The 67,252-nt window shown below is 44.6% G+C and overlaps 1 protein-coding gene and 1 pseudogene across 3 annotated transcripts; both read right to left on the reverse strand.

Moving 5' to 3' along the window:
* Positions 1 to 9,557: 9,557 nt before the first annotated feature.
* LOC116364351 (uncharacterized) lies at positions 9,558 to 22,832 on the reverse strand. 3 transcript variants are annotated; one of them, XM_031817518.1, is made up of 5 exons: positions 18,017 to 18,149; positions 17,524 to 17,604; positions 16,678 to 16,951; positions 15,590 to 16,542; positions 9,558 to 11,916 (listed from the first exon to the last, which is right to left on the reverse strand). In XM_031817518.1, the coding sequence occupies exons 2-5, from the start codon at positions 17,524 to 17,526 to the stop codon at positions 9,664 to 9,666; spliced, it is 3,483 nt and encodes a 1,160-aa protein (XP_031673378.1). In that variant the 5' UTR covers positions 17,527 to 17,604; positions 18,017 to 18,149; the 3' UTR covers positions 9,558 to 9,663. The 3 variants fall into 3 exon arrangements, with proteins under 3 accessions (XP_031673378.1, XP_031673380.1, XP_031673379.1); XM_031817520.1 differs by lacking the exons at positions 17,524 to 17,604; positions 18,017 to 18,149 and adding an exon at positions 22,734 to 22,832; XM_031817519.1 differs by lacking the exon at positions 17,524 to 17,604 and having other exon boundaries at positions 18,017 to 18,269.
* A 567-nt stretch (positions 22,833 to 23,399) lies between these two features.
* On the reverse strand, positions 23,400 to 40,432 carry LOC116364350 (retinol dehydrogenase 8-like; annotated as a pseudogene).
* Between the last annotated feature and the right edge of the window lie 26,820 nt (positions 40,433 to 67,252).

Below are 67,252 nucleotides of genomic sequence, written 5' to 3' on the forward strand. Positions count from 1 at the left end.
AAACAGTCAGAAATCACTAAGCACAACATAGCTTCTGCGTGCATATCAGCTAGAAAGATGTGTCGGCATCGAGTAATTGTCTCTGGCCCCCTCCCAGTTAGGGGGAGTGATGAGCTCTACAGCAGAGTCTCACAACTCAATCGCTGGTTGAAAACTGTTTTCTGCCCCTCCCAAAAGTTAGAATTTGTAGATAATTGGCCCTCTTTCTGGGACTCACCCACAAACAGGACCAAGCCTGACCTGCTGAGGAGTGACGGACTCCATCCTAGCTGGAGGGGTGCTCTCATCTTATCTACCAACATAGACAGGGCTCTAACTCCTCTAGCTCCACAATGAAATAGGGTGCAGGCCAGGCAGCAGGCTGTTAGCCAGCCTGCCAGCATAGTGGAGTCTGCCATTAGCACAGTCAGTGTAGTCAGCTCAGCTATCACCATTGAGACCGTGTCTGTGCCTCGACCTAGGTTGGGCAAAACTAAACATGGCGGTGTTCGCCTTAGCAATCTCACTAGGATAAAGACCACCTCCATTCCTGTCATTACTGAAAGAGATCATGATACCTCACATCTCAAAATAGGGCTACTTAATGTTAGATCCCTTACTTCCAAGGCAATTATAGTCAATGAACTAATCACTGATCATAATCTTGATGTGATTGGCCTGACTGAAACATGGCTTAAGCCTGATGAATTTACTGTTTTAAATGAGGCCTCACCTCCTGGCTACACTAGTGACCATATCCCCCGTGCATCCCGCAAAGGCGGAGGTGTTGCTAACATTTACGATAGCAAATTTCAATTTACAAAAAAAAAAATGACATTTTCGTCTTTTGAGCTTCTAGTCATGAAATCTATGCAGCCTACTCAATCACTTTTTATAGCTACTGTTTACAGGCCTCCTGGGCCATATACAGCGTTTCTCACTGAGTTTCCTGAATTCCTATCGGACCTTGTAGTCATAGCAGATAATATTCTAATCTTTGGTGACTTTAATATTCACATGGAAAAGTCCACAGACCCACTCCAAAAGGCTTTCGGAGCCATCATCGACTCAGTGGGTTTTGTCCAACATGTCTCTGGACCCACTCACTGTCACAGTCATACGCTGGACCTAGTTTTGTCCCATGGAATAAATGTGGTGGATCTTAATGTTTTTCCTCATAATCCTGGACTATCGGACCACCATTTTATTACGTTTGCAATTGCAACAAATAATCTGCTTAGACCCCAACCAAGGAACAACAAAAGTCGTGCTATAAATTCACAGACAACACAAAGATTCCTTGATGCCCTTCCAGACTCCCTCTGCCTACCCAAGGACGCCAGAGGACAAAAATCAGTTAACCACCTAACTGAGGATCTCAATCTAACCTTGCGCAATACCCTAGATGCAGTTGCACCCCTAAAAACAAAAAAAATTTCTCATAAGAAACTAGCTCCCTGGTACACAGAAAATACCCGAGCTCTGAAGCAAGCTTCCAGAAAATTGGAACGGAAATGGCGCCACACCAAACTGGAAGTCTTCCGACTAGCTTGGAAGGACGGTACCGTGCAGTACCGTAGAGCCCTTACTGCTGCTCGATCATCCTATTTTTCTAACTTAATTGAGGAAAATAAGAACAATCCGAAATTCCTTTTTAATACTGTCGCAAAGCTAACTAAAAAGCAGCATTCCCCAAGAGAGGATGACTTTCACTTTAGCAGTGATAAATTCATGAACTTCTTTGAGGAAAAGATTATGATTATTAGAAAGCAAATTACGGACTCCTCTTTAAACCTGCGTATTCCTCCAAACCTCAGTTGTCCTGAGTCTGCACAACTCTGCCAGGACCTAGGATCAAGAGAGACGCTCAAGTGTTTTAGTACTATATCTCTTGACACAATGATGAAAATAATCATGGCCTCTAAACCTTCAAGCTGCATACTGGACCCTATTCCAACTAAACTACTGAAAGAGCTGCTTCCTGTGCTTGGCCCTCCTATGTTGAACATAATAAACGGCTCTCTGTCCACTGGATGTGTACCAAACTCACTAAAAGTGGCAGTAATAAAGCCTCTCTTGAAAAAGCCAAACCTTGACCCAGAAAATATAAAAAACTATCGGCCTATATCGAATCTTCCATTCCTCTCAAAAATTTTAGAGAAGGCTGTTGCGCAGCAACTCACTGCCTTCCTGAAGACAAACAATGTATACGAAATGCTTCAGTCTGGTTTTAGACCCCATCATAGCACTGAGACGGCACTTGTGAAGGTGGTAAATGACATTTTAATGGCATCGGACCGAGGCTCTGCATCTGTCCTCGTGCTCCTAGACCTTAGTGCTGCTTTTGATACCATCGATCACCACATTCTTTTGGAGAGATTGGAAACCCAAATTGGTCTACACGGACATGTTCTGGCCTGGTTTAGATCTTATCTGTCGGAAAGATATCAGTTTGTCTCTGTGAATGGTTTGTCCTCTGACAAATCAACTGTAAATTTCGGTGTTCCTCAAGGTTCCGTTTTAGGACCACTATTGTTTTCACTATATATTTTACCTCTTGGGGATGTTATTCGAAAACATAATGTAAACTTTCACTGCTATGCGGATGACACACAGCTGTACATTTCAATGAAACATGGTGAAGCCCCAAAATTGCCCTCGCTAGAAGCATGTGTTTCAGACATAAGGAAGTGGATGGCTGCAAACTTTCTACTATTAAACTCGGACAAAACAGAGATGCTTGTTCTAGGTCCCAAGAAACAAAGAGATCTTCTGTTGAATCTGACAATTAATCTTAATGGTTGTACAGTCGTCTCAAATAAAACTGTGAAGGACCTCGGCGTTACTCTGGACCCTGATCTCTCTTTTGAAGAACATATCAAGACCATTTCGAGGACAGCTTTTTTCCATCTACGTAACATTGCAAAAATCAGAAACTTTCTGTCCAAAAATGATGCAGAAAAATTAATCCATGCTTTTGTCACTTCTAGGTTAGACTACTGCAATGCTCTATTTTCCGGCTACCCGGATAAAGCACTAAATAAACTTCAGTTAGTGCTAAATACGGCTGCTAGAATCCTGACTAGAACCAAAAAATTTGATCATATTACTCCAGTGCTAGCCTCTCTACACTGGCTTCCTGTCAAAGCAAGGGCTGATTTCAAGGTTTTACTGCTAACCTACAAAGCATTACATGGGCTTGCTCCTACCTATCTCTCTGATTTGGTCCTGCCGTACATACCTACACGTACGCTACGGTCACAAGACGCAGGCCTCCTAATTGTCCCTAGAATTTCTAAGCAAACAGCTGGAGGCAGGGCTTTCTCCTCTAGAGCTCCATTTTTATGGAACGGTCTGCCTACCCATGTCAGAGACGCAAACTCGGTCTCAACCTTTAAGTCTTTACTGAAGACTCATCTCTTCAGTGGGTCATATGATTGAGTGTAGTCTGGCCCAGGAGTGGGAAGGTGAACGGAAAGGCTCTGGAGCAACGAACCGCCCTTGCTGTCTCTGCCTGGCCGGTTCCCCTCTTTCCACTGGGATTCTCTGCCTCTAACCCTATTACAGGGGCTGAGTCACTGGCTTGCTGGGGCTCTCTCATGCCGTCCCTGGAGGGGGTGCGTCACCTGAGTGGGTTGATTCACTGTTGTGGTCATCCTGTCTGGGTTGGCGCCCCCCCCCCCTTGGGTTGTGCTGTGGCGGAGATCTTTGTGGGCTATACTCAGCCTTGTCTCAGGATGGTAAGTTGGTGGTTGAAGATATCCCTCTAGTGGTGTGGGGGCTGTGCTTTGGCAAAGTGGGTGGGGTTATATCCTTCCTGTTTGGCCCTGTCCGGGGGTGTCCTCGGATGGGGCCACAGTGTCTCCTGACCCCTCCTGTCTCAGCCTCCAGTATTTATGCTGCAGTAGTTTATGTGTCGGGGGGCTGGGGTCAGTTTGTTATATCTGGAGTACTTCTCCTGTCCTATTCGGTGTCCTGTGTGAATCTAAGTGTGCGTTCTCTAATTCTCTCCTTCTCTCTTTCTTTCTCTCTCTCGGAGGACCTGAGCCCTAGGACCATGCCCCAGGACTACCTGACATGATGACTCCTTGCTGTCCCCAGTCCACCTGGCCATGCTGCTGCTCCAGTTTCAACTTCCACCTGACTGTGCTGCTGCTCTAGTTTCAACTGTTCTGCCTTATTATTATTCGACCATGCTGGTCATTTATGAACATTTGAACATCTTGGCCATGTTCTGTTATAATCTCCACCCGGCACAGCCAGAAGAGGACTGGCCACCCCACATAGCCTGGTTCCTCTCTAGGTTTCTTCCTAGGTATTGGCCTTTCTAGGGAGTTTTTCCTAGCCACCGTGCTTCTACACCTGCATTGCTTGCTGTTTGGGGTTTTAGGCTGGGTTTCTGTACAGCACTTTGAGATATCAGCTGATGTACGAAGGGCTATATAAATAAATTTGATTTGATTTGATTTGACGGGCTCGTGGTAATGGGTGGAATGTAATGGGTGGGATGGCTGGAATGGAATGGCTGGAATGGAATGGGTGGAATGGAATGAGTGGAATGGAATGGCTGGAATGGCTGGAATGGAATGGCTGGAATGGAATGGGTGGAATGGAATGGCTGGAATGGTATTAAATACATGGTTTCCAGGTGTTTGATACCATTGGCTCCGTTCCAGCCATTATTATGAGCCGTCCTCCTCTCAGCAGCCTCCACTGGTCAAATTATCAAGTGCCACAAAGAGGGACGTAGGCAAATTACAGTTGGCCCAAAACAGAGCAGCACGGCTGCTGGCCCTTAAATGTACACTGAGCGCTAACATCAATCTCTCCTGGCTCAAAGTAGACGAGACATTGACTGCATCACTACTCGTCTTTGCACTGAGCGGTCTGTTCAAACGACTGGCACACCCATGTATACCCCACAAGACATGCCACCGGAGGTCTCTTCACAGTCCCCAAGTTCAGAACAGACTATAGGAGGCGCACAGTACTACACACTGCCATGACAACATGGAACTCTATTCCACAGTACTACACACTGCCATGACAACATGGAACTCTATTCCACAGTACTACACACTGCCATGACAACATGGAACTCTATTCCACAGTACTACACACTGCCACAACAACATGGAACTCTATTCCACAGTACTACATAGAGCCATGAGTACATGGAACTCTATTCCACAGTACTACACACTGCCATGACAACATGGAACTCTATTCCACAGTACTACACACTGCCATGACTACATAGAACTCTATTCTCTATCAAGTAACTCATGCAATCAGTAAAATCAGATTTAAAAAAAAACATTCAACTACACCTTGTGGAACAACGTGGATTTGTGAAGAGACACTCACAGGCTCACACGCTACTGTAGCACAAGTACTACACAAGTACACTACATGACCAAAAGTAAGTGGACACCTGCTCACCGAACATCTTATTCCAAAATCATGGGCATTAATATGCTTTGCTGCCATAACAGCCTCCACTCTTCTGAGAAGGCTTTCCACTAGATGTTGGAACATTGCTGCCAAAACAGCATCCACTCCTCTGGGAAGGCTTTCCACTAGATGTTGGAACATTGCTGCTATAACAGCCTCCACTCTTCTGGGAAGGCTTTCCACTAGATGTTGGAACATTGCTGCAGGGACTTGTTTCCATTCAGCCACAAGAGCATTAGTGAGGTCGGGCATTGATGTTTGGCGATTAGGGCTCGCAGTCGGCGTTCCAATTCATCCCAAAGTGTGGTCGATGGGGTTGAGGTCAGGGCTCTGTGCAGGCCAGTCAAGTTCTTCCACACCGATCTCGACAAACCATTTCTGCATGGACCTTGCTTTGTGCACGGGGCCATTATCATACCCGTTGCCACAAAGTTGGAAGCACAGAATTCTCTAGAATGTAATTGTCTGCTGTAGTGTTAAGATGTCCCTTTACTGGAACTAAGTGGCCCGAACCATGAAAACTGCCCAGACCATTATTCCTCTATCAAACGTTATAGTTGGGACTATGCATTGGGGCAGGTAGCGTTCTCCTGGCATCCACTAAGCACAGATTAGTCCATTGGACTGCCATATGGTCTTGCATAATTCATCACTTCATATAACGCTGAGCTTTACACAACTCCAGCCAAAGCTTTGTACTGCACACGGTGATCTTAGGCTTGTGTGCGGCTGCTCGGCCGTGGAAACCCATTTCATGAAGCTCACGACAAACAGTTATTGTGCTGACGTTGCTTTCAGAGGCAGTTTGGAACTCGGTAGTGAATGTTGCATTCCGAGGACAGACTATTTTTACGTGCTACGCGCTTCAGCACTCTCCGGTCCCGTTCTGTGAGCTTGTGTGGCCTACCACTTCACAATAACGATCACTTACAGTTGACCGGTTTAGCTCTAGCAGGGTAGGAAATTAAACTGACTGACTTGTTTGAAAAGGTGACATCCAATGACGGTGCTACTTTGAAAGTCACTGAGCTCTCAGTAGGGATATTCTACTGCCAATGTTTGTCTATGGAGATTGCATGGCTGTGTGCTCGGTGTTATACACCTGTCAGCAACGGCGTGGCTGAAATAGCCAAATCCACTCATTTTAAGAGGTGTCCACATACTTTTGTATATATAGTGTATATATAGTGTGTGTATGGTGGTACTAAATGTATTGCAGATATGTAGTGGTGTAATTTAATTTAAAATATATATATATTTTACCTAGGCAAGTCAGTTAAGAACAAATTCTTATTTTCAATGATGGCCTAGGAACAGTGGGTTAACTGTTGAGGGACAGAGCGACAGATTTGTACCTTGTCAGCTTGGGGATTTGAACATGAAACCTTTCGGTTACTAGTCCAACGCTCTAACCACTAGGCTACCCTGCCACCCCAATGTTAAACGTACTGTTGTATTTTATACTTGCCTCATATACATCTTTGGACCCCAGGAAGAGTACCTGCTGCCTTGGCTAATGGGGATCCTTAATAAATACCAAAAGCATGGCTAAAGGGGATCCTTAATAAATACCAAAAGCATGGCTAATGGGGATCGTTAATAAATACCAAAAGCACGGCTAAATGGGATCCTTAATAAATACCAAAAGCAGCATGTCTCCTATTCATTAGATTTGTATTATATAGGACTACCATAATCATATTGCAGGCCATGTCTCTCTCTCCTTTTCTGACATGACTGGTTTATTCCCGCTACACTAACTAATGTTAGGCTACCATTTATCCAGCGCTCAATCAATAGCTGTGACGGAGAAGTCCGTCACTGGCAGCGTTTGACACACACACACACTCTCTCTCTCTCTCTCACACACACACACACCTCCCTGCTCCATTATCACACAAGTTAACTTCGCGATCTTAGAACATACATTACACACTATTATTACCTCCCGTCAGTAACAGTTTATGGTATAAATAATATACAGACAAGCGTTCATGTTTAATTTAAGCAACGTTTATTGTACTTATTCATGTTATGGATGAGCACGTTGTTTGTTTGGTTCTGTTCCTCGCTCTCCGTCTCTGTAGCTTCCGGGTATGCTGGGATAAGGACCAGAGTTTAGGGAATCGGGCTGGCTTTGTAGTGCCTATCCAGAATGGCTTTTTCACGTGAATGGGCATATTGGAAGACTCCATGTCAGTAGTGATGTGATTTTGTAAATGTGTTATATTGGTATATTGTATCATGAGAAATGTGTTGCAATGTATATAATTTATTATGTTTAGCTGAATGGAAAATGTAGGCTTTGATGGTAATTGCTTAATTAATTAGTGTTTGGTATGTTCTGATGGGAGGGGCTTCCCCTACAAAAAGAGCCTTTTTCAGTTCAAAGGAGGGACCATTTTGGGTTGAACTGTTGTTGGGGGCAGCATTGTTTTTTAAGCTGTCCCCATAATGTATACTTTGGATGGAAGTACTGTTGTTTTTCTTCTGGATTCACTATGTAAATAAACACCCTGAAGTACTGTTGTTTTTCTTCTGGATTCACTATGTAAATAAACACCCAGAAGTACTGGATTTACTATGTAAATAAACACCCAGAAGTACTGTTGTTTTTCTTCCGGGTTCACCATGTAAATAAACACCCAGAAGTACTGGATTTACTATGTAAATAAACACCCAGAAGTACTGTTGTTTTTCTTCTGGGTTCACCATGTAAATAAACACCCAGAAGTACTGGATTCACCATGTAAATAAACACCCAGAAGTACTGTTGTTTTTCTTCTGGGTTCACCATGTAAATAAACACCCTGAAGCAAAGAAGTACTTTTGCGGCTCTGCCATCTTTTTATTTGATAGGATGTTAGGTTTTCCAGTTTAGCCTTCTGGCCTTCTCTACGTGACAATAGCCATTTATCTATCGCTCATTCAATAGCCAACCATGCTACCATTTATCCACTGATCAGTCATTAGCCAACCATGCTACCATTTATCCACTGATCAGTCATTAGCCAACCATGCTACCATTTATCATTAATTAGCCTACCATTTATCCACTGATCAGTCATTAGCCAACCATGCTACCATTTATCATTCATCAGCCTACCATTTATCCACTGATCAGTCATTAGCCAACCATGCTACCATTTATCATTAATTAGCCTACCACTTATCCACTGATCAGTCATTAGCCAACCATGCTCCAAAGTAAATGGGTCGGTAGACTAATACTTGACAGTGGACTTATATGGGTAGGCTACAGTATCGCTGAGCGATAGGAACGTGACATCCTAGTCTAGTTAATCCCAGAGCCAATACCAAGGCAGGAGATGGAAACACAATCATGTATCGATAAACTAAATATTACAGCAATTTGTCTTTTGCATATAAACGTTGGCTGTAGGAAGCATTTAGGCTACTTTTCAATTGTTCAATAAACAACCAATCTTGCAGAATGGCTCCTTATTGCAGTTTCCGTTTGAAAAAGTCACTGCAAAAGATTGAAACATTCTGCCCACAACTCTACAGAAATGTGCTCAAATTTTATTTTAGGAACTGTCAGAGGGCGAGGGAGAAGATCAAGTTTTAATTAATATGTTTAAAATTGTTCTGTCGCTGACAAATATACTAAACAAAAATATGACTAGGCAGAGCAGTCATGGGTGGGCTTAGGCCCACCCACTGGGGAGCTAGGCCCAGCCACTGGGGAGCTAGGCCCACCCACTGGGGAGCTAGGCCCAGCCAATAAGAAGTATTTTCCCCACAAAAGTGTATATTATAGACAGAAATGATGATGCTGGGCTAATTGTGCGCCGCCCTATGGACTCCTGGTCACGGCCGGTTGTGACACAGCCTGGGATCGAACCCGGGTCTGTAGTGACGCAGGGTAGTGGGCAGGGATATAGTGGGCAGGGATACAGTGGACAGGGATATAGTGGGCAGGGATACAGTGGGCAGGGATACAGTGGGTAGGGATACAGTGGGCAGGGATATAGTGGGTTTTTATTTGACCAATTGATTATATATATATAGTTTTTTTTTAATTGGCCGATTAATCGGTATCGGCTTTTGTATCCTCCAATATATATATATATTTATTTGTAATAATGACAATTACAACAATACTGAATGAACAATGAACACTTTAATTTTAACTGAATACATCAAATCAATCTAGTCTCAAATAACATGAAAACGTGTTAAAAAGGTACCACAAGCTTTCATGGGTCTTCAATAATCCCAGTTAAGAAGTTTTAGGTTGTGGTGTAGAAAGCAGAGCTTGTCTGCCTGGTCCCCTGTCAGTCTGCTCCTCCACTTATCATAAATGTTCCCCACCTCACTGAACACTTTCTCGCTTGGAACCGAAGAAGATGGAGGACAGAGAAACTTCTTCGCCAGTGGAGCGAGTGATTGAAATCGGTCCTCGTTCTGCTTCCACCACTCCAAAGGCAAGCCGCTCTTTCTGTCAATGACAGGCTCTGTGAGGTAACGCTCCAGCTCAATGTCAAAACTGCACTGGACTCCAGCCCTGCCCTGTTGGCTTCCAAGGATTCTAGCGTAGAGGCTGTCCACCAGACTGGGTGGCTGATCTATCTGGACTCTTTGCCTTTTTGCACCTTGATCTGTGTCCTCCTCTTCACTCGTCCTTTCTGCTGTGGCTCTGGGATTTGGTTTCCTTAGTAGGTCAGACTCCTCCTTCAGCCACTCTTTTGCTTTCTCTAGTGCTGTCCCTGAGGCGAAGGCATAGCTCTTGTAACGTGGATCCAGGACAGTCGCCAGGACCAGGCACTTTGTCTCCTCGGCCTTGGAGAACCGCCGTGTCAGACTGTCCAACATGGTCTTCCGTAAAGTGTTGATGCCTTGAGTAGAAGAACCCTCCTGCTGCAGCATCAGTTTCAGCACCGACACACTGGGGATGATGCATGCTGCTGTAGAGTTGGAGTGGCTCATCTCCACGGTCACCTCCTCCATAGGTGCCAGAGTCTCAATTAGGTTAGAGACAATATCCCACTGTGTAGCAAACAAACTGCTGATGTGTCCGTATTCACCTGCATACGCATTCAGTGCACGCCTCTGTTCAAACATCCTCTGCAACATATGTAGTGTTGAGTTCCAGCGAGTTTGAACTGTTTGGATGAGGCTGTGTTTGGGAAGGCCAAGCTCTTCCTGAATGGCCCTCAGCCTCTGTTTGGCCAGTACAGAGTGGTCAAAGTGAGTTGAACAGCTCTCCAGCATGGCAATAATGTTTAGCACAGCTCTCTGACTGGATAGGCCGTCGTTGATTACAAGCTGTAGGGTGTGTGCACTGCAGCTGAAGTCTGGAAGCTCTGCCAGTCTCACACCTTTCATCATGTTTGCCCCACTGTCTCTGAGGACCAGCACTACACGTTCTGTGTGGATGTCCCAGTGTTCCAACGTGGTCAAAAACATCTCTCTGATGTAGTTTCCTGCGTGTGATCCAGTCATAGTCTTGACATTCAGCACAACCAGCTTTCTTGTCCAGACATCGTCAATGAAATGTCCAGTAAGGCTCATCAGGGACTCTGTAGTGCCTGACCAGCAGTCAGTTGTGAATGCCATGTGTGGAGCGTTCCCTGGTGCCACCAGATTCTTCACTTTCATCACAACTCTTTCATGTGTTTTATCTAGCATTTCTGTGCGAAAGAATGTTTCATCTTTGATCCTGTACAGGGGTTCAGCAAGAGTAATCAGCCGCTGAAAACCAACGTCAGACACCACTGTGAATGGCTGGTTGTCAGTGGCAATCATCTCAATAATTGCTTCATCCATCTTCTTGGCCCTTGGGTCTTTGTCCTGCCATTTTGGGTCTTTGTCCTGCCATTTTGGGTCTTTGTCCTGCCATTCTGGGTCTTTGTCCTGCCATTTTGGGTCTTTGTCCTGCCATTTTGGGTCTTTGTCCTGCCATTTTGGGTCTTTGTCCTGCCATTTTGGGTCTTTGTCCTGCCATTTTGGGTCTTTGTCCTGCCATTTTGGGTCTTTGTCCTGCCATTTTGGGTCTTTGTCCTGCCATTTTGGGTCTTTGTCCTGCCATTTTGGGTCTTTGTCCTGCCATTTTGGGTCTTTGTCCTGCCATTTTGGGTCTTTGTCCTGCCATTTTGGGTCTTTGTCCTGCCATTCTGGGTCTTTGTCCTGCCATTCTGGGTCTTTGTCCTGCCATTTTGGGTCTTTGTCCTGCCATTTTGGGTGTTTATTAAACAGTTGCAAGAGTGTAGCCTGCGATGTCTGTGACGTGTCTGTATCACTTTTTCCTTGTGAAGAATTTGCGTTTGCTTTTTTCATCATTGCTTCCTTATGGGCGTTTGGGTGGATGTTCTTAAGGTGATTCCACAGGTTAGTGGTATTTTTGAATTTAGCCATTGCTGACCCCATGCTTATATCTTTATCACAAATAAGACACCTTGCTTTCCCTGGTGCCAATTCAATGTAATGGTCCCACACTGGTGCTCTGCTTTTCTCTGCCATCTGTAAAATTAATATCACACACACACACACACACACACACACACACACACACACACACACACACACACACACACACACACCTCTCTGAAGTGACAAGGATACAGAAGTCTGCTTAGGAGACACAAATACTCTCAACTGTTTGAATAAAAATAGAGTTTAAGTTACCTGTGATGAATGTTGAAAACAAAAACTAATTTCTATATGCAGGAAATCCTATTTTAATAATGGGCATGGTAAGAACCGTCTGTGTTTCCTGTAGGCTTACACCACCTTCACAATTTGATCACTGTGCAGATATCCATAGGACAAGGTAACTCTGATCAATATCGACTAAATATAAGCAGAGGATAAATATTTTTTTAGTAGAGTGGATTTATTGAAAATATGTTGACAAACATTACCGTATCCTAGTGAGATTTACACGGGTATCAAAAACAGAGGCGTTGGAGTAGATCAAAACGTTCTCTATGAGGTCATAATGATACTATCATTATGACCTCATAGAGAATGTTACTAACATTCTCTATGGGGTCAGACCAACATGATGAGGTCATAATGATAGTAACATTCTCTATGGAAGACATGAATGGTAAAATAACGAAGGAACCCCTTTCAAGTTCAGCCGTAACTTATTATAGGAATTATGACACGTCAACTATTTCCCTCCATTTGTATGTCATATACCTTTGACTATTGGATGTTCTAATAGGCACTTTAGTATTGCCAGCCTAATCTCGGGAGTTGATAGGCTTGAAATCATAAACAGCGCTGTGGTTCAAGCATTGCGAAATGCTGCTGGCAAACGCAGGAAAGTGCTGTTTGAATGAATGCTTACGAAGCCTTCTGCTGCCTGCCACCACTCAGTCAGACTGCGCTATCAAATATCAAATTGTAGACTTAATTATAATATAATATTAACACAGAAATACGAGCCTTTGGTCATTAATATGGTCAAATCCGGAAACTATAATTCGAAAACAAAATGTTTATTCTTTCAATGAAATACGGGACCGTTTTGTATTTTATCTAACGGGTGGCATCCCTAAGTCTAAATATTGCTGATACATTGTAACAACCTTCAATGTTATGTCATAATTATGTTCGCAACGAGCCAGGCGGCCCACTCTGTTGTATATACCCTGACTCTGCGTGCAATGAACGCAAGAGAAGTGACACAAGTTTAATATTGATATTTCCCTAGTTTAATACTAATATTTCCCTAGTTTAAAATGGATATTTCCCTAGTTTAATATTGATATTTCCCTAGTTTAATATTAAAATTCCCCTAGTTTAATATTAATATTTCCCATAGTTTAATATTGATAATTCCCATAGTTTAATATTGATATTTCCCTAGTTTAACATTTCCCTAGTTTAATATGGATATTTCCCTAGTTTAATATGGATATTTCCCTAGTTTAATATGGATATTTCCCTAGTTTCGTATGGATATTTCCCTAGTTTAATATTGATATTTCCCTAGTTTAAAATGAATATTTCCCTAGTTTAATATTCATATTTCCCATAGTTTAACATTTCCCTAGTTTAATATAGATATTTCTAGTTTAATATGGATATTTCCCTAGTTTAATATTGATATTTCCCTAGTTTAATATTTCCCTAGTTTAATTTTAATAGTTCCCTAGTTTAATATGGATATTTCCCTAGTTTAATATTAATATTTCCCTAGTTTAATATTTCCCTAGTTTAATATTAATATTTCCCTAGTTTAATATGGATATTTCCCTAGTTTTAATATGGATATTTCCCTAGTTTAATATTAATAATTTCCCTAGTTTAATAAGAATATTTCCCTAGTTTAATAAGAATATTTCCCTAGTTTAATAAGAATATTTCCCTAGTTTAATATTTCCCTAGTTTAATATTAATAGTTCCCTAGTTTAATATTAATATTTCCATAGTTTAATATGGATATTTCTCTAGTTTAATATTAATATTTCCCTAGTTTAATAATAATATTTTAATATGGATATTTCCCTAGTTTAATATTAATATTTCCCTAGTTTAATATTAATATTTCCCTAGTTTAATATGGATATTTCCCTAGTTTTAATATGGATATTTCCCTAGTTTAATATGGATATTTCCCTAGTCTAATATTAATATTTCCCTAGTTTAATAAGAATATTTCCCTAGTTTAATATTTCCCTAGTTTAATATTAATATTTCCCTAGTTTAATATTAATATTTCACTAGTTTAATATTAATATTTCACTAGTTTAATATTGATATTTCCCTAGTTTAATATTGATATTTCCCTAGTTTAATATTGATATTTCCCTAGTTTAATATTTCCCTAGTTTAATATTAATAGTTCCCTAGTTTAATATTAATATTTCCCTAGTTTAATATGGATATTTCTCTAGTTTAATATTAATATTTCCCTAGTTTAATATTAATATTTTAATATGGATATTTCCCTAGTTTAATATTAATATTTCCCTAGTTTAATATTTCCCTAGTTTAATATGGATATTTCCCTAGTTTAACATGGATATTTCCCTAGTTTAATATTTCCCTAGTTTAATATTAATATTTCCCTAGTTTAATATTAACATTTCCCTAGTTTAATATTAACATTTCCCTAGTTTAATATTTCCCTAGTTTAATATTGATATTTCCCTAGTTTAATATTAATATTTCCCTAGTTTAATATTAATATTTCCCCTAGTTTAATATGGATATTTCCCTAGTTTAATATGGATATTTCCCTAGTTTAATATGGATATTTCCCTAGTTTAATATGGATATTTCCCTAGTTTAATATGGATATTTCCCTAGTTTAATATTGCCTGCTAACATTAATTTATTTTAACTAAATGTGCAGGTTTAAGAAACATATATAATTCTTTGTATTGATTTTAAGAAAGGCATTGATGTTTTTGGTGAGGTACATTGATGTTTATGGTGAGGTACATTGAGGTTTATGGTTAGGTACATTGAGGTTTATGGTTAGGTACATTCGTGCAACAATTGTGCTTTTGTTAAATCATCACCCGCTTGGTGAGGCAGGCTGTGATTCGATGATAAATTAAAAGGCACCGCATCGACTATATGCAACGCAGGACAAGCTAGTTAACCTAGTAATATCATCAACCATGTGTAGTTAATTAGTGATTATGTGAAGATTGATTGTTTTTTTTATAAGATAAGTTTAATGCTAGCTAGCAACTTACCTTGGCTCCTACTGCACTCGCGTACCAGGTGGTCAAGCATGCCATGCAGTTTCCTCATGGAATGCAATGTAATCGGCCATAATCGGTGTCCAAAAAATGCCGATGACCAATTGTTATGAAAACCTGAAAAATCGCCCCGAATTAAAAATCGGCCATGCCTTTAGTATTTATAGTAAAAACCGGATTTATTGATTTCACAATGGCCTATATTAAAGGGCATCTCACTGAACATGTATTTTTATATTGGATAATAATAGTAATAATGGAACGACCCTGACATTTTAACTGGTGATATTTTAGGGACAATAACCAAGTGAAACTCATCCCACACGGAGCGCAGTGGTAAGGTTTCTCGCCTGTTTTGTATTCTCTGATGATTATTTAGGTATCCTTCCCAATGGAATCTCTTTCCACACTGTTCACAGCTGTACGGTTTCTCCCGTGTGTATCCTTTGTTGGTTATTTAGATGTCCTACCTGATGGAAACTCTTCCCATACTGATCACAGTGGTATGGCTTCTCTCCGGTGTGATATTTCAGGTGTTCATTTAGCCGTCCTGCCCGACTAAAGGTCTTTCCACATTGGGAGCAGTGGTAGGGCTTCTCTCCACTGTGTATTCTCTGATGTGTCTTTAGGTTTCCTGCTTGATTGAAGCTCTTCCCACATTGGGAGCAGTGGTGGGGCTTCTCTCCACTGTGTATTCTCTGATGACTCTGAAGGCATCCTTCCAACCTAAAACTCTTCCTACAATGAGAGCAGTGGTAAGGCTTATCTTTGTCCATTAGCTGGTGCCTCTTCAGATTAGATGACAGACTGAAACCCTTCCCACACGGAGAGCAGTGAAAAAGATTGTCTCCTGTGTGAGTTTGTTGGTGTGCCTTTAAATGTGATAACTGATTGAAACTCTTCCCGCATTCAGAACATTGATAAGTCTTCTCTCCTGTGTGTATTCTCTGATGTTTATTATGATTTCCTTCATCACTGAAACTCTTCCCACATTGGGCGCAATGGAAAGGCTTCTCCCCTGTGTGTATTTTATGGTGTCTCTTCAAATGCAATGATGAATCAAAAGTCTTCCCACAGTGGGAGCAGTGGAAAGGCTTCTTTCCTGTGTGAGTAAGTTGGTGCGTCTTCAAGGTACTTGGGGTCTGAAATCTCTTGCCACATTGACCACACATGTAAGGCTTCTTTGTTTTGAGAGTCTGTTTGTGTTGTACGAGGTGAGTTGGACAAATAAAACTGTCTCTGCAGTCTGAGCAGGGGTGGGGCCTACAAGTGTGCCTTCTCAACTCCTCTGGATCACAGAAACTAGTGAAGCAGTCCATGCAGTGGTGATGTTTCTGTCTTGAGTTCCTCAGTCTGTGTTGTTTATGGTTTCCTGATGCTGTGGAACTGGGCTCACTGTCTGAACCTGGGTTGTAGCTCTCTCCTTTGGGAATATGAACAGATATATGAGGTTAGAATCAGAAAGGAAACATTGAAAGGGGCTTTAAAATACTTTTGATGCCAGCAGAAGCAATACAATAGGCACCAACCTCTCTCCGTACTCCACACCTGAACTTACCTGGGTCAGTGATACTATCTACTGCTGCCTCCTCCTCCTCCTCTTGGTCTGGAGCAGACACTTCCCTGTTCTCCACCTCCTCTTTGACTTCTCTCTCCTCCTTGATTCCTCTCTCCTCCCATTCCTCTTTGACAATCACATTGAGTTCCAGTGTTTGACTGCAGTCCTCCAGCTTCACTGAGACCATCTCTGGACCCTGCTGTGAACTTCTCTGGGCTGGAACACCACAGTCAGAACCTGGGGACTCTGTGGACTTGGATACAGACATGGAAGACTAGAGATGGATCCAAAAGAGGAAGCACAACAAGTGAAAGGTGAGTTTCAATAAATTATAAAGGAATAGACCATGCTAAATATTCCATGCACTAGGAATCCCTGCTAATAAAATGGAACTAGCTAGCTCACGTTGCTATGGCAACTTGTTATGGCAAAGACAGCAATGTGGAGGAATTATTTGGGTTATCTTTAGCTTACTGACCAGCCCTTAAATCACGAATCTCAGATCCAGTACATTACACAGAACAGTCATTGACCCCATGATGTTTTTTTTTTTTTTGAAGATAATCTTCTCCTCGGGGTCAAACAGTGACAAGGGTCTGTAGAGTTCAGCTCCGACTACATCGATTTCTTAAAAATGTAACATGGTAAATTCCATGTACCTCTGTCTGTCCTGTGTAGTTGCCTGCTACATAAGACAAACAGAGGTACAACATAAGGTGAAATGTAACCTCTCTGTCTGTCTAACATATGACTATGTATGTATAGATACTATCTTGTCCTGTGTAGTTGTGGTAAATGCTTACCATGTACCTCTGTCTGTCCTGTGTAGTTGTGGTAAATGCTTACCATGTACCTCTGTCTGTCCTGTGTAGTTGTGGTAAATGCTTGTACCTCTGTCTGTCCTGTGTAGTTGCCTGCCTTTGTCTGCTACATAAGACAAACAGAGGTACAACATAAGGTGAAATGTAACCTCTCTGTCTGTCTAACATAGACTATGTATGTATAGATACTATCTTGTGTGTAATACATGTCATTTTGAATAGAATGGATCGGCTCTATTTTGACATTAAAAGCTCTTTCTACCTTCTTGAGAAGTCCCTGATTTATATTGGTACAATAATATGACATTCCATTAATCTTCTAACTCACTCCAAAATCTTCTGACATAAGAACAGTCCCAAAACAAAATGGTCAAGAGTCTCTGGGTCACAACCACAAAATAGACATTTGTTATCAATAGCTATTTTAAATCTGTGTATAATAAAGGTATTTTCAGGGTAGATTCTATGAATGAGTTTGTATGATACTCCTTTCACCTTATTAGATATACAATATTTACCAGACAACAACGAAACTTTGCTCCAGTTCACTTGTCTTAGGGCTGCATTCCAGTTCACTTGTCTTAGGGCTGCATTCCAGTTCACTTGTCTTAGGGCTGCATTCCAGTTCACTTGTCTTAGGGCTGCATTCCAGTTCACTTGTCTTAGGGCTGCATTCCAGTTCACTTGTCTTAGGGCTGCATTCCAGTTCACTTGTCTTAGGGCTGCATTCCAGTTCACTTGTCTTAGGGCTGCATTCCAGTTCACTTGTCTTAGGGCTGCATTCCAGTACATTTTGGCAGAGGGAATAGTAACATATTGACATAGTTACATGACATAGTTTCCTTATATGGGGCGGCAGGGTAGCCTAGTGGTTAGAGCGTTGGACTAGTAACCGGAAGGTTGCAAGTTCAAACCCCTGAGCTGACAAGGTACAAATCTGTCATTCTCCCCCTGAACAAGGCAGTTAACCCACAGTACCCACAGTTCATTGAAAATAAGAATTTGTTCTTAACTGACTTGCCTATAAAGGTAAAATAAATAAATATATACATATTATTAAATTTATAGGTCTTCTAGTTGTATTGAGGCTACAAAACCCTCAACAGTTGCACTTGGAGTGTTGTTATACTCTCCTAAAAGAAGAATAGCACCTTTAGGGACAGCTCTAACAACACCTTTAGGGACCGCTCTAACAGCACCTTTAGGGACCGCTCTAACAACACCTTTAGGGACAGCTCTAACAACACCTTTAGGGACCGCTCTAACAGCACCTTTAGGGACCGCTCTAACAGCACCTTTAGGGACCGCTCTAACAGCACCTTTAGGGACCGCTCTAACAGCACCTTTAGGGACCGCTCTAACAGCACCTTTAGGGACCGCTCTAACAGCACCTTTAGGGACAGCTCTAACAGCACCTTTAGGGACAGCTCTAACAGCACCTTTAGGGACAGCTCTAACAGCACCTTTAGGGACAGCTCTAACAGCACCTTTAGGGACAGCTCTAACAACAATTTGATACTCCTCAGGAGTGAATGTAACATTGAGTGTTCTAATAAGTTCTGGATAATCATATAGTTGTCCATCATTATTCAATAATTTTTCACCCAAATAATGTTGTTGTCAAACCAGTTCTGGAACAATAAAGATGTTTTTGTATTTTATGTCTTTATTGTTCCAGATTGTATACCTATGTAGGGAAACATTGTGTTTGTACATGAGGTTCCAAGTTAGAAGTACTTGTTAATGAAAGTTTGTAGCTTAATAGGGATTTTACCCAAATCAACGTTGCATTTTAGTAAGACTTCTAGACCACCAATCTGTTGGAATATTAAATTAGGGATGATATTCCAAATGCAATCCTTATTTCTTAAATAGTTTTGTATCCATTTAATCTTAAATATTATATTAGAGGTTTTACAATCCAGAGTATTCAACCCTCCCTCACCTTGGGTGATACATTTAACCGCTTTTCTAAAATAATGAGCTTTATTCCTCCATATGAAGTTAAATCATTTAGTATCAACCACTGTAGTTACTGACAGAGGAACATCCAAGGCAAGGGAGGTATGAACTCATCTGGACCTTCAGACTGTGATAAAGGTACACGCCCAGATAAAGATCTCTTAATAACCAGGAGTTAAATCTCTTTCCAATGTCCTCTACAAAAGGAGAGAAAATTAGATTTCTTTCTGATCTTTGCTAACTGTAATACCAAGATATGTGATCACATCTTTTACAGGGATATTACATACTGAGTTTAAGTCACATCTTTTCCACAAAAATAATTCACATTTCCTGATATTCAGAGATAAACGTGATACATGTGTGGAAGGCATTAATACCCTCAACAGCTTTCCTGACTTCATTATGATCTGTTTTAGATTTTAAATGGTGGTGTCGTCAGCCAATTGGTCAATATTTGATCTCTTTGTCTTGTATCCGAATACCCCTAAAACTATCCTTATTTATACGAAGTGCCATATCTTGTGTCACCAATAAAAATAAGAAAGGAGAAAATTGGGCATCCTTGTTTAATTCCACGTCTAACATCGAATCTCTGTAAAGTTCCATGGGATAATTTAACAGAGCTGTTACTATTATTGTAAAGTGTCTTAATTACATTTTGAAAATATTGACCAAAACCAAAAAATTGAAGAGTCTCAAAAAGAAAATAATGTTCAACTGTATCAAATGCCGTGTAAAATCTACAAATAAAATAAAGTTATCTTCCATAATGTGCTCATTGTCGTCTATCAAGTCCAATACTAGTAGAATACTATTACATACATGTCTGCCCTTCATAAAACCAGACTGGGTTTCATCAATGATTTGGTCAAGACCTTTTAAAAAAAAAAAAGTCTTTCTGAAAAGATGGATGCAAGTATCTTTGCATCATTGTTCATTCATGTGATTTGGTCTCCAATTGTCTAACATCATAGAATGTTTGTTTGGTTTGGGTAATTACAGAAATGAGGCCTTGTGTCATAGAAACAGGCAGGACCCCTAAATCAAATGCCTCCTTAAAAACATGAAACATGAATTCAATAATCTCCAATTGTCTTAACATCATAGAATGTTTGTTTGGTTTGGGTATTACAGAAATGAGGCCTTGTGTCATAGAAACAGGCAGGACCCCTAAATCAAATGCCTCCTTAAAAACATGAAACATAAATTCAATAATATCCTTCTGATAATATTGATAGAATTCACTGATTATGTCATCATTCCCTGGAGATTTGTTCTTTTAACTTGCTGATACATTTTTTAAATTTTTATTTAATTGATAGAAATAATTTGATCACTTTTGGAAGTCTTCATCTATACATTCTGCATAGTCTTTGACAGAGTCCTAGAAAGGCAGATATGTTGTTAGTAGGGCAGGCATGACTGGTATAAAGGTTACCATAGAATTTTGAAACATCTTTTGGGTTTTCATTTTCTGTGCCATCTATATTAAGCTTATGAAAAGATGTACATTTAGAATTTTTTCTTTCTAAATTGTAAAATTATTTTGTATTTTTTCACCACCTTCCTCCAACCATCTCCTTCTTGATCTTACAAATGCCTCTTTTGCTTTCTCTTCATCCATTTCTAGTTGTAAAGAGAATAACTGAGCCTTTCCCTCTTCATCAAGGTCCTCCATAGAGATTAGAGAAAGTATTTCCTTAGTAAGTTTATCTTCCCTCAATCTTTTAAGTTCAGCAATTTCTTTACCTCTCTTCATGGCTGTTTGTCTTATTTCACACTTCCTGAATTCCCAATATTTCCCATAAGACTTAAATAGTTGGGCTTTCTTCCAATTGTCTTGTATAATATCTTTGTCATCCATCTTGAAATTATCATCTTCCAACAGTCTACTATTGAGTTTCCAATAACTCCGGTTCGATTTAACTTCAGATCCATTAATATTTAAAGATGAGAATATAACTTTATGATCAGTAAGACTTGATGGTTCAATTGATACCTTCACTACAGAATTATCTAATGAATTAGAAATCAACCAGAAGTCAATTGTTGACTGTCTGAACATGTCCTTGTTACTCCAAGTGAAGTCCTTTTTATCAGGACATTTACATCTCCAAACATCAACTAATCCAAGACGGCGGTTATTAAACTCAGGATTAACAATGCTGTTAGGAGGGGGGTATGTGTCAATCATCACATTAGATACCGAATTAAAATCTCCACCTAAGATCATTTTGATATCCTGAAATACACCTATAACTCTATGAGTCTCTTCTTCAAATTCTTGAAATAATATCCCGTTCTTTTGTTTGTTGTTGGATGCATAAATATTCCCTAATAAAAACATTTCACTGTTGAAATGTACTGTTAAAATGAACCAACGTACAGAGTGGTGAGTCTTACTACCGACGACCTTCCCTTTAAATGCACCTCTTAAAACTGCTACACCTGCAGAGTGGTGAGTCTTACTACTGACGACCCCCCCTTTAAATGCACCTCTTAAAACTGCTACACCTGCAGAGTGGTGAGTCTTACTACTGACGACCTTCCCTTTAAATGCACCTCTTAAAACTGCTACACCTGCAGAGTGGTTGTTGTCATATGATAACCAGATATTGTTACCACAATTGCATCTCAATAAGTGACATACCCTCTTGGCTCTCATCTTTTCCCCCTGGGGCTTGACTGGAGTGCCGGGGTCGTAAGGTAACAGGCCTGAGCTGGGGACTAGAGGGGCTCAAGTTGTGAGTATTGTGGTCCATACTCACCACACTTTCATCACCCATTGGAGTATTTTCCCCCACAGTTACATTCTGAAGAGGAGTGCCCTCAACCACACCATATGTTGTGGTTAACTGTCCATCTGACGATCTCCCCATTTCTTTCCTTTTGGTTCGTGGAAGTTTCCATGTGCGTTCTACAAGCTAGTTTTTGAGCTAGTAGTGTCGAAAACATAGTTTTTAGAGGTGGAAAACTTGCAGAAAGTAATCAAATACTTTGGTAAACAAACTAACACCGTAGAAATGAACTACCAAACGGTCATATTTGGGTAAAGAAATCCAATAATTCCTTCAACTACCAAAACAAATGATCTGCACTGACCGCCATCTTGCGCGCCCACAGCGTGTTTACTAAAAGGCTAGTTAGCAAGCTAGCTAGATCAATAGACTAATCAATGTTGATCGGGTGAGCGTGGACAAATAATCCGACTATTAAATCGTGTTTGTTGTATTTGGAAACGTTATAGAAAATGATAAAGTTTGATTTTACCTTCACACTTGATTTTGAAAGTTGCCCGCTGCTGCTGTTGTTTGCCCTGTTTTAACAGAACGAGATATGCGCTGTTCCCGCGAGAATACAGATCTGTGCGCTCAAGACCGTCGTGGCTGCGCATATTGCGCAAATTCATTTAATCTTTCTTTCTGAATAGGATTTATATTTTATTTAACATTTATTTAACTAGGCATGATACAATTATATTTTACCCAGTCCCAGATCATATGTGAATTGGCTTGAAGACCATTTTGGCAGTTAATCACGGTTCCAAACTGATCAAAGAAAGCAGTCTTCACTCAAACTGTTTGTAATTGATTTACGTGTCGATAGTGCCATCTTGTGGTTTACCGGAGCGACTACACATTGCATTCATCTCAACTTCACTGATGTCTTTTCTTTCAGGTTGAATAATCATACAAATATATTACATCTTAACGACCAAAACATCTATTATGAATAATAAATCCATAATTAAGGAACATGACAACAGTAACGGAATGTTTTCCTAGCCACCGTGCTTCTACACCTGCATTGCTTGCTGTTTGGGGTTTTAGGCTGGGTTTCTGTACAGCACTTTGAGATATCAGCTGATGTACTAAGGGCTATATAAATACATTTGATTTGATATTGTTGTTCCAATATAAATCGGGGACTTCTCAAGAAGGTAGAAAGAGCTTTTAATGTCAAAATAGAGCCGATCCATTCTATTCAAAATGACATGTATTACACACAAGATAGACTATGTATGTATAGACACTATGTTAGACAGACAGAGAGGTTACATTTCACCTTCTGTAGGTCCTGCTTCTATCAAAACAAACAATACAAAGTATGGCAGCTCACAGAGGGAGGAACACTTTAAAACTGCAGGGGGGGTTTTGAGTTTGTCTTTAAAGTGTGTGTCTTGACTCTCCGTGTGTGTTGGGTGAGATGGTTCTGGAGCGCAGACATCCACAGGTCAGGTACTGCATACTAGTGTGTGTGTGTGTGTGTGTCTCTGTGTGCCTGGCACTTGTCTCTGCGTGCCCGTGTGTGTGTGTGTGTGTGTGTGTGTGTGTGTCCATGTCTAGTTAGGGGAGATGGTCCTGGAGCGTAGACATCCACAGGTCAGGTACTGCATAGCCTTCATGCTGACGTGCATCAGGGGCCCCAGGTTGAACAACATATGGTAGAAGGCGTGCACCGACAGGCCGCCCGTCTCTTCTGCATACTTCAGTGCCACGATGGGCGTGTACAGCGGGTTGGTAAGGTTCCGGAACCGTGCAGAACTGCCCTGCTCAATCACCTTCTTAGTACACTACAGGAGAGTGAGAGAGACTAGTTAGTGCACTGCTGGGGGAGGAAGAGAAGGAGAGAGAGACTAGTTAGTGCACTGCTGGGGGAGGAAGAGAAGGAGAGAGAGACTAGTTAGTGCACTGCTGGTGGAGGAAGAGAAGGAGAGAGAGACTAGTTAGTGCACTGCTGGGGGAGGAAGAGAAGGAGAGAGAGACTAGTTAGTGCACTGCTGGGGGAGGAAGAGAAGGAGAGAGAGACTAGTTAGTGCACTGCTGGGGAGGAAGAGAAGGAGAGAGAGACTAGTTAGTGCACTGCTGGGGGAGGAAGAGAAGGAGAGAGAGACTAGTTAGTGCACTGCTGGGGGAGGAAGAGAAGGAGAGAGAGACTAGTTAGTGCACTGCTGGGGGAGGAAGAGAAGGAGAGAGAGACTAGTTAGTGCACTGCTGGGGGAGGAAGAGAAGGAGAGAGAGACTAGTTAGTGCACTGCTGGGGGAGGAAGAGAAGGAGAGAGAGACTAGTTAGTGCACTGCTGGGGGAGGAAGAGAAGGAGAGAGAGACTAGTTAGTGCACTGCTGGGGGAGGAAAGGGAGAGAAAGAAAGAAAGAGAGAGGGGGGGGAAGAGAGAGAGTAAAGAGAGTAGGCCAGACACACACTCAGGCAGGTGGACTAACCCTGGCGATGTCATCAGGGGTCTGTCCTAGCGTCTCAAAGATGTCGACAGAGGAGGGCAGGTAGACGTTTTTAAAGTAGTTGACGGTATCGGCATCGGCCCCAGGGAACTCTTTCTGACGGACGTCCTGAATCATCTTCGATTCAAACTCTGTATGGACCGGGCCTGGCTCTATCATAGACATACTAGGAGGAGGGAGAGGAGGGAGAGGAGAGGAGAGGAGAGGGAGAGGAGGGAGAGGAGAGGGGAGAGGAGGGAAGGGAGAGGAGAGGAGAGGGGAGAGGAGGGAAGGGAGAGGAGAGGAGAGGGGAGAGGAGAGAAAAGAGGGAGAGGAGAGGGGAGAGGAGGGAGAGAAAGAAAGAAAGAAAGAAAGGGAAGAGGGAGAGGACGAGAAGGAGGGAAAGAAGGACGGAGAGGGAAAAGAAAGAGGGGGAGAAGGAGGGGGGGAGACGGAGAGGGAAAAGAAAGAGGGGGAGAAGGAGAGGGAAAAGAAAGAGGGGGAGAAGGAGAGGGAAAGAAAGAGGGGGAGAAGGAGAGGGAAAAGAAAGAGGGGGAGAAGGAGAGGGAAAATAAAGAGGGGGGAGAAGGAGAGGGAAAAGAAAAGGGGGGAAGGAGGGAAGAGGAAAGGAGAAGAGGAGGAGGGAAAAGAGGGAGAAGGAGAAGGAGAGGGAAAAGAGGGAGAAGGAGAGGGAAAAGAAAGAGGGGGAGAAGGAGAGGGTAAAAGAAAGAGGGGAGAAGGAGAGGGTAAAGAGGGGCGAGAAGGAGAGGGAAAAGAGGGAGAAGGAGAGGGAAAGAAAGAGGGGGAGAAGGAGAGGAAAAGAGGGGGAGAAGGAGAGGGAAATAAAGAGGAGAAGGAGAGGGAAAATAAAGGGGAGAGGGAAAAGAAAGAAAGAGGGGGAGAAGAGAAGAGAAATCATGTTTTTAATCGTATGTTTTAATTGGTCCGCCCCGACAAAATATACATATTAAATTAAAAATAAAGACATTAATTTAGGAAAACATAGCTACTGGTGGGAGAGAGTGGATGGGAGAGAGGAGGGAGAGAGAGAGGTGGGAGGGAGTGGATGGGAGAAGGAGGGGGGAGGGGAGTGGATGGGAGAAGGAGGGGGGGAGGGAGCTGGATGGGAGAAGGAGGGGGGAGGGAGGATGGGAGAAGGAGGGGGGAGAGAGTGGATGGGAGAAGGAGGGGGGGAGAGAGAGGTGGGAGGGAGTGGATGGGAGAAGGAGGGGGGAGGGAGAGGTGGGAGGGAGTGGATGGGAGAAGGAGGGGGGAGAGAGAGGTGGAGGAGTGGATGGGAGAAGGAGGGGGGAGAGAGAGGTGGGAGGGAGTGGATGGGAGAAGGAGGGGGGAGAGAGAGGTGGGAGGGAGTGGATGGGAGAAGCTGTGTTAGAGAGACTCACGTGACGTTAAACTTGAGCAGCTGTACAGCCAGACACTCACAAACCCTTCCATGGCAAACTTCGAGGCAGCATACACGTCATTAAACACGACACCTGAGATCAGAGAGCAGTATTTCATCAGGATCCCAACTACTACCACATCTGCTGACAAGCATTATGTAAAAAAAAACCATAAAGAAATTAGTTTCATCCAATTTTCAAATGAACAACAGACATAATATTCTACGAAACAGGCGATTTACATTGAATTTCTTCACATGGCTTCACCATTACATAAAAGTCTACCATTATATCATATTCTGATCCGTTTATGATGTTGTACACGGAACCATTGTCATCCTTCACCATCAAAACATAGATTTAGACATCACCTTTTCTGTGTATTCATGTCTGGTTCAGCAGATAGGACAGGAAAACACACTGTCCGGCTGTGGCAGAATATAAAATGGCCGCCACAGCCGCCAGGAGGCGTTTTTTGCAATGCCTCCATATCTGAAAATGTTCAGGGCCTCAAACTGTACAAGTGGTACCGAGTTCCGTGCTTTTATTAAAAAGTGAACATATCACATTTGCCACATATCGCTTGGACCACTATGATGTGTATCTCCTCCTCTTTTTCACATCAGCCAATCAGCCAATCAGCCAATCAATCAACCAATCAATCAATAAAGCATAGTTCCGTACCCTGTAGTCCCATGACACTGCTGACCACTATGATGTGTCCTCCCTTCCTCTTCTTCATATCTGGCATCACCTCCTTGATCATCCGGATCACACCGAAGAAGTTGGTCTCAAACACACTCTTCATCTCAGCTATACTGATGCTTTCCACCGGTCCCACCAGACCTATACCTGCATTATTAACTAGAGAGAGAGGAGAGAGGAGGAGGAGGGAGAGGAGAGGTGGGAGGGGAGGGAGGAGGATGGGAGAAGGAGGGGGAGAGAGAGATGGGAGGGAGTGGATGGGAGGAGTGGGAGGGAGTGGATGGGAGGAGTGGGAGGGAGTGGATGGGAGGAGGGGGAGGGAGTGGGATGGGAGGAGGGGAGGAGTGGATGGGAGGAGGGGGAGAGAGAGGAGGTGGGAGAGGAGAAGATGGGAGAAGGAGAGGGAGAGAGAGGTGTGAGAGGGAGAGGGAGGGGGAGGAGAGAGGTGGAGAGGGAGAGGGAGGAGAGAAGTGGGAGGGGGAGGAGAGAGGAGGTGAGAGGGAGAGGGAGGGGGAGGAGAGAGGTGAGAGGGAGAGGGAGGGGGGAGGAGAGAGGTGAGAGGGAGAGGGAGGGGGAGGAGAGAGGTGAGAGGGAGAGGGGGAGAGGGAGGAGAGAGGTGAGAGGGAGAGGGAGGAGAGAGGTGGGAGGGGGAGGGAGAGAGGTGAGGGAGGGGGAGGAGAGAGGTGAGAGGGAGGGGGAAGGAGAGAGGTGAGAGGGAGGGAGAGGGAGGGGGAGGAGAGAGGTGAGAGGGAGAGGGAGGAGAGAGGTGAGAGGGAGGAGGGAGGGGGAGGAGAGAGGTGAGAGGGAGAGGAGGAGAGAGGTGAGAGGGAGAGGAGGGGGAGGGCGAGAGGTGAGAGGAGGGAGAGGTGAGAGGGAGGGGAGGAGAGAGGTGGGAGGGGGAGGAGAGAGGTGAGAGGGAGAGGGAGGGGGAGGAGAGAGGTGAGAGGGAGAGGAGAGAGGTGAGAGGGAGAGGAGAGGGAGGGAGGAGAGAGGGTGAGAGGGAGAGGGAGGAGAGAGGTGAGAGGGAGAGGGAGGGGGAGGAGAGCTGTGAGCGGGAGGGGGAGGCGAGAGGTTGAGAGGGAGAGGGAGGGGGAGGAGAGAGGTGAGAGGGAGAGGGAGGAGAGAGGAGAGAGGTGAGAGGGAGGGGAGGAGAGAGGTGAGAGGGAGGAGAGAGGTGAGAGGGAGGGTGAGGAGAGAGCGTGCGGAGGGGAGAGGGAGGGGGAGGAGAGAGGTGAGAGGGAGGGGGGGAGGAGAGAGGTGAGGGAGGGGGAGGAGAGAGGTGAGAGGGAGGGGGAGGAGAGAGGTGAGAGGGAGAGGGAGGGGGATGGCGAGAGGTGAGAGGGAGAGGGAGGAGAGAGGTGAGAGGGAGAGGGAGGGGGAGGAGAGAGGTGAGAGGGGAGAGGGAGGAGAGAGGTGAGAGGGACGAGGGAGAAGAGGAGGAGAGAGGTGAGAGGGAGGGGGAGGAGAGAGGTGAGAGGGAGAGGAGAGAGGTGAGAGGGAGAGGGAGGGGGAGGAGAGAGGTGAGAGGGAGAGGGAGGGGAGAGGTGAGAGGGAGAGGGAGGAGAGAGGTGAGAGGGGAGAGGGAGGAGAGAGGTGAGAGGGAGAGGGAGGAGAGAGGTGAGAGGGAGAGGGAGGGGGAGGAGAAGGAGAGAGGTGAGAGGGAGGGGGAGGAGAGAGGTGAGAGGGAGAGGGAGGAGAGAGGTGAGAGGGAGGAGAGAGGTGAGAGGGAGAGGGAGGGGGAGGAGAGAGGTGAGAGGGAGAGGGAGGGGGAGGAGAGAGGTGAGAGGGAGAGGGAGGAGAGAGGTGAGAGGGAGAGGGAGGAGAGAGGTGAGAGGGAGAGGGAGGGGGAGGGAGAGGTGAGAGGGAGAGGGAGGGGGAGGAGAGAGGTGAGAGGGAGGGGGAGGAGAGAGAGAAAAGAGGTAGAGAGGGGGAGGGAGAAGAGAGAGGAAGGAATAGGGAAACCAGAAGGAAAGAGTGACACCCCTGTTCACATAGGTGATCAGAGCACTCGTCTCTTCAGTTGTGTTCCAGTAGTCACCACCGGGTGGCAGTATAACCTAAGGCTTTATCCCAGTCTCTCACTACACTGAGTTATAACCAGGCTTTATCCCAGTCTCTCACTACACTGAGTTATAACCAGGCTTTATCCCAGTCTCTCACTACACTGAGTTATAACCAGGCTTTATCCCAGTCTCTCACTACACTGAGTTATAACCAGGCTTTATCCCAGTCTCTCACTACACTGAGTTATAACCAGGCTTTATCCCAGTCTCTCACTACACGGAGTTATAACCAGGCTTTATCCCGGTCTCTCACTACACTGAGTTATAACCAGGCTTTATCCCAGTTTCTCACTACACTGAGTTATAACCAGGCTTTATCCCAGTCTCTCACTACACTGAGTTATAACCAGGCTTTAGCCCAGTCTCTGACCAGGGCCTGTATAGTACATATCAGCCATACTCAACTAGCGGACCGCGGTTCAGATCCGGGTCCAGAAAAGGGTAAATACGGACCGCGGGGTCCCTACTTTTTAGGAACTCAGTCAGGCTTTCAACTTACTGCTGTTGTGAGTTGTACTAGTAGAATGCACCAGGCTGATGAATGACAATATCCCTTTGCCACCTAGGACCTTTGCCACCTAGGACCTTTGTCACCTAGGACCTTTGCCACCTAGGAAATGTGTGTGACCGGACCTTCTCAAATAGTAGTTGCAGTGGCGGATAAAGTACCCAGTTGTCATACTTGAGTAAAAGTAAAGATACCTTAATAGAAAAGGACTCAAGTAAAAGTGAAAGACACCCAGTAAAATACTACTGGAGTAAAAGTCTAAAAGTATTTGGTTTTAAATAGACTTAAGTATCAAAAGTAAAAGTATAAATCATTTCAAATTCCTTATTTTAAGCAAAGCAGATGGCAACATGTATTTTTTCTTTATGGATAGCCAGGGGCCAGGGGCCAGGGGCCCACTCCACCACTCCACCACTCCACCACTCCACCACTCCAACACTCCACCACTCCACCACTCCAACACTCCAACACTCCACCACTCCACCAGTCCAACACTCCAACACTCCAACACTCCACCACTCCACCACTCCAACACTCCAACACTCCAACACTCCACCACTCCACCACTCCAACACTCCACCACTCCAACACTCCACCAGTCCACCACTCCACCACTCCACCACTCCACCACTCCACCACTCCATCACTCCAACACTCCAACACTCCACCAGTCCAACACTCCACCACTCCACCACTCCAACACTCCACCAGTCCAACACTCCAACACTCCACCACTCCACCACTCCAACACTCCACCACTCCAACACTCCACCAGTCCAACACTCCACCACTCCAACACTCCAAAACTTCAACAGTCCAACACTCCACCACTCAAACACTCCAACACTCCAATACTCCAACACTCCACCAATCCAATAGAACACAATGAATAAGACCTGATCCTAGATCAGCACTCCTAGTCTGAGACGCTTCATACATATGGCCCCTGAACCGAGGTCAGTTTTACTGTGGCCTCTCCAGTCTCTCAATGAACTATGATCTGAACTGAGGTCCGTTTTGCATGGTTTATCCCTAATGGTTAAAGTCAGGATGGAGGGAGATATGTGTAGTATAGTTGAGAACCTACAACAGTACATAGTATTTTAGACGTTGAATAGACGTGTGTAATAGTAGTATAGTTGAGAACCTACAACAGTACATAGTATTTTAGACGTTGAATAGACGTGTGTAATAGTAGTATAGTTGAGAACCTACAACAGTACATAGTATTTTAGACGTTGAATAGACGTGTGTAATAGTAGTATAGTTGAGAACCTACGACAGTACATAGTATTTTAGACGTTGAATAGACGTGTGTAATAGTAGTATAGTTGAGAACCTACGACAGTGCATAGTATTTTAGACGTTGAATAGACGTGTGTAATAGTAGTATAGTTGAGAACCTACGACAGTGCATAGTATTTTAGACGTTGACAGTGTCCTAGATGGCTCTGGTTTATAGATTTTTGTTATGACAGAAGTGTTGCCTTGCGTCATAAAAACAAAGGTTGTTCCTTCCTGAGAACGTAGAGAATAGGGTGCCATTTGGGACGCCTTCAGAGAAGTCCATAGATCACACAGGTTGTTCCTTCCTGAGAACGTAGAGAATAGGGTGCCATTTGGGACGCCTTCAGAGAAGTCCATAGATCACACAGGTTGTTCCTTACTGAGAACGTAGAGAATAGGGTGCCATTTGGGACGCCTTCAGAGAAGTCCATAGATCACACAGGTTGTTCCTTCCTGAGAACGTAGAGAATAGGGTGCCATTTGGGACGCCTTCAGAGAAGTCCATAGATCACACAGGTTGTTCCTTACTGAGAACGTAGAGAATAGGGTGCCATTTGGGACGCCTTCAGAGAAGTCCATAGATCACACAGGTTGTTCCTTCCTGAGTACTGTGTAGTAGCTTGTTCCTTACTGAGTACTGTGTAATAGGTTGTTCCTTCCTGAGTACTGTGTAATAGGTTGTTCCTTACTGAGTACTGTGTAATAGGTTGTTCCTTACTGAGTACTGTGTAATAGGTTGTTCCTTACTGAGTACTGTATAATAGGTTGTTCCTTACTGAGTACTGTGTAATAGGTTGTTCCTTACTGAGTACTGTGTAATAGGTTGTTCCTTACTGAGTACTGTGTAATAGGTTGTTCCTTACTGAGTACTGTGTAATAGGTTGTTCCTTACTGAGTACTGTGTAATAGGTTGTTCCTTACTGAGTACTGTGTAATAGTAGGTTGTTCCTTACTGAGTACTGTGTAATAGGTTGTTCCTTACTGAGTACTGTGTAATAGGTTGTTCCTTACTGAGTACTGTGTAATAGTAGGTTGTTCCTTACTGAGTACGTCGACATGTCTGTTCTTGATTCCGTCGATACACTGTTTGACTGACTCGTCCGTACACACGTCCAACACAGCTAGAGAGAGGCTCTTCCCATACGCATCACCTGCTGCCTCCACCAGCTTGTCTTTACGCTTCAGGTCTCGCATGGTGGCAATGACTGGAGAGAGAGAGGGGAGAGAGAGAGGAGAGGGGGAGGGAGAGAGGAGAGGAGAGAGGAGAGGGGGTGGAGAGAGGAGAGGAGAGGGGGTGGGAGAGAGGAGAGGAGAGAGGAGAGGGGGTGGGAGAGAGGAGAGGAGATGGAGAGGGGGTGGGACAGAGAGAGGGGGTGGGAGAGAGAGGAGAGGGGAGAGGGAGAGATTGGGAGGGAGAGAGAGGGGAGAGGGAGAGAGAGAGAGGAGAGAGAGGGAGAGAGAGGGAGAGAGAGAGAGAGAGAGAAGGGTCAAACAGAGTTCACTGGATTAAACCTGATAATGAGTAAACAGAAATTGAGCACTTAAGTGTGTGTAATACATTGGTGTTAGACAGAAGTTACAAACCCTGCATGTAAGTGCATGTTCGAGTATGGAATGTTTATATTATTTGTGTGAGTGTGGGTGGGTGGGGTTTACTATTGTGTGTGTGTTTGTGTGGAATGTGTATGTTGAGAGGTGAGGAGAGGAAAGAGCAGGGGGGAAACATTCTATAAGACATTATGATAATAATAATAATAATAATAATAATAATCATATTCCCAAAGGACTGAATTTACTATTGTTAATCTTTGTAGCTATTTCTCACCTCTCTCCTCTCCTTCCTTCCCCCTCCCCCCTCCTCCTCCTCCCTCCCTTTCCTTCCTTCTCCCTCCCCCTCTCCTTCCTTCTCCCTCCTCCTCTCCTTCCTTCTCCCTCCCCCCTCCTCCTTCCTTCCCCCTCCCCCTCCTCCTCCCTCCCTTTCCTTCCTTCTCCCTCCCCCTCTCCTTCCTTCTCCCTCCCCCTCTCCTTCCTTCTCCCTCCCCCTCTCCTTCCTTCTCCCTCCCCCTTTCCTTCCTTCTCCCTCCCCTCTCCTTCTTTATGGAAACCTTCCCCCTCTCCCTCTTTATGGAGACCTTCCCCCTCTCCTTCTTTATGGAGACCTTCCCCCTCTCCTTCTTTATGGAGACCTTCCCCCTCTCCTTCTTTATGGAGACCTTCCCCCTCTCCCTCTTTATGGAGACCTTCCCCCTCTCCCCTCTCCCTCTTTATGGAGACCTTCTCCCTCTCCTTCTTTATGGAGACCTTCTCCCTCTCCTTCTTTATGGAGACCTTCCCCCTCTCCTTCTTTATGGAGACCTTCCCCCTCTCCCTCTTTATGGAGACCTTCCCCCTCTCCCCTCTCCCTCTTTATGGAGACCTTCTCCCTCTCCCTCTTTATGGAGACCTTCCCCCTCTCCTTCTTTATGGAGACCTTCTCCCTCTCCTTCTTTATGGAGACCTTCTCCCTCTCCTTCTTTATGGAGACCTCCCCCCCTCCTTCTTTATGGAGACCTTCCCCCTCTCCCTCTTTATGGAGACCTCCCCCCTCTCCCCTCTTTATGGAGACCTCCCCCCTCTCCCCTCTCCCTCTTTATGGAGACCTCCCCCCTCTCCCCCTTTATGGAGACCTCTCCCCTCTCCCTCTTTATGGAGACATCCCCCCTCTCCCCTCTCCCTCTTCATGGAGACCTCCCCCCTCTCCCCTCTCCCTCTTCATGGAGACCTTCCCCCTCTCCCCTCCCCTTCTTTATGGAGACCTCCCCCCTCTCCCCTCTCCCTCTTTATGGAGACCTTCCCCCTCTCCTTCTTTATGGAGACCTTCCCCCTCTCCCTCTTTATGGAGACCTTCCCCCTCTCCTTCTTTATGGAGACCTTCCCCCTCTCCCTCTTTATGGAGACCTTCCCCCTCTCCCCTCTCCCTCTTTATGGAGACCTTCCCCCTCTCCTTCTTTATGGAGACCTTTCCCCTCTCCCCTCTCCCTCTTTATGGAGACCTTCCCCCTCTCCCCTCTCCCTCTTTATGGAGACCTTTTCCAGGTCGGTCTCTACTTGTAGCACATTATGCTGTTCATATGACAGTTCATTCAGGGAGAAGGTAATAGGCAGGTAGCCTTAAGGTTAGAGAGAAGGAAGGAGGATGAGTTGATGTCCAAGGACCGTTTAGCTACATCAAATTATGGCGATCCTTTTATTCACCATTCACCACCATTCACCAACCCACTTTATCCCAACCCCTCTGAAAGACACAAAAAGATGTTACATTTTAATTTGACTAGTTTCTCACAGCAGGAAAACAATCCTGCAGCAACAGGACATTTGAATTATTATGTGGATTATGATTAATAGACATGTTTGTAGGAGTTGATACATTCAGAGATTTTACAGTGGAAATTACGAACTTTAGAAGCCCCCCAAAAATATCAAATTAAGAATTTTCTGCAGTGCAGGAAAATTCTCTGCGAAAACAGAGTGATCAAATTAAGATAGGACACCTGTATACAGGTTGGAGAGGTTGGAGCAGGGGGCTGCCACACTGGGCGCCCGTGGAGCAGTTGTGGGGGTTTTAAGTGCCTTGCTCAAGGGCACAACGACAGGCAATGGCATCTGGGATTTGATTCCAGCAACTCATGGGTCCCGTCAGACCCCGGGATTCGAACCGGCAGTACCTGCCGCCCCGTATAACTAAATCACTGTCAGTTAACTATCTGATGGACCGCTCAGTATCATCCCAGGGGCCGGCGCCAGTCCACGGACCACAGGTTGCGTACCGCTGGTCTACATCTAACTGTGTGTATCACATGGTTCTGAGTATCCTATAATATCCTATACTACTATATACATAACAATTAGCCCTATACAGGTTAATATATTCCACATGGTTCTGAGTATCCTATACTACTATATACATAACAATTAACCCTGTACAGGTTTAATATGCCCCACATGGTTCTGAGTATCCTGTACTATCCTATACTACTCTATACATCTATATGTCCCTACCTTATACCACATGGTTCTGAGTATCCTATACTACTCTATACATCTATATGTCCCTACCTTATACCACATGGTTCTGAGTATCCTATACTACTCTATACATCTATATGTCCCTACCTTATACCACATGGTTCTGAGTATCCTATACTACTCTATACATCTATATGTCCCTACCTTATACCACATGGTTCTGAGTAACACCTGATTCCACTAATGAAAGGTTTAACGATGTGTTGATTAGTGGGATTCAACTGAATAGTGTTAAGGATTAAAACATAAACATGTTCGCCCCTCAGAACCAGGATTAAAAACACTGTGTTATACTATTCTATAGATAGCAGCCAGACGGCCCTGAACTACCTGTACCTCACGTGTCTGCTGTCTGATTTAGCCCTGGCACTGTGGGCTGATCTTATTATGGGGCTAGCTTAGCGTTAGCACTCACCCGACAGCACCAAGAATACCCATCCCACCCCACCCTCTGGCTCGCCCGCGGCCCAGGATGAGGCCTCTAAGTGGGGCAGTAAGCGGCCCAGGCAGGGCCCCTCCTGGAGGTTTAGGTATTATCCACCAGGCATTAGGACACTGAGAGCAGTGGTAATGCTACTACTCTTACTGATTGGTCTCAGGTTAAGCAGGGATGAGACATAATAACCATGATGTGTAACTTACACACACACACTCTTACATACACAGAGCCTTACATAGCCCAGACTGCAGACACACTCTTACGTACACACTCTTACGTACACAAAGCCTTACATAGCCCAGACTGCAGACACACTCTTACGTACACACTCTTACGTACACAAAGCCTTACATAGCCCAGACTGCAGACACACTCTTATGTACACACTCTTATGTACACACTCTTACGTACACACTCTTACGTACACACTCTTACGTACACAGAGCCTTACATAGCCCAGACTGCAGACACACTCTTACGTACACAGAGCCTTACATAGCCCAGACTGCAGACAGACAATCATGTAACCATGCTATGTGTTATAATCTGCTATGTAAGTGATGTATGTTGTAGAGGTCGACCGATTAATCAGAATGGCCGATTAATTAGGGTAGTTTTCGACACCGATTTGGCCATTTTTTTATTATTATTATTATTTATTTATTTATTTTTTCTTCATTTAACTAAGTCAGGTAAGAACAAATTCTTATTTACAATGACGGCCTAGGAACAGTGGGTCAACTGCCTGTTCAGGGGCAGAACGACAGATATTTACCTTGTCAGCTCAGGGATTCAATCTTGCAACCTTACGGTTAACTAGTCCAACGCTCTAACCACCTGCCTCACGAGGAGACTGCCTGTTACGCAAATGCAGTAAGAAGCCAAGGTAAGTTGTTAGCTAGCATTAACCTTATCTTTTAAAAAACAATCAATCAATCATAATCACTAGTTAACTACACATGGTTGATGATATTACTAGTTTATCTAGCGTGTCCTGCGTTGCATATAATCGATGGCATTTGCGAAAAAGGACTGTCGTTGCTCCAATGTGTACCTAACCATAAACATCAATGCCTTTATTTAAATCAATACACAAGTATATATTTTTAAACCTGCATATTTAGCTAAAAGAAATCCAGGTTAGCAGGCAATATTAACCAGGTGAAATTGTTTCACTTCTCTTGCGTTCATTGCACGCAGAGTCAGGATATATGTTTGGGCCGCCTGGCACGTTGCGAACTAATTTGCCAGAATTTTACGTAATTATGACATAACATTGAAGGTTGTGCAACGTAACAGGAATATTTAGACTTATGGATGCCACCCGTTAGATAAAATACGGAACGGTTCCGTATTTCACTGAAAGAATAAACGTTTTGTTTTCGAAATGATAGTTTCCGGATTCGACCATATTAATGACCTAAAGGCTCGTATTTCTGTGTGTTATTATGTTATAATTAAGTCTATGATTTAATAGAGCAGTCTGACTGAACGATGGTAGGCAGCAGCAGGCTCATAAGCATTCATTCAAACAGCAATTTCATGCGTTTTGCCAGCAGCTCTTCACAATGCTTCAAGCATTGCGCTGTTTATGACTTCAAGCCAATCAACTCCCGAGATTAGGCTGGTGTAACCGATGTGAAATGGCTAGCTAGTTAGCGGGGTGCGTGCTAATAGCGTTTCAATCGTCACTCGCTCTGAGACTTGGAGTGGTTGTTCCCCTTGCTCTGCATGGGTAACGCTGCTTCGAGGGTGGCTGTTGTCGATGTGTTCCTGGTTCGAGCCCAGGTAGGGGTGAGGAGAGGGACGGAAGCTATACTGTTACACTGGCAATACTATAGTGCCTATAAGAACATCCAATAGTCAAAGTACAAATCGTATAGAGAGAAATAATCATATAATTCTTATAATAACTACAACCTAAAACTTCTTACCTGGGAATATTGAAGACTCATGTTAAAAGGAACCACCAGCTTTCATATGTTCTCATGTTCTGAGCAAGGAACTTAAACGTTAGCTTTCTTACATGGCACATATTGCACTTTTACTTTCTTCTCCAAAACTTTGTTTTTGCATTATTTAAAAACCACATTTAAAGTTTCATTATTTATTTGAGGCTAAATAGATTTTATTGGTGTATTATATTAAGTTCAAATAAGTGTTCATTCAGTATTGTTGTAATTGTCATTATTACAAATAAAATATAAAAATTGGCCGATTAATCGCTATCGGCTTTTTGGTCCTCCAATAATCAGTATTGGCGTTGAAAAATCATAATCGGTCTACCTCTAGTATGTTGTGTACCTGTGTTATAACCTGCTATGTAGTTGATGTATGTTGTTTACCAGTGTTATAACCTGCTATGTAGTTGATGTATGTTGTTTACCAGTGTTATAACCTGCTATGTAGTTGATGTATGTTGTTTACCAGTGTTATAACCTGCTATGTAGTTGATGTGTGTTGTGTACCAGTGTTATAACCTGCTATGTAGTTGATGTGTATGTGAGTCTTTAGCAGGGGTTGGAGTAAAGCAGAACGTTTCCACGCACAGACACTTCCAGAAGGTTAAGAGTGTGCAAAGCTGTCATCAAGGCAACGGGTGGCTAATTTGAAGAATCTCAAACAGAAAATATATTTTGATTTGTTTAACACTTTTTTGGTTACTACATGATTCCATATGTGTTATTTCATAGTTTTGATGTCTTCACTATTATTCTACAATGTAGAAAATAGTAAAAAATAAAGAAAAACCCTGGAATGAGTAGGTGTGTCCAAACTGTTGACTGGTACTGTGCTGAAACCTGCTGTGTAAGTGTTGGAACCTGCTGTGTAAGTGTTGACCTGCTGTGTAAGTGTTGACCTGCTGTGTAAGTGTTGACCTGCTGTGTAAGTGTTGACCTGCTGTGTAAGTGTTGACCTGCTGTGTAAGTGTTGGAACCTGCTGTGTAAGTGTTGGAACCTGCTGTGTAAGTGTTAACCTGCTGTGTAAGTGTTAACCTGCTGTGTAAGTGTCACATTGCACCCTATTCCCTACATAGTGCAACCTATTCCCTACATAGTGCACCCTATTCCCTACATAGTGCACCCTATTCCCTACATAGTGCACCCTATTCCCTACATAGTGCACCCTATTCCCTACACAGTGCACCCTATTCCCTACATAGTGCACCCTATTCCCTACATAGTGCACCCTATTCCCTACATAGTGCACCCTATTCCCTACATAGTGCACCCTATTCCCTACATAGTGCACCCTATTCCCTACATAGTGCACCCTATTCCCTACATAGTCCACCCTATTCCCTACATAGTCCACCCTATTCCCTACATAGTGCACTACTTTTAACCATAAATCATGTTTTTTATGGAGATAAATCATAGACTACAGGTTTTTATAACCCAATATATTGGACTATTTGGACTTAATAACCTACCAACAGCATCGTCACCATTAGGCTGCTGTACACCACACACACACACACACACACACACACACACACACACACACACACACACACACTTTTCTGTGTTACAGCCTGAACTCAAAATGGGTTCAATCTTTTTTTTTTCGCTCACCCATTTACACACAATACGCCATAGTCACAAAGTGAAAACATGTTTTGAGAAAAATGTTGCATATTTATCGAAAATTTAACACAGAAACATCTCATTTACATAATTATTCTCACCCCTGATCAACACTTTGTCGAAGCATCTTTGTCAGCGATTACAGCTGGGAGTGTTTCAGGGTAAATCTCTAAGAGCTTTCCATGCCTGGATTGTGCAACATTTTTGCACATTATTCTTTTCTAAATTCTTCAAGTGCTGTCAAATTGGTTTATGGTCATTGCTAGGCAACCGTTTTCAGGTTCTGCCATAGGTTTAAGTGGAAACTGTGATTCAGCCACTCAGCATCATTCCCTGTCTTCTTGGGAAACAAATCCAGTGTAGATTTGGCCTTGGCTATCGGTTATTGTCCTTCTGAAAGGTGAATTCATTTGTATCAGTTATTGTCCTGCTGAAGGGTGAATTCATTTGTATCGGTTATTGTCCTGCTGAAAGGTGAATTCATTTGTATCGGTTATTGTCCTGCTGAAAGGTGAATTCATTTGTATCGGTTATTGTCCTGCTGAAAGGTGAATTCATTTGTATCGGTTATGGTCCTGCTGAAAGGTGAATTCATTTGTATCGGTTATGGTCCTGCTGAAAGGGTGAATTCATTTGTATCGGTTATTGTCCTGCTGAAAGGTGAATTCATTTGTATCGGTTATGGTCCTGCTGAAAGGTGAATTCATTTGTATCGGTTATGGTCCTGCTGAAAGGGTGAATTCATTTGTATCGGTTATGGTCCTGCTGAAAGGTGAATTCATTTGTATCGGTTATTGTCCTGCTGAAGGGTGAATTCATTTGTATCGGTTATTGTCCTGCTGAAAGGGTGAATTCATTTGTATCGGTTATTGTCCTGCTGAAGGGTGAATTCATTTGTAGTTGAATCTGTGTTTGAAATTCACTGCTCGACTGAGGGACTTTACAGGTAATGAGGGATTTATTTAAAAAAAAATCATGTTTAAACACTATTATTGCACACAGAGTGAGTCCATGCAACTTATTATGTGACTTGTTAAGTACATTTTTACTCCTGAATTTATTTAGGGTTGATGTAACAAAGGGACTGAACACTTATTGACCCAAAACTCTTCATCTTTTCACTTTTTTTGTATTAATTTGTAACAATTTAAAAATCCATAATTCCACTTTGACACGATGGGATATTGTGTGTAGGCCAGTGACCAAACATCTAAACGGTATACATTTTAAATGCAGGCTGTAACACAACATGTGGAACAAGTCAAAGGGTGCGTGAATACTTCCTGAAGGCCCTGGAGGTTACTCTCTTACCGTGATAGCGCTGTTTCTCGTCCTTAGCGAGCATCACCGCCATCCTTAGTCCGATCCCGGAGGAGCAACCGGTGATTAGCACCACTTTTTGTCCTGGGTTCGCCATGGCTCTCCTAACGTTTTCCCCTTAACGGTTCAAACAACTAACGTCGCTTCTCTTCTCTCTCCAGTTGGCACATCGGGAATGAGCAAGCAGCAACGCGAGTAAGATGACAGGGGCTTTGCGTTGAGAGCCCCTGTAAGCGGATAACACGCACACAAACACACACCGCGCTCCAGAGTCACATGGACAGCACAGACCTGCGCGAAGATTATCTAACGCGTAGGCTTCACTGTCGGTTGGTCACCTGGTGTGGCCTCCCCGCCTCATCTGTTGAACTCCGTAGAACAGTAATGACTAGGCCAGGGACGGGGACCTCCCCCGGGAACTCCCCTCCCGTCTGTTGTTTACGGTTGCGAGTTAGACTAGTAGAATACACAATGTACAATTTCAAATTCGTTTGCACATTGCAGTTTTTCTCGTTATTTCAATCACTGATAGTCACTCAGTTAGCCCATGTCAGCGAGCATTTTTTAGCTTGGTAAATTAGTCTAGTAGCCAGCTATTTAAACTTGTAGTAATCATGGCCAAATTACCACCTGGGGCCTCCCCCATTGATTTTGTTAGTCAATTTCACTCAGATATTACAGTAACAACTGTAAACATCTCCCTCCATCCTATGGCAAAATGTTACGAATTTCAGCAAACTTGCTTTAAACTTACAGCATTTTCTCTACACCCCATTGCAAAATGTGTAGAATTACAACATCATAACTTGGGGGATGGGTGGGGGGTAAAAACAAAATGAAAAATGTCATGAAATCAATGACATTGATTATGTGAGCTGAAGCAAGTGAAATAAACTCTGACTTCAGAATGAAATGTTGACTCTTCACGTCTCATAAGTTAGTTACCTTGTTATCTTGATACGTTAATAAATACACACTGTGTTAATTTTGGCATGTTTACCTGCATATGTACAGTAGATAGCAAGTCCATAATAAGTCAACAGTGATGTGAAGTACTTTTAAGTAAATACACTTTAAAGTACTACTTAATAAGTCATTGTTTTGTGTATCTGTACTGTACTGTTTATATTATTGCCAACTTTGACTTTTACTTCACTACATTCCTAAATAAAATAATATACTTTTTACTCCGCACATTTTCTCTGACACCCAAAAGTACTCGTTACATTTCGACAGGAAAATGGTCCAATTCACTCACTTATCAAGAGAACATCTGTGGTCATCCCTACTGCCTCTGATCTGGTGGACTCACTGAACAGAGAAGATCTGTGGTCATCCCTACTGCCTCTGATCTGGTGGACTCACTGAACAGAGAAGATCTGTGGTCATCCCTACTGCCTCTGATCTGGTGGACTCACTGAACAGAGAAGATCTGTGGTCATCCCTACTGCCTCTGATCTGGTGGACTCACTGAACAGAGAAGATCTGTGGTCATCCCTACTGCCTCTGATCTGGTGGACTCACTGAACAGAGAAGATCTGTGGTCATCCCTACTGCCTCTGATCTGGTGGACTCACTGAACAGAGAAGATCTGTGGTCATCCCTACTGCCTCTGATCTGGTGGACTCACTGAACAGAGAAGATCTGTGGTCATCCCTACTGCCTCTGATCTGGTGGACTCACTGAACAGAGAAGATCTGTGGTCATCCCAACTGCCTCTGATCTGGTGGACTCACTGAACAGAGAAGATCTGTGGTCATCCCTACTGCCTCTGATCTGGTGGACTCACTGAACAGAGAAGATCTGTGGTCATCCCTACTGCCTCTGATCTGGTGGACTCACTGAACAGAGAAGATCTGTGGTCATCCCTACTGCCTCTGATCTGGTGGACTCACTGAACAGAGAAGATCTGTGGTCATCCCTACTGCCTCTGATCTGGTGGACTCACTGAACAGAGAAGATCTGTGGTCATCCCTACTGCCTCTGATCTGGTGGACTCACTGAACAGAGAAGATCTGTGGTCATCCCTACTGCCTCTGATCTGGTGGACTCACTGAACAGAGAAGATCTGTGGTCATCCCTACTGCCTCTGATCTGGTGGACTCACTAAACACAAATGCTTTGTTTGTAAATAATGTCTGAGTGTTGGAGTGTGCCGTTGGTTATCCGTCAATAAAAACAAAACATCTAAAATAAATGGTTCGTTTATGGGCTTGTAAGTCAGCATTTCACTGTAAGGTCTACACTTGTTGTATTCAGCATTTCACTGTAAGGTCTACACTTGTTGTATTCAGCATTTCACTGTAAGGTCTACACTTGTTGTATTCAGCATTTCACTGTAAGGTCTACACTTGTTGTATTCAGCATTTCACTGTAAGGTCTACTACACCTGTTGTATTCAGCATTTCACTGTAAGGTCTACACTTGTTGTATTCAGCATTTCACTGTAAGGTCTACAATTGTTGTATTCAGCATTTCACTGTAAGGTCTACTACACCTGTTGTATTCAGCATTTCACTGTAAGGTCTACTACACCTGTTGTATTCAGCATTTCACTGTAAGGTCTACTACACCTGTTGTATTCAGCATTTCACTGTAAGGTCTACACTTGTTGTATTCAGCATTTCACTGTAAGGTCTACACTTGTTGTATTCAGCATTTCACTGTAAGGTCTACTACACCTGTTGTATTCAGCATTTCACTGTAAGGTCTACTACACCTGTTGTATTCAGCATTTCACTGTAAGGTCTACTACACCTGTTGTATTCAGCATTTCACTGTAAGGTCTACCTACACCTGTTGTATTCAGCATTTCAATGTAAGGTCTACTACACTTGTTGTATTCAGCATTTCACTGTAAGGTCTACACTTGTTGTATTCAGCATTTCACTGTAAGGTCTACACTTGTTGTATTCGCGCACATGACAAATACAATTTGATTTGATTTGAAATGTGCCTTCTGGTTTGCTTAATATAAGGAATTTTAAATTATTGATACTTTTACTTTTGATACTTAAGTCTATTTAAAAACAAATACTTTTAAACTTTTACTCCAGTAGTATTTTACTGGGTGACTTTTACTTGAGTCATTTTCTATTAAGGTATCTTTACTTTTACTCAAGTATGACAATTGAGTACTTTTTCTACCACTGTAAGTCAATAGGGCTAACTGGCTAGCTATTAGTACTGTTAGCTAGCCAGATAGCCACAAAGAATTGTTAGCTAGCTACTAGTACTGTTAGCTAGCCAGATAGCCACAAAGAATTGTTAGCTAGCTACTAGTACTGTTAGCTAGCCAGATAGCCACAAATAATTGTTAGCTAGCTACTAGTACTGTACTAGCTAGCCAGATAGCCACAAAGAATTGTTAGCTAGCTACCCACGAAGAATTGAAATATATCTATTATAATATTCATTTTAGGTAACTGTTGCCTGTTTAACTAGCTGGCTAGCTAGATTATTACGATTCACACATCTAGCTGATAATTATGAAGTAAAATGTTTGCTTTGCTGTCGTTGTTCTGGCTGGAGGTTTCAGTGAATGAGGAGGGGAAGCACAAGGTAATACAGTAGGGGAGGTGCGAGTACTTCTCAAAGGTTTTGCTTTATGCATTCCCCACACTCTGGTCCTCACAAGAACGTACTCAAGATCGGAGAATGCACACGTACGTACTGTAGCATGAGAGTGTGAAGTATGGTAGTATGCATATTGAGAAACACTGGTTAGAATACCTATTAGGTTGCTCAGGCAGGGATGCAACCTTCGCTGGGGACAGGGGGGCGGGGGGACATTGTATTTTTGTCCTCCCCAGTTTTATCATTGGAATGTGATACTGCCTCCGAGCAGTCGGGGGCTGTTTGGAGTATTTTTCCGACTGGATAAATAATAATAATAATAATTATGTCCCCCCTCCACTTGTAAAACCAAAGTTGCGCACCTTGGAACTATATCTACAGCAGAGTCCAGCAGAGTCCTAGAGTGTATGTCACCTGGATACCTGCTGGGTCCTGGATACCTGCTGGGTCCTTCCTGGATACCTGCTGGGTCCTTCCTGGATACCTGCTGGGTCCTTCCTGGATACCTGCTGGGTCTTTCCTGGATACCTGCTGGGTCCTGGATACCTGCTGGGTCCTTCCTGGATACCTGCTGGGTCCTTCCTGGATACCTGCTGGGTCCTGGATACCTGCTGGGTCCTTCCTGGATACCTGCTGGGTCCTGGATACCTGCTGGGTCCTTCCTGGATACCTGCTGGGTCCTCACATCTCAACATGTTTATGTGGTTGTGTCCAAAATGGTACCCTATTCCGTGTGTAGTGCCCTACTTTAGACCAGGACCCAATGCACCCTATAATATAGTGTAGTGCCCTACTTTAGACCAGGACCCTATGAAGGATAGGGCGCCATTTGGGACAGAAGCCTGTGGGTGTTAAAGTCTGAGTGAGAGGGAAAGAAGGAGGGAGAGAAATATCTAGAGAGACAGACAGACAGACAGACTGACAGACAGACAGACAGACATCTGCAGAGGAGGAAGAGAAAGAGAGAGTATAACATTTGATGATATGAGCTCCAAAAAATAATCAGTGTACATTTACTAAAACATTGAGAAACAATCAAAACCAACTCACATGTCTCAATGTCAGCTTTAGCCAGTTTGCCAGCCTGGAAGTGAATCCTGAGTTAAGAACAGGTGTGCCACATTAGAGAGGTTATCTTGTTCCCATATAAGGGAACCCAAGTCTCCTGTAATCCACATGACTATAGAAGCACACAGAGTTAAAGCCCTAGGCGTTAGAAGACTCAGTTCACTGAGTTTAAGCCAAGGCATTGACTAGCTCAAATCTTTAGGTATCTAACGTGTGGTTATTCATACTATTCACTAGCTCCGTTACAAGAGGAAGGAGAAAGACGGCCGAGGTGGAGGAGAGGAGGAAAACTAGAGGAGAGAGAGAGAGGGAGATGAAAAGTAGGAGAGAGAGAGGGATGAAAGGTAGGAGAGAGAGGGAGGACAACTAGAGGAGAAAGAGAGGGATGAAAGGTAGGAGAGAGAGAGGGATGAAAGGTAGGAGAGAGAGAGGGAGGACAACTAGAGGAGAGAGAGAGAGAGATGAAAGGTAGGAGAGGGAGAGAGAAGGAGATGAAAGATAGGAGAGAGAGAGAGAGGGATGAAAGGTAGGAGAGAGAGAGAGGGATGAAAGGTAGGAGAGAGAGAGAGAGGGATGAAAGGTAGGAGAGAGAGAGATGGAGATGAAAGGTAGGAGAGGGAGAGAGAAGGAGATGAAAGGTAGGAGAGGGAGAGAGAAGGAGATGAAAGGTATGCGAGGGAGAGAGAAGGAGATGAAAGGTAGGAGAGGGAGAGAGAAGGAGATGAAAGGTAGGCGAGAGAGGGATGAAAGGTAGGCGAAAGAAAGAGATATGAAATGTAGGAGAGAGAGAGGGAGATGAAAGGTAAGAGAGAGAGAGATGAAAGGTAGGAGAGAGAGAGGCAGGACACTAGAGGAGAGAGAGGAATGAAAGGTAGGAGAGAGAAAGAGATATGAAATGTAGGAGAGAGAGAGGGAGATGAAAGGTAAGAGAGAGAGAGGGAGATGAAAGGTAAGAGAGAGAGAGAGAGAGAGAGAGAGAGAGAGAGAGAGAGAGAGAGAGAGATGAAAGGTAGGAGAGAGAGAGGCAGGACACCTAGAGGAGAGAGAGGAATGAAAGGTAGGAGAGAGAGATGAACGGCAGGAGAGAGAGAGAGACAGGAGGAATACTTTTTCTTCAGCGATTCGGACGGACAAGGCCCTCGTCCCCGTCATTCGCAAGAGAAAGAGACGGAGGCATCGTGGACGAAGGTGCCTTGTAAGGATCCATAGCCGAGAGGGTAATCTACCTTTACCATCGGTCCTATTAGCCAACGTACAATCAATCAAAACTAAAATAAACAAACTACGATCACGTATATCCTACCAAACGGACAGTAAAAACTGTAATATCTTATGTTTCACCGAGTCGTGGCTGAACGACGACATAAATAACATACAGCTAGCGGGTTTAAATTGTTTCTTCTTCAAGATAGAACAGCGACCTCCGCTAAGACAAGGGTTGGCGGTCTATGTATATTTGTAAACAACAGCTGATGCACGAAATCTAAGGAAGTCTCAACGATTTGCTCGCCTGAGGTAGAGTATCTCATCATAAGATGTAGACCACACTATTTACCTAGAGAGTTTTCATCTGTATTTTTCATAGCTGTCTATATACCACCACCTTAGCGATGCTGGCACTAGAAGGCACTCAGTGAGCTGTATACGGCCATAAGCAAACAGGAAAACACTCATCCAGGGACTTTAATGAACCACGGTGATTGTACGTACGTACGTACGTACGTACGTACGTACGTACCCCAACCAGAAGCCATGGATTACAGGCAGCATCTGCACTGAGCTAAAGGGTAAAGCTGCCGCTTTCAAGGAGCGGGACTCTAACCCAGAAGCTAATATGAAATCCCGCTATGCCCTCAGACGACTCATCAAACAGGCAAAGCGTCAACACAGGACTGAGATTGAATTATACAACACCGGCTCCGACGCTGGTCGGATGTGGCAGTGCTTGAAAACTATTACAGACTACAAAGCGAAGCACAGCTGCTGTTCAATGACACGAGCCTACCAGACGAGCTAAATTACTTCTATAATCGCTTCGAGGCAAGTAACACTGAAGCATATATGAGAGCATCAGCTATTGTATGATCACACTCTCCGCAGCCGATGTGAGTAAGACCTTTAAAACCTCTTTGGGCTAGGTGGGACGCTAGTCTCGACAACATCTGGTGAAATTGCAGAGCGCGAAATTCAAAATACAAAAATTGTAATAATAAACATTAATGAAAATAAAAGTGTCATACATTTAAAAGCTTAACTTCTTGTTAATCCAGGCACTTTGTCAGATTTCAAAAAGGATTTACGGCAAAAGCTGAGGACGGATTATCTGAGGACAGCGCACCTCATACACCAGCATTAAAAACATTTTCCAAACCAGCAGAGGCGTCACAAAAGTCAGAAATAGCAAAAAAATAAACCACTGACCTTTGAAGATCTTCCTATGTTTGACAATCCCAAAGGTCCCAGCTACACAGACTCCTAGTCTGTTTTGTTCAATAAACTTCTTCTTCCCCAAAAAGTTACTTTGTCCAAACAAGTCAAACAACGTTTCTAATCAATCCTCAGGTACCATAATATGTAAATAAACGATACAATTTAAGACGGAAGGTAGTATGTTCAATACTGGAGATACATAACGAAGTGTGCATCCTCATCCACCGAAACAGTTCTGGCCGGTGCAGACACACAACAGAAAACAACTACCCACAAATCATAGTGGGAAAACAGGCCTAAGTATGCTTCCCAATCAGAGACAACGATCGACAGCTGCCTCTGATTGGGAACCATACCAGGCCAAACACATAGAAATACAACAACATAGAACAAAAACATAGAATGCCCACCCCAACTCACGCCCTGACCAAACTAAAACAGAGAAACCCTAAACCCACTCCAATTTACATACCGCCCCAACAGATCCACAGGTGATGCAATCTCTATTGCACTCAACACTGCCCTGACCAAACTAAAACAGAGAAACCCTAAACCCACTCCAATTTACATACCGCCCCAACAGATCCACAGGTGATGCAATCTCTATTGCACTCAACACTGCCCTGACCAAACTAAAACAGAGAAACCCTAAACCCACTCCAATTTACATACCGCCCCAACAGATCCACAGGTGATGCAATCTCTATTGCACTCAACACTGCCCTGACCAAACTAAAACAGAGACACCCTAAACCCACTCCAATTTACATACCGCCCCAACAGATCCACAGGTGATGCAATCTCTATTGCACTCAACACTGCCCTGACCAAACTAAAACAGAGAAACCCTAAACCCACTCCAATTTACATACCGCCCCAACAGATCCACAGGTGATGCAATCTCTATTGCACTCAACACTGCCCTGACCAAACTTTAACAGAGAAACCCTAAACCCACTCCAATTTACATACCACCCCAACAGATCCACAGGTGATGCAATCTCTATTGCACTCAACACTGCCCTGACCAAACTAAAACAGAGAAACCCTAAACCCACTCCAATTTACATACCGCCCCAACAGATCCACAGGTGATGCAATCTCTATTGCACTCAACACTGCCCTGACCAAACTAAAACAGAGAAACCCTAAACCCACTCCAATTTACATACCGCCCCAACAGATCCACAGGTGATGCAATCTCTATTGCACTCAACACTGCCCTGACCAAACTAAAACAGAGAAACCCTAAACCCACTCCAATTTACATACCGCCCCAACAGATCCACAGGTGATGCAATCTCTATTGCACTCAACACTGCCCTGACCAAACTAAAACAGAGAAACCCTAAACCCACTCCAATTTACATACCGCCCCAACAGATCCACAGGTGATGCAATCTCTATTGCACTCAACACTGCCCTGACCAAACTAAAACAGAGAAACCCTAAACCCACTCCAATTTACATACCGCCCCAACAGATCCACAGGTGATGCAATCTCTATTGCACTCAACACTGCCCTGACCAAACTAAAACAGAGAAACCCTAAACCCACTCCAATTTACATACCGCCCCAACAGATCCACAGGTGATGCAATCTCTATTGCACTCAACACTGCCCTGACCAAACTAAAACAGAGAAACCCTAAACCCACTCCAATTTACATACCGCCCCAACAGATCCACAGGTGATGCAATCTTTATTGCACTCAACACTGCCCTGACCAAACTAAAACAGAGAAACCCTAAACCCACTCCAATTTACATACCGCCCCAACAGATCCACAGGTGATGCAATCTCTATTGCACTCAACACTGCCCTGACCAAACTAAAACAGAGAAACCCTAAACCCACTCCAATTTACATACCGCCCCAACAGATCCACAGGTGATGCAATCTCTATTGCACTCAACACTGCCCTGACCAAACTAAAACAGAGAAACCCTAAACCCACTCCAATTTACATACCGCCCCAACAGATCCACAGGTGATGCAATCTCTATTGCACTCAACACTGCCCTGACCAAACTAAAACAGAGAAACCCTAAACCCACTCCAATTTACATACCGCCCCAACAGATCCACAGGTGATGCAATCTCTATTGCACTCAACACTGCCCTGACCAAACTAAAACAGAGAAACCCTAAACCCACTCCAAGTTACATACCGCCCCAACAGATCCACAGGTGATGCAATCTCTATTGCACTCAACACTGCCCTTTCCCACCTGGACAAAAGGAACACCTATGTGAGAATGCTATTCATTGACTACAGCTCAACGTTCAGCACCACAGTGCCCTCAAAGCTCATCACTAAGCTTGGACCTTGGAACTAAACACCTCCCTCTGCAACTGGATCCTGGACTTCCTGATGGGCTGCCCCCAGGTGGTAAGGGTAGGTAACAACACATCCGCCACGCTGATCCTCAACACAGGAGCCCCTCAGGGGTGCGTGCTCAATCCCCTCCTGTACTCCCTGTTCACTCATGACTGCACGATCAGGCACGACTCCAACACCATCATTAAGTTTGCCGATAACACAACAGTGGTAGGCCTGATCACCGACAACGATGTGACAGCCAATTGGGAGGAGGGCAGAGACCTGGACATGTGTTGCCAAGACAACAACCTCTGCTTCAAGACAAAGGAGTTGATTGTGGACTACAGGACAAGGAGGACCGAGCACGCCCCCATTCTCATCGACGGGGCTGCTGTAGAGCATGCCAGCAGCATACCACCCTGCACACCACTGCTGGCCTGCTTCTGAAGCTAAGCAGGGTTGGTTCTGGTCAGTCCCTGGATGGGAGACCAGATGCTGCTGGAAGTGGTGTTGGAGGGCCAGTAGGAGGCACTCTTTCCTCTGGTCTAATTTTTTTTAAATCCCAATCCCAAACAGACACTGCCCTGTTGTAGGGTGCCGTATTTCGGATGGGACGTTAAATGGGTGTCCTGACTCTCTGAGGTCACTCTTACTTATCGTAAGAGTAGGGGTGTTCACCCCGGTGTCCTGGCTAAATTCCCAATCTGGCCCTCAAACCATCATGGTCACCTAATAATCCCCAGTTTACAATTGGCTCATTAATCCCCCTCCTCTCCCCTGTAACTATTCCCCAGGTCGTTGCTGCAAATGAGAACATGTTCTCAGTCAATTTACCTGGTCAAATAACGGATAAAAAAAAAAAAAAAAAAGTTCCTTGGTGTCCACATCACCAACAAACTAACATGGTCCAAGCACATCAAGACAGTCGTGAAGAGGGCACGGAAAAGCCTAGTCCTCCTCAGGAGACTGGAAAGATTTGGCATGGGTCCTCAGATCCTTAAAAGGTTCTACAGCTGCACCATCGAGAGCACAACAAACACCCACACACACACACAACAAGCACACACACACACCAATCTACTGGCTCCACATTAAAGTGATGAAACATGAAGCCTGATTTACAGCCCTTACTGGAAGCAGAATCCTCCTCTGAAATAGGGATCCTCAGGCAGTGTGTGTGTGTGTGTGTGTGTGTGCGTGCATGCTTGCGTGTTTGTTTGTGTGTGTGTTTGTTGTGCATGTGTGTGTGTGTGTGTGTGTGTGTGTGTGTGTGTGTGTGTGTGTGTGTGTGTGTGTGTGTGTGTGTGTTGTGTGTGTGTGTAAGGAGCGGGTTGGGCAGAGACAGGCAGTGGAATTTGGAATCTGAAGGAGCATATTTGTATTAGCAGGGCAGCCCAGATGTCCTGTCCTAGCTTGCTTGTGTCTCTCTCTCTTTGTGTGTAGTAATGAAACACTGTAACAAAAATATTTTTTACACATTTCAACTAATCATGATTACGTCACTGGTTCCACATCTTTTTATAGTTTATTCAACTTTTCGAGCTAAAAAAAAAAGTGTTTGGCTCCAACTTGAGAAAACTGGCATTTTAAAATGATGTGTTTACTCAACTTGAGTTGTTCGTTCAACTTTAAATGATTTGGGGATTTTAACATAAAAATGTCCTTTCAAATGGTTTCACACACACACAGTGCTTTTAACATACAATGTTTTCAATTTACATATTTGACACATGTTGATATTGTGCATTTTCACTTAATTATCATTTAACATGTCCTCTTCTGGATCACGACATTATGATCTTCAGCACCATGTGTCAGCACCATGTCTATGTCAGCACCATGTCTGTGACAGACAGCACCATGTCTGTGTCAGACAGCACCATGTCTATGACAGCACCATGTCTGTGTCAGACAGCACCGTGTCTGTGTCAGCACCATGTCTGTGACAGACAGCACCATGTCTGTGTCAGACAGCACCATGTCTGTGTCAGACAGCACCATGTCTGTGACAGACAGCACCATGTCTGTGTCAGACAGCACCGTGTCTGTGTCAGCACCATGTCTGTGACAGACAGCACCATGTCTGTGTCAGACAGCACCATGTCTGTGTCAGCACCATGTCTGTGTCAGCACCATGTCTGTGTCAGCATCATGTCTGTTTCAGCACAATGTCTGGCTTCCCAAAACTTCACCAAGACATTTAAAAATTATATTTTGTCTCTCACTGTTTCATAATTTTCCTTTCATTCACAAGGGGCTGATTGATTCTCACCGGAGAAAGCATTCGAACGAGCGGAACAGCGGCCCTCTGTCTCTGTATGTGTAGGACATCTATCTGATGCTGTCTGCTCAGAACGAGTATGACATTGTTACTCCCCGTAGCGTTGAATGCAAGGGGAAGCTAGCGAGCATTTGGCTTCCCTTGATAAACAGTATGACATTGTTACTCCCCGTAGCGTTGAATGCAAGGGGAAGCTAGCGAGCATTTGGCTTCCCTTGATAAACAGTATGACATTGTTACTCCCCGTAGCGTTGAATGCAAGGGGAAGCTAGCGAGCATTTGGCTTCCCTTGATAAACAGTATGACATTGTTACTCCCCTTAGCGTTGAATACAAGGGGAAGCTAGCGAGCATTTGTCTTCTCGTTATAAAAGAGAATGGAATAATGGCCAATCAGCGCTGAGCTAAACTAAGCTCAACTGTGACTAGTCGTGGCGCCCCCAAAAAAGTGTCAAGGAAAACCAGCTTGAATTTTATCACAACAACATGAATTGTTGCATCTCGTTGTGTTGTTGTCTTCCGGTGTCTAGCTAGCTAGCCAACATTGGCCCTTTCCTAAATTAGGGATTTGGACTTGTGGTTTTACGTCATTCTCCATACTGGCCAATGACTATAATGGTGATTCTGACCCAACTATAGATTCATACATTGTGCCTCTTGTCTGAGAGGATGGAAGTTGAATACGGAGCTAGATGTAGAACGCTAATGTTAACTAGCTAATCGTTGCCCAGGAAAGGAAGTTAGAATAGCGAGCAAGCATTTTAGCCAGGTAGCCAAGGACAACAAAAAATGTAAAGGTTGTACTGTATGACAGAGTGATGGACAGTTTCATCACCATGACAACGGGAGGATGGCGTTGGCGTTTCTCTTCAGGTAGTGTGAGTCACCATGACAATGGGAGGATGGCGTTGGCGTTTCTCTTCAGGTAGTGTGAGTCACCATGACAATGGGAGGATGGCGTTGGCGTTTCTCTTCAGGTAAGGTGAGTCACCATGACAATGGGAGGATGGCGTAGGCGTTTCTCTTCAAGTAGTGTGAGTCACCATGACAATGGGAGGATGGCGTTGGCGTTTCTCTTCAGGTAGGGTGAGTCACCATGACAACGGGAAGATGGCGTTGGCGTTTCTCTTCAGGTAGGGTGAGTCATCATGACAATGGGAGGATGGCGTTGGCGTTTCTCTTCAGGTAGGGTGAGTCACCATGACAATGGGAGGATGGCGTTTCTCTTCAGGTAGGGTGAGTCACCATGACAATGGGAGGATGGCGTTTCTCTTCAGGTAGGGTGAGTCACCATGACAATGGGAAGATGGTGTTGGTGTTCCCCTCCTGGTAGGGTGAGTCACATTGACAATGGGAGGATGGCGTTGGCGTTCTTCTTCAGGTAGGGTGAGTCACCATGACAATGGGAGGATGGCGTTGGCGTTCCTCTTCAGGTAGGGTGAGTCACCATGACAATGGGAGGATGGCGTTGGCGTTTCTCTTCAGGTAGGGTGAGTCACCATGACAATGGGAGGATGGCGTTGGCGTTTCTCTTCAGGTAAGGTGAGTCACCATGACAATGGGAGGATGGCGTTGGCGTTTCTCTTCAAGTAGTGTGAGTCACCATGACATTGGGAGGATGGCGTTGGCGCTTCTCTTCAGGTAGGGTGAGTCACCATGACAACGGGAGGATGGCGTTGGTGTTTCTCTTCAAGTAGTGTGAGTCACCATGACAATGGGAGGATGGCGTTGGCGCTTCTCTTCAGGTAGGGTGAGTCACCATGACAATGGGAGGATGGCGTTGGCGCTTCTCTTCAGGTAGGGTGACTTCAGGTAAGGTGAGTCACCATGACAATGGGAGGATGGCGTTGGTGTTCCTCTTCAGGTAGGGTGAGTCACCATGACAATGGGAGGATGGCGTTGGTGTTCCTCTTCAGGTAGGGTGAGTCACCATGACAATGGGAGGATGGCGTTGGCGTTCCTCTTCAGGTAGGGTGAGTCACCATGACAATGGGAGGATGGCGTTGGCGTTTCTCTTCAGGTAGGGTGAGTCACCATGACAATGGGAGGATGGCGTTTCTCTTCAGGTAGGGTGAGTCACCATGACAATGGGAGGATGGCGTTGGTGTTTCTCTTCAGGTAGTGTGAGTCACCATGACAATGGGAGGATGGCGTTGGAGTTTCTCTTCAGGTAAGGTGAGTCACCATGACAATGGGAGGATGGCGTTGGCGTTTCTCTTCAAGTAGTGTGAGTCACCATGACAATGGGAGGATGGCGTTGGCGTTTCTCTTCAGGTAGGGTGAGTCACCATGACAATGGGAAGATGGCGTTGGCGTTTCTCTTCAGGTAGGGTGAGTCACCATGACAATGGGAGGATGGCGTTGGAGTTCCTCTTCAGGTAGGGTGAGTCACCATGACAATGGGAGGATGGCGTTGGCGTTTCTCTTCAGGTAGGGTGAGTCACCATGACAATGGGAGGATGGCGTTTCTCTTCAGGTAGGGTGAGTCACCATGACAATGGGAGGATGGCGTTGGCGTTCCTCTTCAGGTAGGGTGAGACACCATGACAATGGGAAGATGGTGTTGGTGTTCCTCTTCAGGTAGGGTGAGTCACCATGACAATGGGAGGATGGCGTTGGCGTTCCTCTTCAGGTAGGGTGAGTCACCATGACAATGGGAGGATGGCGTTGGCGTTCCTCTTCAGGTAGGGTGAGTCACCATGACAATGGGAGGATGGCGTTGGCGTTCCTCTTCAGGTAGGGTGAGTCACCATGACAATGGGAGGATGGCGTTGGCGTTTCTCTTCAGGTAGGGTGAGTCACCATGACAATGGGAGGATGGCGTTTCTCTTCAGGTAGGGTGAGTCACCATGACAATGGGAGGATGGCGTTGGCATTTCTCTTCAGGTAGTGTGAGTCACCATGACAATGGGAGGATGGCGTTGGCGTTTCTCTTCAGGTAAGGTGAGTCACCATGACAATGGGAGGATGGCGTTGGCGTTTCTCTTCAAGTAGTGTGAGTCACCATGACAATGGGAGGATGGCGTTGGCGTTTCTCTTCAGGTAGGGTGAGTCACCATGACAATGGGAAGATGGCGTTGGCGTTTCTCTTCAGGTAGGGTGAGTCACCATGACAATGGGAGGATGGCGTTGGAGTTCCTCTTCAGGTAGGGTGAGTCACCATGACATTGGGAGGATGGCGTTGGCGTTTCTCTTCAGGTAGGGTGAGTCACCATGACAATGGGAGGATGGCGTTTCTCTTCAGGTAGGGTGAGTCACCATGACAATGGGAGGATGGCGTTGGTGTTCCTCTTCAGGTAGGGTGAGTCACCATGACAATGGAGGATGGCGTTGGCGTTCCTCTTCAGGTAGGGTGAGTCACCATGACAATGGGAGGATGGCGTTGGCGTTTCTCTTCAGGTAGGGTGAGTCACCATGACAATGGGAGGATGGCGTTGGCGCTTCTCTTCAGGTAGGGTGAGTCACCATGACAATGGGAGGATGGCGTTTCTCTTCAGGTAGGGTGAGTCACCATGACAATGGGAGGATGGCGTTGGCGTTCCTCTTCAGGTAGGGTGAGTCACCATGACAATGGGAAGATGGTGTTGGTGTTCCTCTTCAGGTAGGGTGAGTCACCATGACAATGGGAGGATGGCGTTGGCGTTCCTCTTCAGGTAGGGTGAGTCACCATGACAATGGGGGGATGGCGTTGGCGTTTCTCTTCAGGTAGGGTGAGTCACCATGACAATGGGAGGATGGCGTTGGCGTTTCTCTTCAGGTAGGGTGAGTCACCATGACAATGGGAGGATGGCGTTTCTCTTCAGGTAGGGTGAGTCACCATGACAATGGGAGGATGGCGTTGGCGTTCCTCTTCAGGTAGGGTGAGTCACCATGACAATGGGAAGACGGTGTTGGTGGATCCTCTTCAGGTAGGGTGAGTCACCATGACAATGGGAGGATGGCGTTGGAGTTCCTCTTCAGGTAGGGTGAGTCACCATGACAATGGGAGGATGGCGTTGGCGTTCCTCTTCAGGTAGGGTGAGTCACCATGTTTTTTTCTACTTGCATGAACTCATGCACACGCACACGCACACGCACACGCACACGCACACTCACACGCACACGCACACGCACACTCACACGCACACGCACACGCACACTCAAATCAGAACCATGGACAGCCACATCATATTAAGCTTTTGTTGATTGGACTAAATATGTTGTTGGTATCTTTTAGTTGTTACTGTGTTGGACGAAGCAGAGGGGATGTGATGATGTTGAAGAGGTGCTGGAATAGTGGAGGCTGCTCCTGTTTTCATGTAGTCAACGTGTGTTAAATATGTACGTTGAAAACATAGATGGTAAAAGCGCGGTGTGTGTAACTAGTTCCACAGCCTTCTTTAGGTAAAGACGCTCAAATAATCATTTCTAGTTGAGTGAACATATCAGACAATTTGACCAAACACATAATTTTAAGTTGACTGAATTTTCTGAAGTTGGAGATAAGTTTGGGCAAACACATGTTTAGTTCACCACCTAACACTTGGACTGAAAATTATAAACATAATAATAATTAGTTGAAACAACTAGTTTGCATGAGCTCGTTCCTAACAACCACTATGAGCCTTATCTTCAACAGGCACGAGACAACCGTTTGTTAACCGCAACAGCTCCGTTCCCTGCGCGAGACAATCTTCGGGAAGGGAGGGATCAATGGAAGAGAGATAGAGAGAGAGAGAGAGACAGAGACAGAGAGAGAGAGAGACAGAGAGAGAGAGAGAGAGAGAGACAGAGAGAGAGAGAGAGAGAGAGAGAGAGAGGAAAGTTTGAAGTTGGCTGGTTGCAGTGGGTGAACGAATATAGTTTTTTTTCAGGAGGAAGTGAATATAAGGAATTGCTTGCTATTTCTTTCTCCATCAGAAGGATATAACCAGATAACCAGATAAGAAAGAGAACGAAAAAGAAAGAGGGAAATAAAGTGTAAACGTTTTGATGGATTTGTTTCCCTTAGGTCAAACTGCACCTATTTCTTAACAGAAGTTGACTTCGAACCGGATAACAGTTATCGGGACAAACCAGTTCCAGTCTCTACCGTGTGCGCGCATGATATCATTACCCCATCAACCGGGTCACTGCGCGCTCCCAGACATGGACGCAGGTCCTCTCAGCAGCGGATAAGCACACGCGCTGTACCCGCGCAGTCTCGAGCCCCCTAAGCACGGGTGTGTGTGAGCCCCGTGGAGCTAAACGGTGGAGCCGGTACAGGAGGTATCGGAGCCAACCGCACTGGACAGTTCCCGGTTTACCGAGAAAGACTTTGAGCAACGAGATGGACCGAATATGGAGCTCAACGCCCGGGGCATCGCCTCCCCTCCTCCTTCTCCTCTCCCTCCTCTCCATCACTGTTTTTCACGAGGCGACAGCGGCACAGGCAGGTAGGTGATCTCATCAGCGTGTTTATTACCTTTATTAACAAATACATCCCACATAGACTTAGTAACAGCAAGAGCTCTATTGACGGTCCCATAGAGTAGGGCTACTGACACTTTTACTTTTGTATAATACACACACACACACACACACACACACACACACACACACACACACACACACACACACACACACACACACACACACACACACACACACACACACACACACACACCTGGTTTGGGCTTGTTCAGTTGCAGGGCATGCCCCTGGGGTAGGCACGTGCTCCATTCCAACCAACTATCCTGCTCAAATCCCTGGTATTTGCCAACCAACCCGGAGCCTGTAGGTCTACTATAACCTGGTGTTATTGTCATCCAAGAGCACAAATACTGCTGTAGGTTTATAATTTACCTATAACTCAGTTTGATGAGGAAAATAGGACACAGCAGGCCTCTCTCTCCCCCCCTCTCTCTCTCTCACCCTTTCTCTCTCGCTCTCTCTCTCTCTCTCTCTCTCTCTCTCTCTCTGTCTCTGTCTCTCACCCTCTCTCTCTCTGTCTCTCTCTCTCTCACCCTCTCTCTCTCTCTCTCTCTCTCTCTCTCTCTCTCTCCCACACACTCTCTCTCTCTCTCTCTCTGCAGGATTCATTTGGTGTGAGTTAACAGACCTGTGTCTCAACTTGTCTTCCATACCTGTGACTGTACTCTTAACATACTGCTGCTGTACTGCATGTGTGAGTGCATGTGCATGTGTGTGTGTGTGTGCTACTGTACAAGAGTCAGATCTAGGTTTTCTAGGTTTTTGTCCTGCTACTGTGTTTCTGCCTCTGCATTGCTTCTTCTCTCTGGGGTTTTCGGTTGGTTTCTGTAAAGCACATTGTGACAGATGAAGGCTATCAGCCTGTGACCTGTGAACTCTAACCACGGTCTTCTTAGGTCAACTCAGGTCAGAGGGTGAACCCTGGAGTGTCTCTCTCACACCTGGGGCTGACACACACACACACACTCGCACACACTCACACACACACACTTTCACAACCCCCCCCCCCCCCCAAACCCCCCACACACCTGGTTGTCAGAGCACGACCCTGTGAGTTATGCTCATGGTCAACCTCAAGTGAAGGTCAAGTGTGTCTGAGTTACGGTTTTACCTGAAGTGGTTGAGTTGCTCTTTATGACTGACTGATCTCTTTATGTTTCTCTCTCTTAGTCTCATCTGTCTCTGTCTCTCTCTGTCTCCTCTCTCTCTGTCTCCTCTCTCTCTGTCACTCTCTCTCTGTCTCCTCTTTCTCTTTCTCCACTTTCTCTCTCTCTCTGTCTCTCTCTCTGTCTCCTCTCTCTGTCTCTCTCTCTGTCTCCTCTCTCTCTCTCTCTCTCTCTCTCTCTCTCTCTCTCTCTCTCTCTCTCTCTCTGTCTCCTCTCTCTCAGTCTCTCTCTGTCTCCTCTCTCTCAGTCTCTCTCTCTCAGTCTCCTCTCTCTCTGTCTTTCTGTCTCCTCTGTCTCTCTCTCTCTCTCTCTCTCTCAGTCTCCTCTCTCTCTGTCTCTCTGTCTCCTCTGTCTCTCTCTCTCTCAGTCTCCTCTCTCTCTGTCTCTCTGTCTCCTCTGTCTCTCTCTCTCTCTGTCTCCTCTGTCTCTCTATTTCTGTCTAACTCATTAAATACGTTGAGTAGTGGTTCAATTGTTTTGTTCACTACAACAAATATTCATGTTTGATCGTTATACATAGTTCAGAATACATCATGCAATTTAGTGGCCATAAAATAGCTTAAACACAAAACAGTTTAATATTTCAAATTTAAGAGAAGCATATGGTTGATGATGTCACTTTGTTACTTTAAGTGTTGACACTGTCCACCTCTGGGCAAGGTGTCCACCTCTGGGCTAGGGGGTCCACCTCTGGGTTAGGGGGTCCACCTCTGGGCTAGGGGGTCCACCTCTGGGCTAGTGGTCCACCTCTGGGCTAAGGCGTCCACCTCATGGCTCGGGGGTCCACCTCTGGGCTAGGGCGTCCACCTCATGGCTCGGGGGTCCACCTCTGGGCTAGGGGTCCACCTCTGGGCTAGGTGGTCCACATCTGGGCTAGGGGTCCACCTCTGGGCTAGGGGTCCACCTCTGGGCTAGGTGGTCCACATCTGGGCTAGGTGTCCACCTCTGGAATAGGGGGTCCACTTCTGGGCTAGGTGGTCCACCTCTGGGCTAGCGGTCCACCTCTGGGCTAAGGGGTCCACCTCATGGCTAGGGGGTCCACCTCATGGCTAGGGGGTCCACCTCTGGGCTAGGGGGTTCACCTCGTGGCTAGGGGGTCCACCTCTGGGTTAGGAGGTCCATTTGGATTTGAGCCATCAACAACAAGTTTGTTGAAACAGGGAGGTAGACAAACTTTGCTTCGAGAGCCTAACTGATTACACATGATCTACATTTGAACAGTTTATAGACATTCCATGTGTACATCTGGTGGGTTGAACGAAGGACGTAGTTGGCTATTCTAGATGGCTGAGACTGTCACTATTGGCTCCTCCCTTTCATCTATTTGGCTGGGGAGAGCCAATAGTATCACTCGTCTTGAGGATGTCAGCGATTGGTCGGATGATAATGATGTCATAGAGTCCCATATTTAATGATACTTCCTGGGGCCAAAACTATAAAGAATAAATGAAGGAAAAATACAATTAAAACAATGATAAGAAACGGAGCCCAAAGATAAAGGAGAATAATAAACCCACAGATACAGTTTATAGAAGCATCTAGAACTCCCTTTCTGTTCAGTGACATCACCTTTATTGAGACCCAAATTAACCATATAACTTTATTGAGACATATCCCCTTGAACAAGAGAAATAATAGAAGTAAATGCAAGTATTTTCCGTCCTGATTGACCCAGGGGATATTGTCTTGGCGAGAAGCAGCTTCCTGGACCGGTTCTGTCCTGGGATTGGTCAGGGCCACCTGTACCAGCTGGCTGCTGATAGGTTGAGATTTATATGTCTGGCTGGCTGTGGTATTCTAGATGGAGACAGAGAGGAAAGATAGACCGTGTGTGTGTGTGTGTGTGTGTGTGCGCATGTGAGTTAGTAGAACATGCTTGAAGCTACCTGGACAGGTTCCTGTGTCTGAATCATTCCTCTTCTCTCCATCCCCCTCTTTCTCCTCTTCTCTCCATCCACCTCTTCTCCTCTTCTCTCCATCCCCCTCTTCTCCTCTTCTCTCCATCCCCCCCTTCTCCTCTTCTCTCCATCCCTCTCTTCTCCTCTTCTCTCCATCCCCCTCTTCTCCTCTTCTCTCCATCCCCCTCTTCCCCTCTTCTCTCCATCCCCCTCTTCTCCTCTTCTCTCCATCCCCCTCTTCCCCTCTTCTCTCCATCCCCCTCTTCCCCTCTTCTCTCCATCCCTCTCTTCTCCTCTTCTCTCCATCCCCCTCTTCTCCTCTTCTCTCCATCCCCCTCTTCTCCTCTTCTCTCCATCCCCCTCTTCTCCTCTTCTCTCCATCCCCCTCTTCTCCTCTTCTCTCCATCCCCCTCTTCTCCTCTTCTCTCCATCCCCCTCTTCTTCTCTCCTCCTCCTCCTCCTCCTCCTCCTCCTCCTCCTCTCCTCCTTCTCTTCCTCTTCCTCCTCCACCTCTCCTCATATCCCTGTTGAATAACGGGTATATCACCTGAGCATGACATTGAAGATCCTACCTGTGAGGGAGTGCATGTGTGTGAGAGAGAGAATGTGAGACGACCCAGAGTGTGTTTTCTGATCAGAGCCAGCTGATGTCAGAGGAACGGCAACATGTGGCCCACATCCCTCCATCCAATTACTCCTCCCTTCTCTTTCCTTTCAATTCATCCCTCTGTTCCACTCCCCCACATCACTCTATCCATTAGCTGAGCTTCTCGTCTCTGAGGAAAATGGGAGATTGAACTGAGAGAGAGAGAGAGAGAGAGTGGAGAAAGAGAGAGGAGAGAGAGAGAGAGATACAGAGAGAGAGAGAGAGAGAGAAAAAGAGTGGGACAGAGAGAGAGGAACAGAGAGAGACAGAGAGAGAGGAAATGAGAGAGACAGAGAGAGAGGAAATGAGAGGGACAGAGAGAGAGGAACAGAGAGACAGAGAGAGAGAGAGAGAGAGAGAGAGAGAGAGAGAGAGAGAGAGAGAGAGAGAGAGAGAGACGGGAACAAAGGACAGAGAAAGGGAATGGTAAAAAGAGAGAGAGGAGGTGTAGGCTGGTAATAACAGGTTCCAGATCAGGGGCCGTACTTCCTGCTGGGGGGTGTCTTTATTCTAAAGAATGCAATAACATGTCTTTTAGAGAAACAACAAAACAAGGATTCCTGACTCTGTCCCCTACATTACCCAGAAACACACATAATATCACACACACAGAAGTACACACACACATGCACACAAGCACGAAGTGTGTATATGTGGGAACAGACCCTGTAATCTACACTGTAGTCCCTGAAGCCTCTTATGTTACAGATACTGTAGTCCCTGAAGCTTCTTATGCTATAGATACTGTAGTCCCTGAAGTTGATTCCTCTTATGTTATAGATACTGTAGTCCCTGAAGCCTCTTATGTTATAGATACTGTAGTCCCTGAAGCTGATTCCTCTTATGTTATAGATACTGTAGTCTCTGAAGCCTCTTATGTTATAGATACTATAGTCTCTGAAGCCTCTTATGTTATAGATACTGTAGTCCCTGAAGCCGCTTATGTTATAGATACTATAGTCCCTGAAGCCTCTTATGTTATAGATACTGTAGTCCCTGAAGCTGAAGCCTCTTATGTTATAGATACTGTAGTCTCTGAAACCTCTTATGTTAAAGATACTGTAGTCTCTGAAGCCTCTTATGTTATAGATACTGTAGTCCCTGAAGCCTCTTATGTTATAGATACTATAGTCCCTGAAGCTGAAGCCTCTTATGTTATAGATACTGTAGTCTCTGAAGCCACTTATGTTATAGATACTGTAGTCTCTGAAACCTCTTATGTTAAAGATACTGTAGTCCCTGAAGCCTCTTATGTTATAGATACTATAGTCCCTGAAGCTGAAGCCTCTTATGTTATAGATACTGTAGTCTCTGAAACCTCTTATGTTATAGATACTGTAGTCCCTGAAGCTGACTCCTATTATGTTATAGATACTATAGTCCCTGAAGCCTCTTATGTTATAGATACTGTAGTGTCTGAAGCCCCTTATGTTATAGATACTGTCGTGTCTGAAGCCTCTTATGTTATAGATACTGTAGTCTCTGAAGCCTCTTTTGTTATAGATACTGTAGTCTCTGAAGCCTCTTATGTTATAGATACTGTAGTCTCTGTAGCTGATTCCTCTTATGTTATAGATACTGTAGTACCTGAAGCCTCTTATGTTATAGATACTGTAGTCCCTGAAGCTGATTCCTCTTATGTTATAGATACTGCAGTCTCTGAAGCCTCTTATGTTATAGATACTGTAGTCCCTGAAGCTGATTCCTCTTATGTTATAGATACTGTAGTCTCTGAAGCCTCTTATGTTATAGATACTGTAGTCCCTGAAGCTGATTCCTCTTATGTCATAGATACTGTAGTCTCTGAAGCCTCTTATGTTATAGATACTGTAGTCCCTGAAGCTGACTCCTATTAGTTCATCACATATCTACTGTATTTCTTCATATATCTACTGTAGTTCATCATATATCTACTGTAGTTCATCATATATCTACTATAGTTCATATATCTACTGTAGTTCTTCATATATCTACTGTAGTTCATATATCTACTGTAGTTCATATATCTACTGTAGTTGATCACATATCTACTGTAGTTCATATATCTACTGTAGTTTATCACATATCTACTGTAGTTCTTCATATATCTACTGTAGTTCATCCTATATCTACTGTAGTTCTTCATATATCTACTGTAGTTCAACATATATCTACTGTAGTTCATCATATATCTACTGTAGTTTATCACATATCTACTGTAGTTCATCATATATCTACTGTAGTTCATCATATATCTACTATAGTTCATATATCTACTGTAGTTCATCATATATCTACTATAGTTCATTATATACATCTGTTCGTTGCCATTTGACAGTATGGTTGTGTGTGCTTATTTCGCTCTGTGTGTCTGTCTCTGTCTCTGTCTATCTCCCCCCTCCCTCCCTCTCTCCCTCTCTCTCTCTCCTTCTCTCCCTCTCTCTCCTCTCTCATTCTCTCTCTCCTTCTCCTTCTCTTTCCCTCTCTCCCCCTCCCCCTCCCTCTCTCTCTCTCTTTCTCTCTCTCTCTCTTTCTCTCTCTCTCTCTCTCTCTCTCTCTCTCTCTCTCTCTCTCTCTCTCTCTCTCTCTCTCTCTCTCTCTCTCTCTCCTCTCTCTCTCTCTCTCTCTCTGTGTACATATACCATGACTCTCCATCCGCCATAGATCAGAGCCCCGAGGAAGTGGGAGACTGATAGTTACCAGGTGAGAGGAACGCGGTGTGTAACAGCTAGTCTGTGGCCACAGTAAAGGCCTGATGATATCACTGTGTGTAACAGCTAGTCTGTGGCCACAGTAAAGGCCTGGTGATATCACTGTGTGTAACAGCTAGTCTGTGGCCACAGTAACGTCCTGGTGATATCACTGTGTGTAACAGCTAGTCTGTGGCCACAGTAAAGGCCTGGTGATATCACTGTGTGTAACATCTAGTCAGTGGCCACAGTAAAGACCTGGTGATATCACTGTGTGTATAGGGTGCCATGCTGGTCAACAGTAGTGCACTATACAGGGAATAGGGTGCCATGCTGGTCAACAGTAGTGCACTATACAGGGAATAGGGTGCCATGCTGGTCAACAGTAGTGCACTATACAGGGAATAGGGTGTCATGCTGGTCAACAGTAGTGCACTATACAGGGAATAGGGTGCCATGCTGGTCAACAGTAGTGCACTATACAGGGAATAGGGTGTCATGCTGGTCAACAGTAGTGCACTATACAGGGAATAGGGTGCCATGCTGGTCAACAGTAGTGCACTATACAGGGAATAGGGTGCCATGCTGGTCAACTATCGTCTGGCCATGTTGGTGTATTCTAATGAAGACAGACAGACAGGAAGACAGGCAGACAGACAGACAGGAAGACAGGCAGACAGACAGATAGGAAGACAGGCAGACAAACAGACAGACTGACATGCAGACTGGCAGACAGACATATTGGCAGACAGACAGACCGACTGGCAGACAGACTGGCAGACAGACATATTGGCAGACAGACAGACCGACTGGCAGACAGACAGACTGGCATGCAGACTGACATGCAGACTGGCAGACAGACATACTGGCAGACAGACAGACTGGCAGACAGACACAGACAGACAGACAGACAGACAGACAGACAGACAGACAGACAGACAGACAGACAGACAGACAGACAGACAGACAGACAGACAGACAGACAGACAGACAGACAGACAGACAGACAGACAGATGACAGGCAGACTGACATATTGACAGCCAGACAGACACAGCTAGGGATCACTCCAATAAAGCTGTCCAGATGTGTGTTGAAAGGTGCAGGGCAGATGGGTTACGTCAGCTGAAGGAATCGTGTGTTAAGGAGCCACACCAGTAGAGGCATGCCCTCTCTCCTCCACCTCACACTCTTACTCTTCTACTGTAATCCCCCTCTCTTTTCTCTGCTCCTGTCCTCCCCCTTTCCTCCTCCTCCCCTTTTCATCGCCATGTGACCTCTCTCCTCATTCCTTCACATTGCCATCCATACCGCGCCCCCCCTCCCCCCCCTCTCTCTTTTTCTCTCTCTCTCTCTCTCTCTCTCTCTCTCTCTCTCTCTCTCCTCTCTTTCTCTCTCTCTCTCTCTCTCTCTCTCTCAATTCAATTCAAGGGGATGTATTGGCATGGGAAACTATGTTAACATTGCCAAAGCAAATAAAAATTAACAGTAAACATTTAACATATAGGTTTCAAAATAATAAAGACATTTCAAATGTCATATTATATATATTTACAGTGTTGTAAACGATGTACAAATGGTTAAAGTACAAAAGGGAAAATTAAATAAACATAAATATGGGTTGTACTTACAATGGTGTTTGTTCTTCACTGGTTGACCTTTTCTTGTGACAACAGGTCACAAATCTTGCTGCTGTGATGGCACAGTGTGGTATTTCACCCAGTAGATATGGGAGTTTATCAAAATCTGGTTTGTTTTCGAATTCTTTGTGGATTTGTGTAATCTGAGGGAAATATGTGTCTCTAATATGGTCATACATTTGGCAGGAGTTTAGGAAGTGCAGCTCAGTTTCCACCTCATTTTGTGGGCAGTGTGCACATAGCCTGTCTTCTCTTGAGAGCCATGTCTGCCTACGGCGGCCTTAGGGCCAAATAGCATTCTAGTTTGCTCTGTTTTTGGTTAATTCTTTCCAATGTGTCAAGTGGTTGGGTCTAATTGTGTTGCTGTCCTGGGGCTCTGTGGGGTCTGTTTGTGTTTGTGAACAGAGCCCCAGGACCAGCTTGCTTAGGGGACTCTTCTCCAGGTTCATCTCTCTGTTGGTGATGGCTTTGTTATGGAAGGTTTGGGGATCGCTTCCTTTTAGGTGGTTATAGAATTTTACGGATCTTTTCTGGATTTTGATAATTAGCGGTCTCTCTTTGCATGCATTATTTGGTGTTTTACGTTGTACACGGAGGATATTTTTGCAGAATTCTGCATGCAGAGTCTCAATTTGGTGTTTGTCCCATTTTGTGAATTATTGGTTAGTGAGCGGGACCCCAGACCTCTATAACTGATTCTATAACTGATTCTATAACTGATTCTATAACTGATTCTATACATGATTCAAGTATTTTTAGCAGATCCTAATTGGTTGAATTTTATGCTCCTTTTGATGGCATAGAATGTCCTTCAGATCGTTCACATGTTTGTGGAAGTTACCTGTGGCGCTGATGTTTAGGCCGAGGTATGTATAGTTGTTTGTGTGCTCTAGGGCAACAGTGTCTAGATGGAATTTGTATTTGTGGTCCTGGTGACTGGACCTTTTTTGGAACACCATTATTTTGGTCTTACTGAGATTTACTGTCAGGGCCCAGGTCTGACAGAATCTGTGCAGAAGATCTAGGTTCTGCTGTAGGCCCTCCTTGGTTGGTGACAGAAGCACCAGATCATCAGCAAACAGTAGAACATTTTGACTTCACATTCCAGTAGGTTGAGGTCAGGTGCTGCAGACTTTTCTAGTCCCCGCGCCAATTTGTAGATATTTATGTTGAAGAGGGTGGGGCTTAAGCTGCATCCCTGTCTAACCCCCACCACCCTGTGGGAAGAAATGTGTGGGTTTTTTGCCTCTCTTTCGTGTCTCACTCCTCTGTCTCTCTCTGTGTGTGTGTGTGTGTGTGTGTGTGTGTGGAGGTTGATCAGTGGTGTGTGTGTGTGTGTTTGGTGGTTTGATCAGTGGAATGTGTGTGTGTGTGTGTGTGTGTGTGTGTGGTGGTTTGATCAGTGGTGTGTGTGTGTGTGTGTGTGTTGTGTTGTGGTGGTTTGATCAGTGGGTGTGTGTGTGTGTGTGTGGGTGTGTGTGTGTGTGTGTGGTGGTGGTGTGTTAGTGGTGTGTGTGTGTGGTGGTTTTGATTCAGTGGTGGTTGTGTGTGTGGTGGTGGTTGATCAGTGGTTGTGGTGTGTGTGTGTGGTGGTTTGATCAGTGGTGTGTGTGTGTGTGTGTGTGGTTTGATCAGTGGTGTGTGTGTGTGTGTGTGTGGTGGTTTGATCAGTGGTGTGTGTGTGTGTGTGTTGTGGTTTGATCAGTGGTGTGTGTGTGTGGTGTGTGGTGGTTTGATCATTGTGTGTGTTGTGTGTGTTGTGTGTGTGGTGGTTTGATCAGTGGTGTGTGTGTGTGGGTGGGTGGTGTCTGTGTGTGTGGTGGTTTGATCAGTGTGTGGTGTGTGTGTGTTGTGTGTGTGTCTGTGGTGGTTTGATCAGTGGTGTGTGTGTGTGTGTTGTGTTGTGTGTGGTGTGTGTGTGTGTGTGTGTGTGTTGTGTGTGGTGGTTTGATCAGTGGTGTATGTGTGTGTTGTGTGTGTGTGTGGTGGTTTGATCATTTGTGTGTGTGTGTGTGTGTGTGGTGGTTTGATCAGTGGTGTGTGTGT

Source organism: Oncorhynchus kisutch, unplaced genomic scaffold (assembly GCF_002021735.2).
Source record: "Oncorhynchus kisutch isolate 150728-3 unplaced genomic scaffold, Okis_V2 scaffold1051, whole genome shotgun sequence".
NCBI classification, from domain to species: domain Eukaryota; kingdom Metazoa; phylum Chordata; class Actinopteri; order Salmoniformes; family Salmonidae; genus Oncorhynchus; species Oncorhynchus kisutch.

Coding starts and splice junctions, on each gene's coding strand:
- LOC116364351 (XM_031817518.1), bottom strand. Junction 16,543..16,677: donor AGATAGTATCACTGACCCAG/GTAAGTTCAGGT, acceptor ATATTCCCAAAG/GAGAGAGCTACAACCCAGGT. Junction 11,917..15,589: donor ATGGGAAGAGTTTCCATCAG/GTAGGACATCTA, acceptor TTAATTTTACAG/ATGGCAGAGAAAAGCAGAGC.